A 72,089-nucleotide genomic window follows, 5' to 3' on the forward strand; every position below is an offset into this window, starting at 1 on the left:
GTATGCCCTTTTACTTCTCTTTTACCCACTTGCAACTTCATTGCTGTCATTCAGACAGATGCACCCTTTATTTCAATCCCTTTACTTTCACTGCAGTGGGTGTGCAGTAAATTACTTGGTATGGCCCGTGAAATCTTGGAGAGTTCCATCTCCGCACAAAACTTCTCACATAAACATTTTCTCCTGGCATCAATTGACCCTTGGGACTGTCATTTGTTGGCATTGCAGTGTCTGTTGTAGCATTTTCTGTAAATGGCGGTGCAATTTGTGTTGCTATGCTTCGCACTGCTCTTGTCAGGTGGGTGAAATATTCCTTAAACTCATCCCCCAGCACTGTGGCAGCTCTGTGAGCATCTGTAGCTCTTCTCACAGGGGATAGTGGCGTGTGTATGCGCCTTCCCGTCACTATTTTGTGTGTGCCATTGTCTGATCTTATTACGTCGCATATGCCCCACCTAGAGAAAACTTCCCGCACCTTGAACTTGGCAGCACTTCTTGAATCTGGGTGCGGGCTGGGTCCAGCTTCCACCCATCTTGAGAAAGGGCACACTATTATAATTAGGTACCTTACACCGTTACTTCTCTCCCCCATATCTGCATAGTCTATGTGGAGTTCTCTGAATGGACCCACAGGGTGAGGTAAGATTCCCCTCAATGTTCTTAATGTCATTCCTGAGCTGTATGTCTGACAGGTTGTGCATTCTATTGCAAATTTCGATATCTTTTCCTGCAGGTTTGGAACAAACCAATGTTCCTGTATCTCTGCTGCAATATGTTGCTTCGTTACATGTGTTGGGAAATGCAGTTGTTGGAATGCTGTTTCTAATAACTCCACAGGCATCACTACCTTTCCTGTTAGTTCCTGTCTCCATATTAAATCAGTGGGTGACTGTTTGCACCCTCTCTTTGCCCACAACTCTTGTTCTTCTGCAGGCGCACATTTTTGTAGCTCTATTATTTGGGCAATTGGTGTGTGACTGTATCCTTTTTCTAATGTGTCTGTGCTTGGTGTTTTTGCAATGCATTCTATCGTGTGTGGAACATTGAAATACGAGACTTCTTTCGCTGCTGCGTCTGATGCCGTGTTTCCCAATGAGATCGCATCCGTGTTGTTGGTGTGTGCTTGGCACTTCACCAAAGTTACTACTGACAGTTCTGTTAATGCTTCTATCAAGTCATTTAATAATGCGGCATGTTGTACTGGCGAACCATCTGCCCTTCGGAACCCTCTGCAACACCATTGTGACAAGCCGGAGTGTACTGTTGTTGTAGCATATGCTGAGTCAGAATATTTTGTGATTGCACATCCTTTAGCAGTGCGCAACGCTTCAATCAGCACTGTCAATTTCACCGCTTGAGCTGAGTGTTTTTGTACAATAATCTCATACTCTTCTTCTCCCATCCTCACAACCGCCGCTCCAACGTGTTTTTCCCCTGTTTCGCTGTCTATTGATGCTGACCCGTCCACAAGTATATTTCTCCCTCCTGTAATGCATTTTCACTTGCTTTGGGTATATCATCTTCTTCTCCCTCGTACGTAGCACAGTCATGTGTTTGGATATCCTCAACTGTGCATGGTTCTGTGATAAATGTGGCTGGGTTCACTGTCTTGCACCTGACCACATGAACGTTTGGGCTCTAGATTATCATCTCGTAGGCCGTTGCCCTCTGTGTTGTCAGTGTTGATTTGGACCTTTCTAAAATGGCAAAAAGTGAATGTTCTGCTTACAGTGTTACTGAGCATCCCATGAGGATTGTGGCACTTTTTTCTATTGCGAAGGCTGCTGCAGCGTGAGCTTGTTCGCACGCGAAGTGTCCTTCCATGACTGAGTCTAACGTACCGCTGTAGAGGCCAATGGCTTATGGCCTAGGGATGTTTTCTGTGTTAATACTGCTGTCATTAAAATGCCATTGCTATGGGAGAATAAGTAAAACTCCCGGTCATAATCAGGGTTCGCCAGAACTGGTGCGTGTGTGATGACATCTTGTAGTTTGAAATATTGTGTCATCATTTCATTTGACCATTTTAATGGGACATTATTCTTTTGTGCTTCCTGAAAGCCTGTAATAGTGGGCGTGTATATGCCGCATAATCTAGTGTCCATGCACTGCAGTAATTACAGATGCAGAGAAATTTTTGCATGTCCTTCACTGTCTTTGGTATGATCATGTGGCGTATTGCTGCAGCTCTTGCCGTCTTTGGAAATCAGCTGTCCCAGGTAAAGCACTTCTACTAGGCAATATTGTAGTTTGTCTTTGTCCACCTTGTACCCTTTTGTGGCCAGCAAATTTAACAATGTTATCGAGTCTGTTCTGCACTGCTCTTCACTGTTACTGCAGACGAGCAAATCATCTACGTACTGTAGTATCGTGCTTTCTACATCAGTGTTGCCAAGATCTTCATGCAAAATTCTATTGAAAATGCTGGGGCTCTCACAATATCCTTGAGGTAACCTACAATGTTCGTATCTGTTTCCCCCCAGCGTAAACGCTGTGAGGTATCGGGAGCTTGGGTCAAGTGGTATTGAGAAGAAAGTGTTCTTCAAATCCACTACTGTGCGTGGCCTCTTTAGGTATGCTGTACAATATTGATGCGGGGTTAGGCACTAATGGAAATTTTTTCTGTATGACATCATTAAGTGAGCGTAAGTCCTGGATCATCCTCCAAGCTCCTCCCTTTGCTTTTTTAATCGGAAAAATTGCTGTGTTGCATGGTGAATTTGATGACACTATTATTCCTTGCTCTGGCAGTGCGTTTATTGTTTCTCGTATTCCTTCCTCCGCCTCCCTTGATAGTGGGTACTGTTTTACTCGTGGGGGTATGGCACCTGGTTTCAGTTTTATTCTGATGGGCATGACCTCTTGTAATAGCCCTACATCATGGGGGCCTGTCGTCCATATTTCTGGCTGGACCTTTTCCATATCTCCCTCAAATATGGTGGGTGGTACATTAACACTGGCCATGAGGGGTTGTGTATCTCCCTGTGTTGAATCATGATGTCACATGGTACACTAATTTCCATTATTAATTCCCCATCACACTCATTGTCAGTACACAGCTCTTCATCAGTTAAATCGTGCAACATCATGTATGGGTCTATGCACATCACTGTTCTCCATTCGCATCTATGCGTGTCCAGTCCTATCACCGCAATACGCTTACTTGACACCTGTATCCCTTCCAAAACGATAGACAACATTTTTCTGTGTTTACAATTGGGCGGAAAACAAAATCTGAAGGCACCTTCCATTCCTTTCTTGTTATCTCTGGCACCACTCTTGCCAACACCCTGATGCCATAAATGAACATATCCATGTTTATGGGCACCCCTTTTACTGCAACTTTGTTTGTCATTGTGCTAATCATCAACATTGCACGCACAGGCCACACTCCTGCGGTAGAACAAACTATTCCCCACTCAGAAAACGATATGGTCATATTCAATTTACTCAAGAGGTCTCTTCCCAACAAATTTATTGGTGAGTCTTCGTGATACAGTAGAGGTGCTCGCACTGTTTTTCCCCCACCGTTACGTCAAGATCTTTTGTCTAAGGAACTTTTAAAATAGCCCAAGAGAAGGCTTGCGTTTTCAAATTTCTGCCTGAGAGCAGGAACCGTCCTTCCATGAGGCACAATTTTTCAGCTCCTGAGTCTACCATAAAGATGAACTGTTTGTTGCCTATCTCCTCCCCCACTAGTGGTTCCTCTTCTGCACGTAGGGTGGTCGATAGGACTGGACGCACAAGTGATTTCTGTGGGCTGTCCTAATCTGCATATGTCTCTGTTCCTGGAACAGAGAATACATTATCTCCCACCACCGCTACACCACGGAAAGGTGCCGGTGCACCATTTGCAGATGTTGCAAAAATATTAGTGTTTGCATTGGCCATAGTGTTCTACCTTGCCATTTGTTGTGGCATACCTCTCTGCTGTGGTTGTTGTGGATGTTGCTGTCTTTGTTGTATTTGCGGCTCACTACAAAATTGTTCATTCTGCCCATTCCCTCCCATAGGTAACCCATAGGGACTGCCTAGGTGTGGGTGACCATACTGCTGTTCGTTTCCCATAGGGGGCTGCCCTTGATAGTATCCCATAGGTCACATTCTGTACTCCCTTGAATAATGCCCCCACAGTTCCAACATGATCCTTGCGGTCCTCCCCTCACCCCAGGCCCTCCAAATCCTCTGTTCCCCATTCCTCCGAACCTGCCTCTTGGTCCTCTGTATCCACCTCGTCCTCTCGTAGGCCTCCCTTGCCACTATAGCCCTCCGTACTGCTCCTCTCCGTCCCACTGTTCCTGCCCATTTCCTGTCCATGTTGCAGCCATCCTTGCTGGACTATTTCCTCCCCCTTCTTCTCCTTCACCCTGTCTGTCTGTTGATGTTGTGGCATTCAGCGCCACGACCTTCACTAACTTATTCTGTACTAACTTCGCCTTGCCTGCCAACCTTCGCTGTGCTATCTCCTTTTCTCTTTCTATGATCCTCCTACAGTGGTGTACAATTATACTCTCAATCTCCGGCCAGCCCTTGGCTTCTATCCCAGCTATTTTATCCAAGGCCTTCTGTACCTCCTTCGGGAGCCCCTTTTTTATTATGAAGTAGAACAAGGCGGTAGATTGGTCCCAGGGCGCACCCGTTTCACTTCTCCACAGCTCTTGCACCAGGCGGATGAATTGCATAGTCTTCTCCTCCTCTCCTATAGTGCATTGCATCACTAACTGTAAGTCTGGAGTGTCTGGAAACGTCCTCCGTAATGCGTCCCATACTTGAGCTCTAACGTTATTGAATGCTGACCCATCATGGCGGTCACAATTAGTAGTCACTCCCGGGAACCCCGCCTTCACCCACACTGCGTCCGCTTGATCACCAACAGCTGACACCAACAAACTCTTCACGTCCCCTATAGCTAGAGGGGTCCCCTGCTGTGTGCTTTTCGAATGCAGGCATCCACTTCCTTGCCCCACCCGAAAGTGGAGGGAGGAGTTTTAACAAGTTATTCTTGTCCATCTGTGCCCATGGTATGTAGTAGGGCCTTCCGGCTCCCTTGTGTATCAGAGGACTTTGTAGTTTTGCTTTTCCTCCTTTCTTACTTACCGTTCCCTTCTTTGTTTTTATCACCAGCATGTTCCCTACTCTCTGTCTCAGTCTCCCTTGCCATCTTATAGCCCCTTTGTCCTCCTGGTCAAAGTGGAATGGCAGCGGAGATCCGCCGCTGCTGCCCCTTCATATTCATCTAGATCACTCCATACTTCCTCTACATCTTCCTCTGACCCCCTTTCTCCTGGCCCCTCCCCTCTCTGGCTATCAGGGATTGCAGGTCGTATTATTTTTACAGGTTTGCCATTCAAATGAAACATGAACTCACCTGATTGCCACTCTTATTCCTGACCTTTTGGGATTGGCGGCGGCGGGGACAGTGTAGAGCCCCCTGCAACACTCGGTGGAAGCGTGAGATCACCCGTTGTCAATGGTGGTGTTTCCCCTCCCCCTGGCAACATTTGGCCCCTATCACACAAAGCTCTTAACCGTGTTATCTCCATATGTGCATGTGGAAGCTGTCTGTTTAAGTCCCCTGTTAACCATGCCACATTCACGGGAGGGGCACTAGTTGATCCATATAGCCCTCCTGTCTCATAGGGAGGCAGGCGGTGGCTGATGCTGTTGTCCTGGACGCTGGTGTGGTGCACGCAGGAAAAAATAGAGGGGCTCACTGTAACCTACTGCAGGCCTTGTCAATAATGGGTAAATGTTCGTGGGATCATTCTCTTTTGCGGGCGTCACGCATTCTCCCCCCACAGACCCTTCTCCTCCCTCCGGTGTCTCCTCTTTTTTAATTATCGCATCTTTACTTACCTCTTACCTCACCACTAGGCGCTACCTCTTTGAACATTCTCCACAAATCTAGCACCTCCCCTCTGTTCTGTAACTGCTTACCTATGTATTTCGCTAGCAGGTGTGTTGATACTAGATCCAGTACCCTCTTATCAAATGACCCTCCCTCCGGCCATATAGGCTGTATGCTGTCACCTTTTATTTCTCCCACCCACTGATCGTGATACTCGTGAATTTTTTCACTATATAGAGCGAGATGTTGACAAATATGTGCTAATGGGGTTTTCCCTCCGATAGTGGCGTGTGTGTGTTACTCTTGCTTGTGTTTACCTCTGTTTTCTCGAAATTATTATACGTTCTCAATTTTCTTTTCACTTACAACCTTTTTGCTGGAACCGAATTATATCAACATTTAGTATTAATTGTTCTCCAATATTCAAAACATTTTTGATCATCAATCACAGTTTTGTCAGCACCATTTCTTACTAATCGTTATATTTGTCAAATCACAGATACAAAGGGACTTACTGACAGACCAACGTGTAACAAAAACACAAATAACAAGTAACATGAACTACCTTCTCTTTGTCCCCTTTTTTGCTTATTTTACCTTATCGCCCCTGACTCTTACTGTCTCACGCACTCCCCACCTCTGAGCCCCCTCGGGCTACCTCTCCAAGAATTCTGCTCGCACGGAAAAAGAATCATCTAAATTACTAGTCCGAGTCTACTGAATATATGAGACTCCTACATTTTCTCTTTATCTTCACTTGTTCCCTGCACTGGATGAGACAATGCTATGCGGTGCCGCCTTCTACCCCGTTGGGCTAGGCTCCCTCATTTCTATTTACCTCTTTTTACCACAAAACCTAATGGCCATATAAAGGATAGATGAGAAATATTCTCAGTAACATTCACACAGACCCTAACCTTTATCCCAGCTTTTATATTTTTTCCCAATCCTTTATCTTGTTCCCCTTTTCCCAGACCCTCTTCTCTCCCTCAAAAGGTCTTGCAGCCGGTACTCACGTGTTCAGTTGAGTGGTTCGCGAGCCACCGTTCACGGTCTATCCACAATCTGGTCCGCACCCCAACCAAGCCATGGCCCGCCTTGGCAAGCAGTTTTTAGTTGGGTATTTGGCAAGTGGGAACCCTTGGAGCCGCTCGTTTGTGCACATGAACTGGTCAACCGTGGAGGTGATGGTTTTGATGGGGGGCATCCCGGATCTCGCCGCACGGCACGGGGCCTCAGGGCACCTGTCCCAATCTCATCACAGGCGTCACCAAAAATGTAGGCCCAATCCCCGTCTTACACGTGCAATACAAAGAAATAAGACACACTCCAACGGGGAATGAGACTAAGAGAACAGGCTGCAAGAGTTAGTTGTCTTTATGTAAAATTGACATCCAAAGAACTCTGCTGCCCGAGAGCGCTCTGGCAAACAATACACGTACAAATCATTATAAGAACAAAAAATTGTCATCAAATGATGTCAGGCAAAGAGATTACAAGGTATGCTGTGGTTGGACACAAGATCATGTTGCCTATAGATGTGTAGGCACTGCTCCCTCAGGATTGGCTGTTCGGTTGGCGGGAGGGTGAGCGTCACGAGGTCCATCTACCTGTGTCCGGGCGGGGTGAGGGTCAGGTCGTGATGAAGCAGGGCAGGCACTAACTAATCTAACATGAGATACTGCTTTTAAACATGCACTACATAACAGTCACTACAGCTCCATTGAGCAAATCATCATAACCTATACATTTTACACTTACGGTAACACCATTATTCATTGGGACGTATATGGATTATCAGAACTCAGGGATCTTGGCCTAGGTGATAACATTGGTCATAGGGTGGGTCTGGGCGTATCAAAGGGACCAGGGAGCGGGTTGACATTTGTTAGTTCTAGGGTGCAATATACTGTGACAGAGGTCTGATTTTTAGTTGGGGTGCCATGAAGCACCATGGTGGCAGGATGACATGCTCATCCTGCCAGCCTCCCGCACTGCCTCCGGGCCACCCCTTGCACTGGGGTCTGTATCTGTACCCATACAGCCCCCCCCTTTTTCTTCCTGCACTTATCAGACCTACCCTGTCTGCTGCCTTAAACCTAGCACCTGCAAATTGCTGGCTGCATTACCACGGTTCGTTGCCTTTATTATTTATTTATTGTTATTTATCTGTTTCTCCTCTGCTTCACACTTTCCACCTCTCCCCCTTCCATGCACTTTTCCCCTCCCCCCTCTCCCATGCACTTGCACGTTCTCAATGTCACTGGGCCTAGTTAGATTGCTGTTTTGTTCTCCCCTGTTCCCCTCCCTTGCCTTGTCGCGCGCTGAAACACTTGTGTACGAGCGCGATAGAAATAAAATATCAATAAAAAAAAATCAATCAATCTGGTACATCAAAAGAATAGCTTGCAGGGACACAGGGTTACACTGGCAGTCATTTTCCAACAGCGGGGTAAGAGGGCACAGGCAGGTCGGTTTGTGGAGATGGATGAGCTACAAGGCATGGTTTGAGCCGGTTCACACATAGGACAGGGATCTCAGAGGAAGGGTGAGCTGTTACATTCGTTTTGTTGCATTTACCTCCGGCTCAGCCGTGAGAATGGAGCCGCGGAGGCTTTCAGACACAGGGAGAAAAGGTGGGGGCCATGACTGCGTTGTGTGCGGCGCTGCAGAGGGGAGAGAAACCTTTTCATATTATCGCAGTGAGGCCTAATCCAAAGATGGAGTCGGGGGTACACAAAATGGATGCCAAGTGTCTCTGCAACAGTCCCACCTATGTCATCTTCAGCACGAGGTCTGATTATGAACATAAGGGCAATGGAAGCATCCCCCACTGTTGGTCGAGCAAGTGATGCATCTTGAGCTGAATGAGTGAGGGGGGCCCAAACGACCCCTCACTCCCACACAAACCCTAGATAGCCAGACTTTAGGGATAACAACTAAACAAGCATTACAGGAGCAGGGAGTCTACCTGGGAGTATAGGGGAGGAATCCGTCTTGAAGACAATCTGTCCCTGGCAGTAATATGCCCGGTGGACCAGGCACAAAGATTTGACTTTGATTCTCTTGGCCACCGGGAGCCAGTAAAGTGCGCGAAGCACAGGACTCATGTGAGAACAGTATGGAGTATTAGTGGCCACCCGGGCAGCAAGATTTTTCAAAAGCTGCAACCAGTGTATAAGGCCAATAGGCTGAGCAAAGAACAGGGCACTATAATAGTCAATATGACTAATGACTAGCAAGGTAACTACCAGGAGCAGTAGTTGGTTAGGCAAAAATGGTAATACCTTACGAAGCACTTTAAAAAGAAAGTGATCCATTTTACAGATCATACCTGAGAAGCCATTGAGAGTGATGAGGAAAGATGAACCCCCAGATTCTTAACCACCATCAATGGAATGGGAAGATCACCCAAATCAGATGGCCAGAAAGAAGAATTCCAAAGAGCAGGACAACCCACCACCAGAACCTCCATCTTGTTCCCATTGAGCCTGAGCCAGTTGTTGTTCATCCAACCCCTTATGGCCACCAATCATTCAAACAAGCACAATAACACCTCAGCTTGGTTAAGATCTAACGGAACCAGAATCTGGGTGTCGTCGGCATAATAATAGCACCGGAAGCCGCCAGAGCGTATGAGACAATTCAGGTACACCTCAGGGTGTGGGTCACTGCAGTCAAAATACTCCAAAAAGCATTTAGAGTAGAATAAGCATCCATTTCCGACCATGGATTTTGTTTTTCGCAAGTTGCAGTTATAGCATGTTTTTTTTCTGCCGATACATATGGTGATTCATTCTTGTATGAAATGTTTATCACATTACAGTGATATTGTAACCATACTTTTCATAGTGTACTTAAGAACAATGCTATGTGCTGCGACTTCCTGTTTTGTCAAGGGGTAAAAGATCATGTTCCATCGCTTTCCGTAATGTCACTTTGGGGTGGGATCAAATGACATCACTTTCTGTGATGCCATCAGAGGTCAAGGGTCATGTGATTTCACTTCTGCGACCCCTGGCATTTTGGTGAAATGACGTCCCTGGAAGGGAGAGAGAGAGAGTGATTGGCCCCTATTTGTTAGGAAAGATGTAAAGCAAGCCAGAATGTGACCAGAGCGACCCACCAAGGCCAGGCGACAACAGGATGGAGTGGTTGACGTTGTTGTGTGCCGCAGAAAGATCTAGCAATATCAAGGCTCCAACTCCACCCTGGTCAACCAGTCTGGACAGATCATCAACTATACACACCAGGACACTCGCTGTTCCACACCCTGGCCGGAAGCCCAACTGAAAGGGGTCAAAAATCATGAGATTTCAAGAAAGAATGAAAAAAGAGGGAACACCAAAGATTCCAACAGTTTCATAAAAATAGGAAGGAGGGAAATGGGACGGAAATTAGCCAGAACAGAAGCATCCAGTTTTGGCCTTTTAAATAGAGGTATAACAATAGCCTGTTTAGGCTCCACTGGGATGGAACCCGACTGACAAGATAGATTAACTGCTTTAGTAACCCAAGCGATCATGCCAGGCATAATATCCTTGAGTATATCAAGGGGAACTGGGTCAGAGGAAGCAGCAGACTTAAGTTGGCTGATTGTGTGACACTTGACAATGTGAATGGAGGAGCTTGATAGTATTACCTCGTAACCTGATGCTCTCTGTGTGGTGCGGGTAGATTTGGATTTCTCTAGAATGCCGAAAACTGTGTGTTCCACATGTAATGTAATTGGGCAACTTATTGTGACTGTGAAGGACTTCTGTATTGTGAAATCAGCTGATGCTAATGCTTGTTTGCATGGAAAATGGCCCTGCATTACTGGATCTAAAAGTCCACTGTACTAAGTCAAAGGCTTATGTCCCATTAATGTCTGCTGAGTTACGGAAACAGTAATCACTTGACCGTTTGAATGTGAGAACCGAAAAAATTGCTTGTTGTAATCTGGCGTTGCTTAAACGGGTGCATTACTTTTGGCATTTTTAAGTTCCTGAAAGGATTTGGTCATCTCATCTGTCCAGACAAGGGGTCCCTTTATTTTCTGAGCTTCCTTTAGGCCTTTCAGTAGGGGTTTGTTGTAGGGGGAATAGTCAAATATCCAAGCCCTACAGTAGATACACAACCCTAGAGGTTGCCGGATTTGCTTGACTGTGGTTGGCTGCGGTGTGTGGTGAACTGCTGTTGCTCTTTCAGGTGTTACTCTTCTCCCTGCTGAAAATATTATTGGCCCTAGGTACACTACTTCTTTCTGGCATTACTGCAATGTTTCTTTGTCTGCCTTCTAACTCTTTTCTGTGAGTGAAGTTAAATGTTTTACTGAGTCCTCTCTAAATTGCTCTTCTGTGGGGCTGCAGATGAAAAAGGTCATCTGCATATTGACCGACTATGCTCTATACTTGGATGTTTCCTAAATCCATTTGTAATACTCTGTTAAAGATGCTTGGTGACTCACAATAGCCCTGTAGCATTCTTGTGTGTTGAAATCTCTGCCCTCGTTAAGTGAATGCTATGAGAGTCTGGGTACAATGGGATGGATAAAATGCATTCTTGATATCCATTACTGTAAAGTGGTTTGCAGCAACTAAGATAATGCAAAGGATGGTGGGGGATTAAGGACCACTGGAAATTCTGCTTCTACAATAGTGTTCAATGTGTGTAAGTCCTGAACCATCCTCCAACTTGAACCGTTTGCCTTTTTCACAGGGTATATAGCTGTATTACATTAGGATTCTGATGGCTGTATTGTGCCCTGTCGCAATGGCGCTACAATGGTGGAGTAAATCCCTTCATCTGCTTCCTTTGACATGGGGTACTATTTCACCCGGGGTAACGCTGCACCTGGTTTCAGCTTGATGCCAACTGCTCCTATTCTCCTCAATAATTCTACAGTGTGGGGTTGCTGGTCCATAAGTAACTGCCCACCTTCTCCAGATCTCTCTGCAAGTGTGATAGTAATGTATTAGCAATGAGCATGATGTGTTGTAACTATCTATGCTCTATTGTTATCTGGCAAGGTATACACATTTCAACCACCATCTCCCCTGTCTCATCAGTGTCTTTGAAACACTGTTAATCAGACACCTCTTTCAGTGGCTGTGTTGGGTCCATGCACAAAACTGTGCACCGTTCCCCTCATCCTCGTCTGTGCCAGACAGTATTACTTTGTCTGTCTTTGTGATCACTGCTTCCAAATCTAATGTGATAATGGTGCCGGGTGCATTTTCCTGGTGAACTGCTGGCAGGGCTTTAAGTGGGGTAAGAAATCGAGGGGGGGGCCTCATTGGGGGGCGTGGCTTGTGGGAGGGGCGTGGCCTAAAAAGTATGCAAATCGTAGGGTATACACACAAATATATATAAATGTTATATATTTGTGTGCGTACCTTACCATGGTTTGTGTACTTTGCAAGCCATCTTTTCTAAACGTAGAAATATGTTACATATTTCTATGTTTAGAAAAGATGGCTTGCATAGTACACAAACCATAGTAAGGTACGCACACAAATATATAACGTTTATATATATTTGTGTGCATACCCTACGGTTTGCCTAGTTTTCAGGCCATCTTTTCTAACATTTCAGGTTTATAAAAGATGGCTTTGAAAGTACACAATTCAAGCCATCTTTTATAAAGCTTTGACTACGGACAAAATTGTCCGTCGGCAAAGCTTTATAAAAGATGGCTTGAAAGGTGTACTTTCAAAGCCATCTTTTATAAACCTCGAAATATGCCGAGGAATCCCCAATTTTTGCCGAGGGTTAAAGACGCCTCGGCGACCTGGGGAAACAAAGGGACAGTAACTGCCTCTGGTGACCTCTCGCGCGAGGGGTCACCAGAGGCAGTTACTGTGACTGACGGAAGTGGCAGCCAGTCACAGCGTCGCTGTGGCTGGCTGCCACTTCGGTCAGCTTGCCTGACTTCATTGCAGGCGCATTATCCCGTCGCGGCTGCGGCCGCGACGGGATAATGCATCCCGCCAATGTTGCGGAAGGACGGGGCCCCGTCAGGGCCCCGGCTCAGTCCCACTTTTTGGAGACTGCCGGGGCCCGGCCCCGGCAGGCTTTGGCCCACTTTAAGCACTGACTGCTGGTCTGTACAGAAATTCAGCAGGTATGCACAGTGTCTTGTCCTGAATCCCAGGCACTCATCCAAACAGGACTGTTACCCATAGAAAACCAAATCTGGATGTAGGGACACTTCCTGCACAGTGCTGTTGCTGCAGGTCTAGCATGGTATATGCCTGGTGTTGAACACACTATCCCTTCCTCAGTAAATGAAATTGGGATATTCAACTTACTCAGGAGATCCCTGTCCAGAAAGTTAACTGGGATATCTTTCGAACATATTGGGGGTAAGGGAGCTGACAACTCCTGTGTGCCTACAGTGATGGATAAATCTTCAGTGAAAGGAACCGATATAACTTCCCCAAGAGAATTCCTGCATGTCTATTATTTTATCTGACAAGGGAAACTTTCATCTTCAGACCCATCCGGGCTTCCTCTTCTGTGTTGGACAGGATGGACAATACTGGGCATGTCAGAGTTCTCTGTGAGTTGTCCCATTTGGGATATGCATTCGTGCCTGGAAGTGGGCAGGGATTGCCTCCTAAGATGCTTGCTCCTGTGTAATAAATGACTTTGCCTTATGGCAGGGGATTTCTATCCCATGGCTGTGTGGGGGTCTGCGTGGCTGGCTGCTGCGTATCCATCTGTATGGCATTTGTTGTTGAGTAGTGGGTCGACTGTGGCTGCATGAGGCCTGGGGTGCACATGGGATCTGGGGTAGACATGGGGCCTGGGTCATGTGGAATAACTGAGGGCTGCATTTGAGATGGTGGGTGGCAGGTGAGCTGAAACACTGGACTGCTAGGATTGTTGTAGGAAAAGGATGGTCTGTTTCTACATTCTCACGCAAAATGCCCTATCTTCCCACAAGACCAACACTGTCCTCCAAATCTGGCCGTCATCCCTCAGAATCCACCCCTTCTTCCCCTCTGAAAGCCTCTCCTTCCCCTCTGGAAACCTCACATCTCCCTTCTGTCATCTCCTTGCACCTCTACCCATCCCTGGGTGGTGTTCTGTTCAGGCTGCCCTACTATGGTGCTAGTAATTACATCTTCTTCCATGCCCAATTTAGCTAGCTCCTTCTGTACCAATTCTGCTTCCTCCCTCTGCGCTTGTTCTGTTTTCTCCTGCTCCTTCTCTTGTCTCCTCCTACAATAATTCACTCTGTGTGCCTGTATTTCGTGCCGTCTCTTTGCCTCGACACCAACCACTTTTTCCAACTCACCTTGCACTTCTATGGGGAGACCCCTGCGCAACTTATGATAAAATAGAGCTATATACTTGTGGAACACCACCCCTATCTTCACCACATCTCCTGCATCTGATGAATTTCAAGTGCTGGGTCCTCATCTACCTTCATTTTGCAGGCCATGATTGAATTTATGTCTGGTGTGTCTGGATATGTGGCCCTCAAAGCTTTCCATTGCTCAGCAGTTGTTAAACGGTGCACCATCGTGGATGTCACTGCTCAACCGTATTCCTGGGTACCCTGCCTTCTTCCATTTCTCCTTCCCCTGCTCTCCTAGCAGTACAGCAAACAAACTCTTCATATCCCCTACAGCTATTATGATACCTGCTGTTTTTTCTTCTAGGGCATAGATCCATTTGCCAGCTCCCGCTGTAAGGGAGGGCAGTGGCTTCATTAGGTTTTTTCTGATCTGTGTGGGGCCAGACACATAATGTGCTCTCCCTGCTTTACTAGGGCCATTCAGCTGACCCATGGGTCTAAGCCTAGGGCCCCATAGTGTGATTTTCCTCTTTTCTTCATCTGTTTCCCTCTCCTCCTCTTTGCCTACTACGTCTCCTTCGTTATACACTGTGTCATAGCCTACGCTAATGCAGCATTTGTCCCTATGCTGCAGAACCTCTGTAGCTCCCCCTGAGTTAGGAGATTCCTTGCTTGAGTTTACCTTGATATTCTTAACAACCTTATTATCGATCTTGAAAAGGATCTGTCCCGCCCTCCTCTTGTCTGTGCCTATCACTGCGCATTGCCCCTCCTCTTGTTCCTGCAGTGTTTTCGCTAGCTCCTCCTCTGCTTTCTTTAGCTCCACTTCTAATCCTCTGAAAACCTTATTTTCTTTCTTGTGTTTTATCTTTAGGTTCTGCTGGTGTTTCCTTTTCGTGCTGATTGGGTTGGCATATACTCGGGTTGGTGTGCCCATGCGGCACGCTTGTAAAGAAAAAGACCCATCAAGAGGCAGGTGGTGGTGTGTGCACATGTCTCATTTGTTCCCTCACCATGTCATCAGGGGATTTCCCTATGTCTTGGAACATTTTCCACAATTCAAGTATACTCTGCCCTTTTTTCAGCTTTTCCCTTTAAAAGTTGACAACACATGTGTATACATATGTTCTAGTATAGCTTTATCATGTGTTCCCTCCTTGGGCCAAGAAGTAAACATTTTACCTCCCATTCCCTGAACCCACTTACCGTAGTACTTCAGGATTTTTTTCTTATACTGTGGGAGCGTCTTACACATATGCTCCAACGGAGTACCCATACTCCTTCTCAAATCCAAACTTATCCAAACTTATTTTCGAAAGAAATCTCACAAACACCAATCCAGCAGTGTCTCACCTCAGAAGTCATTATACACTAAGAAACCCGATTCTCTTGTGTACAGCAAGGAATTGAAAATACCCCCCAACCTCTTAAACACTTCTACTTATATAAAAGACCCACAACCCGACCCACACAATGGGCTACCAACGCCCAGCACTTCAAATACAGCACTGTATTTCCCCTTTAAAGAGGGGCTCCCACATCAATTTATAACCTTTACGTCTTTTATGATGTCATCTTTACCTGTGGCGGGGGAGTGTAACGCTCACCTGATTCCCACGGAGGCGCAGGTCTGGCTTCGAGTGCTGGTGCTTCTTCAATGGTGAAGTGCAGGACACTGAAGATGGACAGGAAGGGCCCCTCTACTCTGGCTTCTCTGGCTCACAGGAATATTCCCCTGTGCGTGAAAAGGGAGTATTACCTACTGACTGAGTTATGCTCAAGCCTCCCACTCTCTTCCAACCCTCCACGATTCCCCGTGAAGTCTCACCTTAGGGTCAGGAAGGATGAGCTCTCCATCCTGCTTCTGATGCAGGGGCGCGTTGAAACCCAGTTACTTCACTGGATTGAGGATTGATGGGAGTTCAGGTAAGCTTGACTATTCAGGTAAGGCGCTGTAAAAGTTCTACTGCAAGTTCAAAAGTCCAAGCTTAATAATACTGTTCATTGTCTTGTTGCAGCAAGCGCTAATGCTTATGTCTTTTTCCCCTTAGGGGCCGGGGTTCGGAATGCTGGAGAAATGGCGCCGACCCGAAGTGAAACGTGCAGTTCCAGTAAATGACAGGTAAGTTCTGGATGAGCGCTCGGGTAATGTCTTTGCATTCGCTTATTCAATGTCTTTGTCTTTTTTCCCCACAGGGGCCGGGGTCCGGAAAATGCCTGGAAGCAGCAAGACCCGAAATGAAATGGGAATGACCCAACAGGTAAGTCTTAGAAGGAAACTGAGCTTTTCCTATTTCTTTCCTTCTCTCACCTTGTTCTTGTCTTTTTCTCTCTAGGCTCTGGGAAGTGGCTGTGGATCCGGATGATCGCTGCTGAAGATGGAGGCGTCCAGGATAGGTGAGTGAAATGCAGCGCTGCAGCGATTGTAGCGAAATGCTTTTAAAAATGATGTCTTCCTTTTCAGGATCGTCGGTGTGATGTCTCCGTGGTGCTGATTTAGCAGGTAAGGTCTTTTGTCTCCCTTTGCAGGTGACCCAGGATACTGACAGGCGTGGCTGAGGTCCAGATGCAGGAGCTGACACAGTGAGCGTCCAGCTGCGAGGAGCAGAACAACGCGAAGCGTGAGTTGCTGATCGGGTGTGGTTTAAATAGCTTTGGAAGAAGTTCCAAGTGTGTATCCTTCCACCGATCAGGTATGTATCCTTCCCTGACCACACCCGGGTGGAAAGTAGTCCCACAGGTAAAGTAGTTCCATTCAGGCCTCAAGAGGGCCTGGATGTAGCAGCATGGTCTGCATCAGGTAAGTGCACATAAAAACACTTGAACACATGTTTAGCTTTATGAGCCTGGCGCCTAAGGCGCCAGGACAGGGGTCCAACATGAGCCTGGCGCCTAAGGCCCCAGCTTGGGCCCGCTGGCACTCCCCTGGGGGAAATGATGCCTGCCTCTGGGGTTGCTGGGTCGGACCTGGCTCCTTGGAGGTTGGCATCATGACAGTACCCCCCCTCAAGGCCCCTCCCAAGGTTCTTTCCTCCGGAGGTTTTGGCTTGTTCGGAAATCTCCGGTGAAACCTTTGTACTAATCGAGGTGCGTGGACATGGTTACTAGGCTCCCACGATCTCTCCTGAGGTCCATATCCCTTCCAGTCAACAAGATAGAAGAGTTTCGACTTTACCACCTTGGAGTCTAAAATGTCTTTAACTTCGAATTCTAATTCCCCTTCAATTTGAACTGGATCTGGAGGCTTGGACAATCGGGTTCCTGGTTGTACTGGTTTCAAAAGTGATGCATGAAAAACTGGATGAATACGCATCTTGGACGGTAGATCCAGTTTAAAGGCCACTGGGTTGATTATAGCCTTGATGGGGTAAGGTCCTATGAATCTGGGATTGAAGGTTCGCGGGCCCTTGAGGGATAAATGTTTAGTTGCTAGCCTGGGTTGGGGAATATACTGTTAATTATAAACAGTTTCAAGTATAACTAGTTAGAGCCGGACCAGATTGTAGTGTTTAAGTCTGACTCATTAGTGAGTGTGTATGATCCATATTTAATATTGGACTTATATTGCTAAACTTGTTTTTCAGTACAATCATTTTTTATAATGAAAATTATTTGTAAAATGTGTATGAATTTATGAATGGTTTGAGAGTGAATGTGGTATGGTCGATGTGTGTTGTCTTGTGGTTTTAAGATGGGAATGTTATATTGTACCAGCCCATGGATGAATTGAGGGGACTGGTTTACACTTTGAATAATATTAACATTTTTGACGATGTGTGTGTTTTTTATGATAATAATTTTTTCAATAAATGTTAATAAATTATATTTAATAGTGTTGGTGTGTCGACTGGATTGAATTCAATTTGTTTCTATCCAACATAATGTTTGTAATAAGACACGTTGTTGTATACTGTATCTTCTTGCCATGATTTAATGGGCGCTTAGAGACGGATAGGTTGCATTGATGCTCACTATATAAACACAGAGAGTACTCTGACCTTCTTTGTTAAGTATTCTTGTGTTCTATCCAGGTCAGGTCACAGTATTGAGATATCCCTGGTATGCCCTGTTACTCTTGTTGTTTGATAGTTGCTAGCCATACCTGGTCTCCTACTTGGTAAGGAGGAGTTTTACTTCGGTGCAAATCAGCGTTTTCTTTATACCTTTTCTTGGCTTGCTGTAAATGACTTGCAGCTTCTTTGAAGGCTTGGGTTATTGTGGAATGCAGATGATTTACTGCGGGCATTTCCAGGGTCAAAGGTGGATCTAGGTCAGAGGTCCGAGGATGGTGACCATACAAAGTATAAAAAGGGGTTTGTCCGGTTCCAGAATGCACTGAGTTGTTGTATGCATATTCTGCGATCCAAAGAATGTCTTTCCAATTCAACTCAGATTGGTGTAACATGCACCGAAGATATTGCTCGAGAGTCTGATTGGTTCTCTCGGTTTGTCCGTCGGTCTGGGGGTGGTGGCTGGTGGATAACCGCACATCTATTTGTGCTAATCGGCAACACTTCTTCCAAAAATGGGAGATAAATTGACTTCCACGATCCAAGACTAATACGGAAGGGAAACCATGTATGCGAACTATATTCTCCAGGAATTCCTTGGCCAAGGTGGAAGCTGAAGGCAAACCTTTTAAAGGGATAAAGTGGGCCATTTTGGAGAAGAGGTCCACAATTACAAGGATTGTGTTGTAACCAGCACAAGGAGGCAGGTCGGTTATAAAGTTCATTGACAGGGTGTGCCATGGTGCCGGTGGAATATCCAAGGGTTGAAGTAGGCCGGCTGGCCTTTTCTTTTGAGCTTTGTTTTTGGCACAAATTCCGCAAGACAGAACAAAAGACTTTATGTCTTTTCTCCAAGAAGGCCACCAGAAGTGGCATTTGATTTTTTCCTCCGTTTTAGTGATACCAGGGTGTCCTTCCATTAAAGATTCATGATGATGGGCAATAACAAGTTCTTGCAATTCTTTACTTGGCAGAAACAACCGCTCCTGGAAGTAGGGTAAGTCATCCTTAACGGTGTAATGAGGACCCTTTTGACTCCATTCCAGTAAGGTTGAAGAGTCTAGAAGTTGTTTTACTTGCGTTTGGATGTCCTCAATAGTTTGCAATGAAGTTAAGCCTAAGTTTCTTTGCTCAGGTATGATGGGCACAGGTTCTAAGCTCGAATTAGGTTCTTCCATGCCAATCCGGGATAAGGCGTCCGCTTTTCCATTCTTGCAGCCAGGGCGATAGGTAATTACAAAATCAAATTCCGCAAAGAATAGAGCCCATCAGAGTTGTCGTGAAGATTGAGCTTTGGCCGTCTTCAAATACTGTAAGTTTCTGTGGTCCGTAATTACGGTGATGGTGTGTCTTGCCCCGAGAAGGTAGTGACGCCAAGCCTTGAAAGCAGATTTGATGGCCAGTAACTCTTTATCGGTAATTGCGTAGTTGATTTCAGGAGGAGAACATTTTCTGGACCAAAAGGCCACTGGGTGTAGTCGGTTAGTTTTTGGGTCTCTTTGCGACAGAACAGCTCCCATGGCCGAACTGGATGCGTCGGTTTCCACAATGTACGGGAGATCTGGGTGCGAGTGCTTCAATACAGGTGCAGAGGTGAATTTGGTTTTCAGGTCCTGAAAGGCTTGTTCGGCCTCAAGAGTCCATTCGAAGCGTTTGTTTTTCTTTAGGAGAGCTGTGATGGGTTGGACTGTTCGGGAAAATTCCCGGATAAATCTTCGATAGAAATTGGCAAAGCCGAGCATGCTCTGAACTCCCTTCACCGAGCTAGGAGATGGCCATTTGAGGATGGCGTCCACCTTTCGCGAGTCCATTCGGACTCCTTGAGGTGTCAGGATGAATCTGAGAAACTCAACTTCTGTGGTGTGAAAAATGCATTTTTCGAGTTTTGCAAATAGTCTGTGCTGGCGCAATTTCTCAAGAACTGCCCTAACATGTTTTCTGTGATCAGATTCTGAATAAGAGTACACCAGGATGTTGTCAATGTAAACAATGACACAGACATCGATAAGTTCCCGAAGAACATCATTCATAAAGTACTGAAAGGCGGCAGGTGCATTGCACAAACCGAAGGGCATCACCTGATATTCGAAGAGCCCAAACTTGGTGCGGAATGCAGTCTTCCTTTCGTCGCCTTCTTTTATACGCACCAGGTGATAAGCTCCTCGGAGATCTAACTTGGTGTACACACAAGCGTCTTTCACCTGGTCGATAAGCTCAGGGATCAAGGGCAGAGGATAACGATTCTTAATCGTTATTTGATTTAGGGCGCAATAGTCTATACACGTTCTAAGGTCGTCCTCTTTTTTCGGCACGAAGAACAGAGCTGAAGAGACAGGAGACTTGGACGGGCGAATAAAACTATTGGCTAGGTACTGATCTAAATACTGACGCCAATGTAGGTTCTCAGGTTCCGTAACAGCATAAATCCTACTAGAAGGTAGTTGAGCATTGGGTACCAGATCGAATTGGCAATCATAAGACCGATGGGGAGGTAACGTGTTAGCCTGTTCTTTCTGAAAAACGTCTTGGAATTCTTGGTATTCTGACGGTAACTGTATAGGGGTGGAAGTTGCTGAGGCTAGACCCATAGCTGGATTTCTTGGATAACAAGTTGGTTCACAATCAGGAAAACTTATCTTCTTTGCTCGCCAGTCAATTCTGGGATTATGTGTTTCTAACCAAGGAATTCCAAGAATTACTTGAAATTGTGGGGCCTTGATCACATCAAACACGATTGCTTCCCGATGTCCGTCCTGACCCACCAGTGTCACTTCAACAGTGGAATGCGTTACAGGCCCTGAGGCTATTTCAGTTCCATCTACTGTAGTAATGACATCTTGGGTTACTTTCGGGCAGAGAGGAAGCTTAATCCTGGAAGCCAATTCACGGTCTATGTAATTTCCAATAGCTCCACTGTCGATGTATGCTTTTATAGCATGCAACTGCTGAGGCTGTTTTGGGTCCACGAGCACCATTGGCATGACAAAATGCGAGGTCAAAGAGTTAGTTTTCAAGCTCGGCAAGCGGACCCCTACGCTTGTCGGGCTAGGTCGTTTCCCGAATCAGGTGTCAATAATTCGTTATCAGTAGCTCCAACCACCTTCTTAGGTGGTTTAACTGGACAATTTCGAAGAAAGTGGCCGTAAGTCCCGCAATACAGACAAAGTTGCATTTGCCGCCTTCTCTCTCGTTCTTTCTGCGTTAATGGTCCTTTAACACCACCGATTTGCATAGGTTCGGATACGTCGGTACTCTTGGAGTTAGCGTGGGTTTTGATCGGTATTCGGGTTTCGTACTTGAACCGATCTGCTTTTCTGCTTTGAAGTCTGTGATCAAGTTGAACCACCAAGTCTATATAGTCTGCGCAGTCCTGGGGTAGGTTTACTATCTGAGCTAGAACATCCTTAAGCTCTCCGCGCAGGCCTCGATGAAACAATGTGATCCTTTTGTTTTCTGGCCATCCAGTTTCCACAACCAGTCTGTTAAAGGTGGCAATGTAGGGCAGAAGATCCTGATTACCTTGTCGTAAGGATAGCAGTTCGTTATCAAGGGCCTGTCCTTGAGAGTGTCGAGCGAACAATCTTTCCATGCTGGCCTGGAAGCCCTGAAAATTCTGGAGAATGGGATCATCCTGATTTACCAATGGAATAGACCAATCGGCAGCACTGCCACTGAGGTAAGATAGTATAAAGGCTACCTTGGTCTGGTCGTTAGGGAAGGCTCCGGGTCTGCATAGAAAGTGTAAACGACATTGGTTCATAAAGACGGCATATTTCTTGGGATCCCCCGCAAAACGTTCAGGCGGGGCCAAAGGCATGTGTCCAGGTAGATTGATTTGTACCGGGTTATTCGAACCCATTGATGTGGAAATGTCTCCGGAATTAGGTAAAGGAGTGTGCCCTGCCTGGGCCTGTAATAACCTTTTGGCTAGGTCATCTGTTCTTTCCTTGGATAGGATCAGTTCTCTTTTGAGAGCGTTAGTCTCCTGGCGGGCTGAGTGCACCTCTGCCCGCAATTCCCCCAAAAGCTGGGCCAGCTGGTCAGTCTCGGAAGTCTCCATAGCGCCCGGGTGGGAGATTGTGGGTAGGCTTCGCGTTCTGTAACGCTCACCTGATTCCCACGGAGGCGCAGGTCTGGCTTCGAGTGCTGGTGCTTCTTCAATGGTGAAGCGCAGGACACTAAAGATGGACAGGAAGGGCCCCTCTACTCTGGCTTCTCTGGCTCGCAGGAATATTCCCCTGTGCGTGAAAAGGGAGTATTACCTACTGACTGAGTTATGCTCAAGCCTCCCACTCTCTTCCAACCCTCCACGATACCCTTCCACGATTCCCCGTGAAGTCTCACCTTATGGTCAGGAAGGATGAGCTCTCCATCCTGCTTCTGATGCAGGGGTGCGTTGAAACCCAGTTACTTCACTGGATTGAGGATTGATGGGAGTTCAGGTAAGCTTGACTATTCAGTTAAGGCGCTGTAAAAGTTCTGCTGCAAATTCAAAAGTCCAATCTTAATAATACTGTTCATTGTCTTGTTGCAGCAAGCGCTAATGCTTATGTCTTTTTCCCCTTAGGGGCCGGGGTTCGGAATGCTGGAGAAATGGCGCAGACCCGAAGTGAAACGTGCAGTTCCAGTAAATGACAGGTAAGTTCTGGATGAGCGCTCGGGTAATGTCTTTGCATTCGCTCATTCAATGTCTTTGTCTTTTTTCCCCACAGGGGCCGGGGTCCGGAAAATGCCTGGAAGCCGCAAGACCCGAAATGAAATGGGAATGACCCAACAGGTAAGTCTTAGAAGGAAACTGAGCTTTTCCTATTCCTTTCCTTCTCTCACCTTGTTCTTGTCTTTTTCTCTCTAGGCTCTGGGAAGTGGCTGTGGATCCGGATGATCGCTTCTGAAGATGGAGGCGTCCAGGATAGGTGAGTGAAATGCAGCGCTGCAGCGATCGTAGCGAAATGCTTTTGAAAATGATGCCTTCCTTTTCAGGATCGTCGGTGTGATTTCTCCGTGGTGCTGATTTAGCAGGTAAGGTCTTTTGTCTCCCTTTGTAGGTGACCCAGGATACTGACAGGCGTGGCTGAGGTCCAGATGCAGGAGCTGACACGGTGAGCGTCCAGCTGCGAGGAGCAGAACAACGCGAAGCGTGAGTTGCTGATCGGGTGTGGTTTAAATAGCTTTGGAAGAAGTTCCAAGTGTGTATCCTTCCACCGATCAGGTATGTATCCTTCCCCGACCACACCCGGGTGGAAAGTAGTCCCACAGGTAAAGTAGTTCCATTCAGGCCTCAAGAGGTCCTGGATGTAGCAGCATGGTCTGCATCAGGTAAGTGCACATAAAAACACTTGAACACATTTCTAGCTTTATGAGCCTGGCGCCTAGGGCGCCAGTACAGGGGTCCAACATGAGCCTGGCGCCTAAGGCGCCAGGACTGCGTCCAAAGGGCCCCAGCTTGGGCCCGCTGGCACTCCCCTGGGGAAATGATGCCTGCCTCTGGGGTTGCTGGGTCCGACCTGGCTCCTTGGAGGTAGGCATCATGACAGGGAGCTTCACCTCACTACTGGTCAAAACCCACACATTTTTTCACAACGGTGTCTTCCCTCATCTTCGAGGGACTTTCCCTTCTCTTCCTATTCACTCACACTCCACACAATAACAAAGACTGTCAATTCCCCTCCACTTATTTTTCCCGCAAGAGTGCACTCACATTCTAGGTGTACTCCGAGTTCCACCGATCCTGTGTCCCCCTCATTTGCCGGCACAGCTGGGCACAGCTAAACTGTTTTCAAGTGTCCAAACAACTTTACATAACTTTTTTGAACACTGAAGAGGCAATTATCAGTCCACAAGGAAATTATCTGAAATGGAAGACTCTCTTTTATGTTACAAATGCAACCTCCGTAATCCTTTGGTACAAGGTAATTTGAATGTATGCTGATGAAATGTCTAAGTTTGTGAATTACTCATAATGCAGCATTGTGCACAGCAGTTCATTTGTATTGGCAAGGTGAACATCAGCATTGGCTTTCTTGGCGACCACCAGTAGAGACAAGTGGTAGCAAGTGGTGTCTTTTTGACGGTGTGACCGGTGTGAAAATCTGCCAGTCTGGTCTGCAACATTTGCTGAGTGACTTCTGCTTTTTCCTATTTTGAATTACAGTGTTCCAAAGAACACTGATAGTGCTTTAAGGCGGCTCCACCTTCCTTGCTGGGCTGCGTCACTTGCTAACCATAAAACCACTTCTACAGCGTGAAGCGTGTGCAAAGTGCTAGCAAGGGGTGTCAGTGTCGGGAGGTGGGAGCTGGAGCGGAGCAGAAAACAGCACCTGTAAGTAGAACGCGACATCCTGTTTTTTCTCTTGCTTTGTGATAGAGACTCATTTTTTCACAACCGGTGCCTTAAACACCTGGGAAACATGAAACTAAGAAGACAGATATCGGACAGCATGGATACCCTCAAAACTGCTGTGATGTAGAGGAGTATTAATGTATGGCTGGCAGGTGGGGAGAACTAAGAAGAACTGCAACCATTGACGAGGTGAGCAGCAACCACTTTGGAATTGATGGCAGATGTACCAGTTCAGCCTCACATGCTATGGTGATAGCCAAAATATGTAAAAACACGGGGGAAGACGTTGCTTTCTCGTCTTAAGTTAATGATATAGAGAAAAGGTCTGGTTTAAGTGCATTTACGAGCTCTATGCAAATTAAGGGGATCGATAGACGTGGGACGACTCATTTGCAATGGACTTTATTGCTGATTTGGTAGGAGAAATGGAGCCTGATATTGACTATGGCAATTGCCCCTTGGTGGAGGAGAATGCCATGGCTGATGCCCAAGTTCCTGATTCTCAAATTCCTCCTGATTCAAGTCTGTCCAAGCAGCCTATTGAGGAAGAACAGACGGTTTCTTCCATGCACAGCCCATTTCAGATTGTTTCAGTTCTGCCTGCACATGAACTCAACAAAAGCAAGAAAAATATGCTAGTGGTTTGTACACCAGCAGAACCGTGGAAAGTAGTGGGTAATGAAAGCCGGAGTCAGGCTTTACTATGCAATAAGGTCAGTAACTCTTCCCTTCTAGGATAAAACTCAATGAATGTAAGGTTGTTGGATTTGGATAGTGATTTGTGTGATAACCTATTTGTTGAACTTCCACATCAAACATATCATCTAGGAGCTTGAACATTGTACAATCAGCATCTCCTCCCAGAATTAAAACCAATAGGGCCAGTGACAAGACCGTAATTCAAGATCATGACGTTGTGCGTAAAAGAAATTCAGCAGAGCGTCATATGAGATGTAATGCTGAAGGGAAAAAACAAACTAGTTTTGAAACAATATGAGTATAGTTACACCTCTTGCATTCATGCGCCAAAAATCCCAAAAAAATAATTCAACTCAGTAAGATTGTAATTATGAAGTGGTATATTTATGTGAACGAGTGCCCTATCGGGATAACACGTGTGTCGACGGACTCAGCCGTCTTTTTCAAATCAGGGCTAAATAGTAATACAACATCAATAGCATACATTAACATTCAACAGGAATTGTTGCACCATTCCGGTAGGTAAGTTACATATGAACACAGAAAGCAAGGAGGGGCATAGGGGAGGATTGGTGCGGATAGAAAGACATCATAACACATTTAAACAAGTAAAAAATAAAAAAAATGGGAGAAACACAAAGAGAAAAGACAAAAAGAAAATCCTGTGAGTTCAATTTTCTATTATATCATACTGTATATAATTCTGAGCCATATATTGGGTAACTTGAAATATGAAACAGAAAGTTCTTACCAAATGGTATTGTTTTGTAAATTTGAAACACGGCCTTTCAGCAAGTTCCAATAAGTCATGGGATCAATCCCAACCTGTCAAATAAACTTTTAATAATTAGTTCTCATTCACCGTTACCTGCTGTCTGGTAATTTTGTCAATTTAAACTTGGTTACTCTATATTGTTATAACCTTATTTGTCTGAACTAATGAACAGAGTTACTAATGGGATGCCGAGAGTTTTTTGCCTCTTTTTTGTTTTGATGCGCACACATCTGGTAAACGTTAAAGATTTTGCTTAAACACCGTCTGCTCCGTGTTGTATGTCAGGTCAAGAAATTACTTGGCGAATGCTATTGGAGTGTGCCCGTAAGCACCACTTAGTTGATGAATCAACAGATATGACACAGGGCTTATGTGAGGGTTGCACATTCCTGTAATAGACACGAATAAGCTATTACATCGTGTTCATCAGAATAAAGTACAGACTGCAGTGTAGTGGCTGAGAGTGCCATATGGGCTACGGATGATACATGTTATTTATCGTATGTTACCTTTTGAAACAAATCCACTCTTAAGGGAGCTACAATATAATGAGTCTCTGCCTCTAATATGTCATAAGGAGTCATCGAGGGAGCCCCCTATTAAGGAAACCATGAATACAGCTAAAAACATGGAAGGAAAATGTATGAAAGTAAAGAAAAAGTTGGTAGTTGATCAGAAACCACGCCCATTGACCAGCACAGAAGTGAGAGGTCAGGCAAGCTCACAGACTCATGGATCTTGTCCAATGCCTGTTTCTATATTTGTCAGTAATCAAAGTTTGCTTGATATGGCTTCAGAAGCTGACCCCCTGCAAAGTATTCAGGGAAAAGCACATATCACATTGGGAGAGGACGTGGATCAATTCTCCTTTTTAACTGAGCACACTAATAGCAGTATGGAGAGCAATCCAGCTTCTCTATCTCAACCACTTCAAAATACATTGCAGGAGCTGGACAATCAAATTAGGTTGATCACCCTGGACATTTCTGCCTTAAAAATTGTACTTAGTTTGCTGTCCTCTTTGTATGATAATATTCAATTGGAGCTAAAAGCTCAAACACTTGAGCTCAGTGGTGTAAACCTTAATAGAGAACTGATACATGAGTCTATTTCTAACTTATCAGGAATGGTTGGTCAATTGCGGAAGGACCACTTGTACGCCACCCCCAAAGCAGGGGGAAGGGAGAAATAGTCATGTGCCTTTGCAATCCTAAGTCCATTCTGATGATGGGACAAAGAACACAATGAGGCAAACAGGATCCAAGGGAAAAAGAAGGAAATATGCAAACCTTAAAAAATGTACGAGAAAAATATACTTTGCCAAGGACCGCACCAACCTAGTTCCAGAAAAGGGAAATACAGTGGCCCGGTCGGAACAACTGGAAGCCTCAAAGTCTCGGGATAACCAATCAACTGCAAGGACTTTAGACCTGAATAGTTCCACTAATGACTCCGAACAGGACCACAGGAGTGTGCAAAATAATTATGAAAATATTGCAAGGGCGGCAAATGAGGAGCATTTGGGAGACATACAGTCTCCAAGCTCAAATAGGCTTTATCCAATCTTTAGAAAAATTATTCACTCTATTAAAAAGTTCAGAAGAACAACTCAATTACTTGGAGAGCCCTGTTCAAGAGACTGTAAACAACTTAAATGAAAACTCTGTAAAGCTGGGGCTGATGAGAGATCCTGAAGTGGATATAGGCAAAGAGATCCTCGGAATGCTGCAGCATTGAAGCTCGAGTTTTAAGAAACGAAAAGATCACCAAAAATTGCACAGAAAGGAGACAATAGTGAGGTGAACATTACGGAGGAAGCTCTTGTGTCCAAGTTTAATAGAGTGATAGGAACACAGTGCATTTGGGAGAGAAATCAAGAAGTCTTAAAAAAAGAAATACTAAGGTCATGATTGAGATAAATGGCCACTTGGATAAAGCAAATAACGAGGAAGTTCTTGTTCTTAAAATCTACTAGAGAGAATGGAACTCAATGCACATTATGGAAAAATTATAAAGACTCTGTAAAACTATTAGGGCAGTGACTGAGAAAAATGATAATTTGGTCAATGCCAACAATGTTGGCTTTTTGTCTTGCCAACGGTTGATGGAAGGTACTTTTGAGGGCAGACAATGTTATGGTCCCTTGCCTAAAATTGGATATGTAGCTATATTCAGATTGGCAAAATCAACTGGGAGAGTGAGGATTAACTCCAAGGATGGTAAAGTGTTGAAGGCCCATTGTGTAAAGAGCTCTTCTTTCCAGACATTAAAGGTTGGGCTCTCGGTTGAGAACTGTGAATCACTAAGTGCAGGGGACCAGGCTTGCTAATGCAATCTTGGAAACCTGGTATGTGTGAAAGATGGTCCTGTGCCAAAAAATGGAGAGCAAAATGCCATGAAAAATCGCTGTTCAGTATTGAGACTCTCCAAAGGGAACCGATACTGAGAAATCAAAGGAAATCATGAATATGCAACTGAGGAGTGAAAGGGGCCATCAATGAGAGTTTTGGGATGAAGATATGGACATAATGGGATTGATTAACCCACAGGCTCCTCGTAGTAATGCTGTGGAACAATCAATTATTCCCAGGACAACTGTCTTGAGGCCAGATAATGTTGACCGTGATGTCAATCTGTTAAATACTCATGGTGGTGCTTCAAAGGAGGTGATACGAGCACCTAAGGAAATGTGTCTGAGACTTCCACTAGAAAGATTCAAACGAGACGGTAATGAGGTTTCACTGAATAGAACAAATGTTCTTAATCTTCTGCACATAATTCCCATGTTGCATTTGATATTGTCAAGAGACATCGAAAGGGTCAACTTCCCAGTGGTTGGAAGATCAGGTTTGGCCCAACTTGACCTTAGATCGAGCGAAGTGGTGAAGATGATTTTTGCAGAAATAGACTCTCGAAGAATAATGGGCTATGATCTCTGTAGTGCTCTTTGGCCAAAGGCGAGTGTTGAGGACACAGAGGAAACGTGCAGTAATGGACTGTTCCAGTTGGATTTAGGTGCCCCTTTGAGAGCAACCTGTTTGGCCAAGGACAACGGCAGGAAGAGGGTTGAGTTTTTACAACCGGTCATGACTAATGTAAACAGTGATCCGTATAATTGGCTATGGCTCCCCTGAATTATTCGGAGACAATTTTTAGAAGTTAGGAGAAAGCAAGACAGTTCATTAGTCTCTTTAGTGAAACATGGTAGTTTGGACATTTTAAATTGGAACTCCCATGGTTTTAACAGTTTCTTGGGTAGTGGTGACAGGCAAAATATTTTCCAGTCTAAAAATATTATATTTTTACAGGAGACCTGGTTGTGTACCCCACCTAGTTATTGATGGTTTCTCAGTATTCCAACTGATGGTGATTGTTAATACAGGGGGTAGACTAATTATATTGGTGCACATTTCGTTTTTGTTCAATTCTGAGGTGGTAGAGGATTCTACTTATGGTACCTTGGCAATAGGGCTAAGACTTAAAGGACTCATGCAGTCACAACATATTTTCCTAGTCAACGTTTATAGCAATCCTTGCTGTAATGAGGTTGACTGCATTTGGGACAAATGTGGAGACATTTTGTAATTATTTGTATGTGACTGGGGAGGGAGGCACATTTTAATGGCAGGAGACCTAAATGTGGACTGCCTTATTCCATTATACGACGATCAAGATGTACCTGGGGATAACAATGGAGCTTAGGCAGCTGGAAAAAAATGGGTGGGTTTATTACAAACATGGAATCTGAGAGTGGTAAATGGGTCTTTAACGGGCCACATCCCATTTAGGCAAACCTGGAAATCATGTGGCGGTCTGCTTTATTGGATTACGTTATTCTCTCTCCCAATCTGTTTGACCTTTGTGAAGAGATGAAGGTCATTGATATTGAGTTAAGTGATCATTTGCAGCTAAAGCTTAGAATTACATACAATGCTAGAATTACTGGGAATTCATAGTTCAGTGGATTAACAGTGAACACAGGTGGTAATAGAGTATCTAAGTTTGTGGGCAATGGTTCTACATTTAATAGCAGAATACAAGGTGTATAATAAATTCCACTTTGGAGGAAAAAGTGGATAATACAATAGCCCCTCGCTGTTTTGAAGCCTTTCTGGATGGATTTAAGCAATCATCTAAGGGTAGTAAGAAAAGCTTCTATCCCAAAACTCATTCTTTTGATATTGTAATCTAAAACAAAAAGAAGGACTAGTGGGGTACAGTATCAAGTGGGTTACAAGCAACTGAGACAGAGATTCAAGACCTGGATCAAGTGCTACAAATATACTCTTGCACATAATGAGGGCTCCAAGACGCTCAAGGTCCTTATTAAAAAGGACTCGAGGCATTTTTGGGAAATAATTAATGCCGTCGATAAAACCCAGAACTCACAGCAAAGTAGTCCTCTAACGGAGTGTATGTAGAGAGTCGGATAGACATATATTATGTCAAGAGGCTTTAATGGATTGGGACTTAGATGTCTCATTAGAAGCCATTGAAGGCTTAATTAAGAAAGCATCAAGCTCTGCGGCGGTTGGCCCAATAGGTTTGTCAAATGCCTTTTTAAAAGCAGATATAGCGCTGTGGACAAAAATCCTATTTATACTATTAAGAGCTATAGTAGGGCTAAGAAGGGCACTAACCTCTTGGTGACCAGCGGTCATAGTCTCTATGTACAAGAAGGGAGATTGGCCGATAATTACAAGCATTCCTTCTATCTTACTCCTTGATTACGAGAGTAAAATCTTTGCAGGACTAGTTCTTTGTGACCTGACGGACTGGGCGATTGGATCTGTTGTCATCCAGAGATTCTTGGCAGGATTTCGGAAGGGCTTGGCCACTGATCTAAATGGCCTTAACCGTAACCTCTGTGGCATAAATTGAGGGACTCAAATATTCCAGGGTCCCTTTTAGCTATCTTGATTTACATCCACAAAGGCACCCTTTTACAGGTGAGTTTGAATGGGTGGGGTGCCTTGACGGAGGCCTTCCGTTATAGGAGGGGGCTCTGTCAGGGGTGCGTTTTGGCTCCCTGCCTCTTCAATCCTTACCTGGCTGATTTAAGTGCCTATTCGTCAGGATCACTGTTTGCCTAGCCTAGGATTCTCACTTTGAGCATCCCTTAGTTAATATATACTGATGATGTTATCCTTATGGATAGACCGCAGGTGGGTCTACAAAGACAGCTGGATGCAATTGGGGTATACTCTAGATAGAATGAATTGTGCATTAATAGTAGGATGACTCACGTCATTAGATTTTCATCAAACAAAAAGAAAACAATGGGATATGCATGGCATATGGGGGATCAGGTTTTGACCCCCTGTCTTTTACTGACATATCTGGGCTTCAAAATGGGTGAAATCGATAACGTTGCTGTATTGGATGAACGTATAATTATGAAGGCCACTTCAGCATCTGTTGAAATGATGAAAATCTGTTTACGATACGGCAGATTTTCAATTCTCCCATTACTGACTTATTATAGAAAGAAAGTAGTTGCAAGCTTATTATATCGCACTGAAATCAATCATAAATTGTGCTCACTCCAGTATGATAGATTTGAGTATAAGGTTTGGAAGCAAGCCCTCTGTTTACTTGATTGTGTGCCCATTGTGTCATTGAGATATGCACTTGTATTGACTTCACTAAGGTGCATGGTAGACTGGAGAATCCAGACTTTTTATAGAAAGCTACTTGGTCCATTGGCTGGCTCTCTGTATGAAGACCTGGCAGGAGTTATGCAGACATCCCCTAAGATAGCTGACCTGATAGAAAATCTGAATAGGGTCACAAAATTGCTGTTTAGACGTGAATGAATTAACACCATTTCGAATATTAGACATTACAAGTTGTATAAGAGTCAAGCCACATGGTTGACTCTCTAAATACCAGGAAACATTTCCGAATTCTTATTGGGCCAGCCAATTGTTACATTACAGATTGCTGCCTACGGGAGGGATCTGTCAGGCAAGGTCTATGAACAAGGAATTAACTATACTCCTTTTAGTGTGTGTCTCTTTTACACTGTCGGTAGACATGCCCCCACCTCCTTGACATGCCCCCACCTCCTTTATGCAATGAAAACCAGTGAAAGAAAAGAAGACATGCTCAGAGGAGCACATCCACTCTTGTGTAATAGACACCTGGCATCGAGCACACCATCACTTTTTTCAGTGAATGATATTGTGGTGTTTAGTTCAATAAGTTCCATCCTAGGTTATTGATCGGCGTGTCTTTGGAATTTAATAGGGATGCCAGAATATGCTGCGTCCCCATGGTTAGTGGTAAGTCTTTTGTCACTGGAACTGTCACTACCGCCCCAGAGAAGCCCTGCGTGTCCATGACTTTGGACACGCAGGGCTTGGTTTCAATAGCGGGATCCCCTCTCCCTTACACAGGATTTGGTGGCTTCTGTGTCTATGAGGAATGAGAACTCTCTTGGTCCTATTTTCACTGCTACTTTGGATTCCTCTTCGGGGCCTTCAGTTAATGCTAGGACTGTGGGCCCCCTTATTGTAGCGGGTTGCTCTGCAGGAAAGGGAAAGGACATCTTCCAACCATGCTGACCACAGTCCTTGGTTACAACGTTCTGCCCCAACACTATTGCACTTCCCGCTGCTGGTTTTTGCGTTATACTTGGGAGTGCCACCCATCAGGCCCTCTTGGGCCGGTTGCAACCCCATGGGCAGGGGCAGGTGCCCCTGCTGAAGTTGCATTGGGTGAGTCTGCACCTGCTGTGACAGCAGCTGTGCCACAACAAACCCTTGCTGGTGTGCCATTGGTATTGTATGTGTCTGAACTTGTTGTCTGAATGGGCAAGTGCACACAAAATGCCCCATTTTCCGACATATAAAGCATGATCTGATCACCCTGCACCCTATTCCCCTGTATCCCCCTACTCTTGCTCGCTGTGTGTAACCTCTCCCCATTGGAAAGAACTGTCCTGGTGCATATTTTCCCTGCTGGGGAGTTCCCCATTGTGGTGTATTCAGTGGCTGTACAATTCCCTCTGGTGGGAGTATGTTCCCCATGGGAAACCCGCCCAGTTTGGTGAGCACCACAGTGGCAGCGTTGGGTACGAGCACTGCCCCGTCCATTGTGTATCTTGTCAAATTTCTATTTTGCACCAGTTTATTTTCTGCATTTGTAGTGTTTCTCTCACTCTCTTACTTTTACAGTAGTGCACTTTCGTTGCCTATATCACGGGCCATCCCTTCATTTATTTTCCTATAATCTTATCTAAAGATGCCTGGACACCTGCTGGCAGTCCCTTTACTAATATGTGATAGAACAGCGGTATACATTTATTCCAGGGCTTTTCCGTCTCCAAACTCCAAAGGTCCTGGACCTGTTTTATATATTCTACTGGGTCCTTGTCAGGCTTCATCTTATTTGTGATGATTGCCCCTAAATCTGAACTATCAGGGTACATGATTCTCAGGAACATCCACACGTGTGCTCAGCAACTGTTGAACGGAGCCCCATTGTGTGTGTTTGTACTCAATTTTACCCCCTTGTTTCCCACCTGCTTCCATATTTTATCTCCTCATTCTCCTATTATGGCCACGAATAAGATTTTCATGTCACCCCGGCTGTCTCTTACTCAAGGGCATATATCCACTTGCTAGCCACGGCCACAGGGGAGGGCAGACTGCATATTAGGTTGTCCCGGTCCATTGTCTGCCATGGTACATACTGCACATCCCATCTGCCCTTCTGTAATAACTGCATCTTTGTTGCCCAGGGTCCTGTCTCCCTCCCCCTTTTTGTCACCTGTGCCAGCCCTATTTTCACCTTCTCCTTCCTGCTATGAAGGGAGGTCGTCCAGTTGCTCCTGGTCTTCTTGCGTTCCACTTGTCTCCTCTACTTTCCTCCCCTTCATCTCTCCATGTCGGCCATCCACTGTTCATCCTCTCCATCGCTTACATCTTCTTCTACTTCTTCTTCTGATGCTATACTCCCCTCATGCTCTCTATCTGTGTCTTTCTCTCCATCCTCCATCGTCTTCCTCATCATCCAGTCTGAATTTTATTCTTCCTGACAATCATTCCTTTCTGTCCCCCGTGCCCACTTTCTGCTTATCCTTCCTCCATACCTCCTGTTCGATCACCCTCTTTGCCTCATTAAATAATGTGTCCACATGCTGTGCTCTTTTCATTGTCTGCAAAATGTCTCCTCTCTTCCTTTTTATGTGCATCATTCTGTCGAGTGTCTCTATCCTTATTTTTCTCTGACATCCCTCCTTCAACCTCAGGCCACTCACAATGTGGGATGGTGTATCCTGCTGAGAGTCATGACACCGGATGGGTGCCATAAGGCAGGGTGGTGCACTTGGCCGGTCCCCTTCCTCTGCCGCTTCTCCTTCTTTCTTTGGGGGCCCCTCTTCTTCTCCTCATACAGTCTCCAGAACCCCAATATATTTTGCCTGCTCTTCAGCTGTGATGACATTTATTCTATTTGGTGATGCCATGTCCTTCCCAACAGGATTTAGTCATTGGATGTGCTTTATCTAATAACCATTCTGTCATCCAGACTAGAGAGCATATTGTTCGAAATTGCCTAACTCTAGCGGTAACCAGAACTTTATAGCTGGAGCATTATGTACACAACTTTGCCGTTCTCAATACAGAATTATTCTTTTTTAGAATTACCAGTGGCAAGGAAACTAATGTGACCATTGCAGTTATACAAATCTTACATAAGGCTTGTCTGATAAAACTCAGATGGTAAAACTATTTGGGAAAAAATATTTTGGAGAGATTTTAATATGTTTTTAGTTTGATGAAACGTTATGACGAAATTAGTCTAGTAATGTTTGGTTGGTTTTAGTATGATATATGTTGATATGACTTTGTTTTCTAATTGTATTATTTTTATTTTTTGTAACACTGGGTAAGGTTGAGTATGAGCAACCAAAATCACAATAAATACATAAATAAAAATAGAGAAAATTACTCCACCCTCTTTGTTCTTTCAATAATTGCTTCATTGCACAATCTCTTTATAATGCCTTATGCACCCCATCCCTAAGCATCAGCGGAATGCTCATCACCTTGGTCACCTTGGTCACTACAGGTTTACCCTCTCAAACTTTAAAACTTGTGGTATTCTTCCTAAAGTCATCACATGTTCCTGGGAGTTGGGTGCAATTTTATTTGAAGCGTGTTTCTTCCACCCAAGCAGATAAGCTTAGTTAACAGACATGTATAACTTTCTCCCTGAATGCCTGCCTTAGAAAGCTGGGTCAGCTTTGACATAGCCAACCAGGTCAATTCTCTGGTTGTCTGTTATATTCACTGAAGACGGGTACCCAAAAAAGCATGCAATTTTCCAATAGACCAAATGATGATAACGCACCCCGCCAGGGATTGAGTCCAAAAGATGAATTGCAAGGATAACAAACTTTATATAAAATAAAGTTAGCAAGCAAAGAACTCTGCTGCCTGAGAGCGCTCAGCCAAACAATACACGGGCAGCACATTTTAAGGATAAAAATGATCAGCAACTACGACATCTTATAGGGTGCACATTTGGGGTGCGGATTGAAGGTGCCATGTGGCACAGTTTGTTCTATAGGGGAGGCCAGGCTGTGATTGGCTGTTGCTTCCCAGTCAGTCTGGTTGCACGTGGGTCCACTGGACTCATCTCTGCGGTGAAGGTCAGTTCAAATATGAAACATACCTAACTTTCTAAACTAATACAACAGGAACTGGCAATACGAGAATAATGGCGACCATAACATCTTTGCATGAATGGGGGTACTTTGGTAAAAAACATTGGGTTAATATACTGAGATTCCGACCTCTGCGTTTGGATCCTCTTTGATACCGTGGTCCTGCAACCAGGTGTCTCCCCTTGGAGGTTTTATCTACTATTTTATGTTCCCCCATACCTCACAATACTGACAGACATGTTTTGAATTGGAGCGATATACTACCAGGTAGGATGAAATCTATGGTGGGTGTCCTGGAATGGTCAGCGTGAAGAGGTCAGATGAGTATCAACATGAAAGAGAGTGGAGGGTTGGGGGCTGGTGGTCCTTGGTCTGATGGGGTGGGGGTTGAGAGGGCATAGACAGTTTTGTGGAGATGGATGGGCACTTGTGCTGAGGCTTGCTTCGATCTAACGCTCTGCGGAGAGCACAATCTGGGGAAGTGATGTTATGCAATTGCAACAATAAAATGATTGGGCTTCCGTGAGAACAAGGCTCACACGGAGCTGGCGGGGAAGGGGGTGGCGGTGAGCTGGGCTCTCTGTGCAAGGCGCTGGGGATAGCAAAGCTGAGTTCTGTAGAGGGATCATTTTTGGGCCTAGCAAAAGATGGCGTTTGTTTTAATACAAAATGGCGTCTATTGGCGGGGCTGTGGGTTATGTTACACAGGTATGTTACACAGGGAAATCTCTATGTTATATCATAAGACACTGAGCCATGGGGGTGGGAACTTCTTCCCCCCTGGCTTACTCATGATCTAATCACTGCAGGGAATGGCGAGGGGGTGGATTAGACTACCTCCTCCCCAACATTCCCCCCTTTCGTTACTCCTAAAATAACGAACACCCTTCTCCCGTATATCTACATTCCTCAGCCCTTTTACTGCTTCATCCCATGCGGGGTTCCTTTAATGGGCATCCATGCTTGGCACACACTTCTCAAATTCTCCCCACATCGTGCATATTCTTCAGGAGTGATTGTCATGTAAATACATCCTCTATCCCCATCCAGGTCAACCCACACCACCTTATAATTCTCGAGATCTTGGGGCTGTTTAATAGTAGTGTGGTCATAATTATCTACCTCATCCCCTGTGTGGTATATTGCCACCATGCGGTGTTTGCGCTCATCAGTTCCACCTGTTTTCACTTGGGCTTCCCTAGTATCATGAGGTGCCTTATTGTTTACATTTCTGTTGCTGATTGTCACCATCATCTTCGTACTGCTCGGCTCTGCCTTTGTGCAGAAACTGAGTCCTAACTGGCACAAACAGAAAATCAGCAGGAAGAAAACGATGATGGGCACCACCTTTTTTATGATCGTTCCAAGCAATGAGGGCACCCAGCTGAATGCCATGCTCACCAGTCATCATTCTGTATTCCCCCTTTTTTTCTCATTTTCACGCCCAGTTCATCTACGCTGCAATCACATTCGATAATGTCCCATTGTCAGCATTGGAAGATGGTAAAAATTTTCCTTGAAAATACCACCTTCCATAGCTGTGAGAAGGTCCAACACGTACCTATTTGGCATTTTCATTAGTCGGAGAGCCCGCAATTCCACATTGATGACGTTGAACCCTTCCTCAGTGTCATTTGGCAATTGGATGAGCTCCCAGCAAACGATTTGGAGCCCTTTGCATTTGCTCTTGTCTGGATGCTGGGTACAAGTGATGCAAAGAAAGTTTCTGCTGGCCTAAGGAGTTTGTATTCATCAGGTATTTGAGCAAGGGGATCAAGGGGATCAGAGGATTCTTTCAACAGGTAGTTAGATGCTTGCTTCTTTCGGGATATGTGATGACGCTGCTCTTGCTCAGGAAATATTTGGAAGATGGTTGAGGTGCTTTTGGTCACTCTTGAGGCACCTCTCCAGCCTTGACATGTTCTTCCGGTATCACCAGCAGTGTGGAGTACAGTTTTGCAAGCAAACAATAAATCCTGCAGGATGGCGGGAGGTGCAAGTACGCCTGTTTACCGCACACCAATAGTAGTCCATTAAGGTGGCAGTACCTTTCCAGAGATCAGGAATGATGAGGGTTCTGTTGCAGTGTGTGTTAGAACCCATGGGCACTTTTCCTTCGCCATAGAAACAGAGTTCATAACTTTCTTCCTGTCGGACCTTGATTGGTTTTTCGAGGGCTGTGATCCATGTCAGCTTTGTGATGTGCTCTGTCCATATTTGTTGGTCCATCCATTGGTTCCATGTCATTTCATCGGGGGATGTTTTTTCGTGGGGTTTTTTACCACCATTTTTTTTAGAAAAAAAACCATCACATTTTTTTTGGGGTTGTTTTGGGGGGGTGGGGTTCACCCACCAAACCCCTCCATTTTCTAAAAAAATCAATGGGTTTTTTCAAAAAAAGATTTGCGGTAAAAAAAAACACAAAAAAACATCCCGCAACGAAAGGACGTCGGTCCCATCCATTGTAGTCTTTGATCAAGCAGGCCACGCAGTGCTTCAGCTTTGTACATGGATGTTGATTCTAACCGTTTATTTTCTGTGAAACGTGTGCCCTTGATTGCCAGGAATGGTTCCTTAAAACATTTCAGACCTTGTGACCCTTCTTTGCTGAGCTTCTCGTCTGGTGGGAGGAGTTTCATATTCACTGTGCGTGCCTTGAAGGAATTTAGGAAACATTGGGCTTCTACTAAGGGAGCTTCTTGTGACACTAACATTTTTGGAGTAGCAGAGGCATGGGATATCGAGGAACATACATAGCAACTGCCATTGGTTGTTCTTTTACCAGTTCTTTTACCAGTTGCACTCATATCAGAATACCAACTGTTAGATTGCCCAGGGTGACGAAGATCCTCAACCGTGTCTAACCCCAACCCATGGTAGACATCATATCTATGTTGGCGAACATGTCTTTTTCTTCTTTTACTTTGTGAGAGAGGTAGTTTTCCTGTAAGCATTTTACGCATTCTATCAGTAGTACATAGTGACCCTTGGGCATTTGTGGACTGTCGACTGTACACAGGGAAAATACCATAATTTACATATCAATACCAGTCCTTGCAGAGTCTTACGTATGCATTACAGGGGGAGAGGAGGAAACAGATTTCATATTTGAAGCTGGTGTGTGGAGCATATTAGACATTTCACTAAGCAATGAGGTAGGTACTATGTTAGGTTGTGAGGTAGCTTTTGAAACTGTAAACATGGTAGGCGGTGGCAGCGTAACATTTAGACCCTTTGACGTACTTTCAGTTTCATTGCCCAGAAAAAGTTCATTTTGTGAGTTCAGTTTACTGACATTTTTATACATTGTTCTCAAATTCAAAGATGCATTGCTGCCACCTTTCCATATTATGGAAGAAACAAAGTTGGACGGATATGGCACACTCTATTAGTGTAGGTAATCATGTAATGAATTAATGTATTAAGTAGGAAATTGAAAGAAATTAGAGAATAGATGTGAGGTGCAGAGGAGAGATAAGCAACCTTGACACCTAGGTTGCGTAAAGTAATAAGAAACAAAAAAAGTTCCCAATTAAGGAACTCACGTCCCCTGCACACTTTCCAATATCTGGATGACCAGACCAACACTTAATTTGTATTTTAAACAGTATTTCTAATAATATCTCTATAAAGAAACCTTTAGCGTAAAAAAAGCTTAGGGAAGTCAATTATTGAAGAAATCAACAATCAGTCAAAGTAGGTCACAAGAACCGAAATTCATGTTTATTCTTGATGTTGAAATTGTGGAAGGCCCAACGCGTTTCGAGTGGTACAACACTCTTCATCAGGGGCAAATCAAACAGTTCTAAGGAAAGATATGTACAAAATTTACATTAGAATTATGTTTTCCATTGACAACAATTTTACAAAAACAGCTTGTACAACCAACTTCAAAATAGTATATAGGCTAATTGAATGAGCATCATTGGCGCTAAATATCCTAATTTCGTGGTGAATTGACACCCAAGGGTTAACATTTTCAAACTCAATAGTTACCTTAATGTTACAATTTGCAAAACAAAGTAAGTCAGCATCATGAGCTTACTTAATAGACTGGGCTGTGTTTTAAGAATTATTGTAAGGTCATGTGGTGGTTATAACAAAAGTGGACTGAAAAACAGAAAAGGAAATTCTAACCTTGTGAATATATAAGAATATCTTCAAGCGAAGAGATGGTGGATCCAGGAAAGGGATCCCAAGTAATCGACCAAACAGTACTAGATTAGTAATGTCAACGCACTCATATCTGTAGAAAAGGAGTGGGTATCAGAGACTAGTAAATGAGTGCAGTAATCAGGAAAGGCTCGAGAAATAATCAACTTAAAAATACACTTACAATTGATAGCGATCTATCTAGGTAGTGGAAAATCATCTTTAGCCATGGTGTGAAACCCACGGTAATCAGGAAACCAAGAAGGTGGCTTGGAAATACTTAAATTGTAGCCAGTGACTGGGAAATTTGTTCAGCAGGTGTCCACTGTCACTAAAAGGAATAGCAATAGAGAAGTAGAATAGTATCAAGGTCTAGCCGAATTTAAGGTGGTAAAGGGCAACGTAGGAACAAGATTCTGCATAGGGAGTGTTACTTGAGGTGAGGAGCTCTTACCTGTGCAACCACAGCACTGCCAACTGGAGACCGGAGCGCAAAGGAACGCCGACGCCATTGTCAATGCTGTGTGTGTTAATATTGCGTTAAAAGGCGTGACGTCATCACGCTGATGCGTGTGATGCTACGTCTTCAAATTAGATAATTATTGGAAGATGTGCTACGGATAAAAAAAATAAAAGACAGGGTATCACAAAAGTGGAAATATTGTGGCTACCATTGGGATTGTGCCGAGTGTAAAAAGGAGCGAGACAGAAAAACAAGGGGTCCGGGATGTTAAACACATGACGTCATCACGCAGACGCGTGCCTGACGTCATGTGTAAACAAACACAGGCCGGGCAACTGAATGTCCCTGCAGGGAGAGGTGAAGTATTAAGGCACATGAACCAAATACAAGTAAGTAACATATTGATAGTTGCTTGGATCAGCTTGACAGTGCGAGCAGCGCCTTAATAAAGGCAGCCTGTAATAGAGTTTAAAAACTTAAAACTGATCAGAGGAACATGGAAAAATATGTAAGCCGCCTAGAGAAAGTCACCAGTTCAGCCAACTGGTGATGATCTCGTGGAGAAGAGGATAAAGTTGCTTGATGTTATGTGCCACTGCTCATAAAAACCCGCGGGGGGGTTTGGTGGTTCTGGTAGCTCAGTAAATGTGCCAAAAGGTATCAGGCACACCGAGCGAAGGAGTTATATATTAGAGTAGTGGCGAACTTAAAGTGCATGACCGGTGTCATAGGTCAAGCGAGGGAACATTATGAAAGTTGTGTACAGAAATGAGTTGACTGGAATTGATTTAGGGCAAAAATTTGGATGAGAAGAGGATAAAATAATTCATATACCAAGCGTAGCAAAATCTAAGGGTGTGATAATGAACCCTGTTCTGGGTATAATTATTTCTATAATCATGATATATGGGCCAGCCCGCTACACTGCCCATAAATGGTTCACAATTTGGTCATACATCAGGGTATCATAAGACATATGATCAGACAAACTGAACTACATATATAGCCCAATTTAAGAGGCGCAAAGCTGCCCGTCGGATTGGTGCACAATCTAATGGTGGCCATGCAGTCATTTCATCAGCTTCATCATTTAACCAAGAAGAGTGTGGTTGGGCTAAATGTGGTAATCAGGATAGTAAAACAGGTAGTGTGGTGACAGCAATTCTAAATTTTTAGATAAAGGGACCCAAGTAATAGTCTTCGTTGAGCCCCAAAGGGGACATTGCATCAAGTTTGTGGATCCAATATGGTTCTTTTTGTGCAAGTAGTTTAGGTAAATCACCTCCCCTTTGTAGGGGGTGCACTACTTCCAAAATCGCAAATCTCATCTGAGAGATATTGTGATTGTTGTCCCTAAAGTGCCAGAACACTGGTGATTTGAGATTTTTAGTTCTGATCTGAGATTTATGCTTGGTCCATCTTTCCTTGGCTTTTCTACTGGTCTTCCCGACGTAGTATTGGCCACAAGGGCATCTGATGGTATAAACTACATTTTTGGCATCGCAAGTTGCATAGCTTTTCAAGGGAATCTTCTTGCCATTGTTGGGATGTCTAATGTGATTGCCTTTTATAATGTTTGAGCAGTGTTGGCAATTAAGGCAGGGAAAAGTACAATTTTTTGTCTTGGTAAGTGTCCTCTGGGTCGAAGTTTTAGGTCTATCAGCTTTTATCAGTGTATCTCTAAAATTCCTTCCTCTTTTATATGCTAGCATACGCTTTCTGTACACAACTTTCATAATGTTCCCTCGCTTGACCTATGACACTGGTCCTGCACTTTAAGTTTGCCACTACTCTAATATATCACTCCTTCGGTGCGCCTGATACCTTTTGGCACATTTACTGAGCCACCAGAACCACCAAACCCCCCCGCGGGTTTTTATGAGCAGTGGCACATAACATCAAGCAACTTTATCCTCTTCTCCACGAGATCATCACCAGTTGGCTTAACTGGTGACTTTCTCTAGGCGGCTTACATATTTTTCCATGTTCCTCTGATCAGTTTTAAGTTTTTAAACTCTATTACAGGCTGCCTTTATTCAGGCGCCGCTCGCACTGTCAAGCTGATCCAAGCTACTATCAATATGTTGCTTACTTGTATTTGGTTCATGTGCCTTAATACTTCACTTCTCCCTGCAGGGACATTCAGTTGCCCGGCCTGTGTTTGTTTACACATGACGTCAGGCGCGCGTTTGCGTGATGACGTCATGTGTTTAACATCCCGCACCCCTTGTTTTGCTGCCTCGCTCCTTTTTACACTCGGCACAATCCCAATGGTAGTCACAATATTTCCACTATTGTGATGCCCTGTCTTTTATTTTTTTTATCTGTAGCACATCTTCCGATAATTATCTAATTTGAAGACGTAGCGTCACACGCATCAGCGTGATGACGTCACGCCTTTTAACGCAATATTAACACACACAGCAACTGACAATGGCGTCGGCGTTCCTTTGGGCTCCGGTCTCCAGTTGACAGTGCTGTGGTTGCACAGGTAAGAGCTCCTCACCTCAAATAACACTCCCTATGCAGAATCTTGTTCCTACGTTGCCCTTTACCACCTTAAATTCGGCTAGACCTTGATACTATTCTACTTTTCTATTGCTATTCCTTTTAGTGACAGTGGACACCTGCTGAACAAATTTCCCAGTCACTGGTTACAATTTAAGTATTTCCAAGACACCTTCTTGGTTTCCTGATTACCATGGCTTTCACACCATGGCTAAAGATGATTTTTCACTACCCAGATAGATCGCTATAAATTGTAAGTGTATTTTTAAGTTGATTATTTCTCGAGCCTTTCCTGATTACTGCACTCATTTACTAGTCTCTGATACCCACTCCTTTTCTACAGATATGAGTGCGTTGACATTACTAATCTAGTACTGTTTGGTCGATTACTTGGGATCCCTTTCCTGGATCCGCCATCTCTTCGCTTGAAGATATTCTTATATATTCACAAGGTTAGAATTTCCTTTTCTGTTTTTCAGTCCACTTTTGTTATAACCACCACATGACCTTACAATAATTCTTAAAACACAGTGCAGTCTATTAAGTAAGCTCATGATGCTGACTTACTTTGTTTTGCAAATTGTAACATTAAGGTAACTGTTGAGTTTGAAAATGTTAACCCTTGGGTGTCAATTCACCACGAAATTAGGATATTTAGCGCCAATGATGCTCATTCAATTAGCCTATATACTATTTTGAAGTTGATTGTACAAGCTGTTTTTGTAAAATTGTTGTCAATGAAAAACATCATTCTAATGTAAATTTTGTACATATCTTTCCTTAGAACTGTTTGATTTGCCCCTGATGAAGAGTGTTGTACCACTCCACAATTTCAACATCAAGTATAAACATGAATTTCGGTTCTTGTGACCTACTTTGACTGAATGTTGATTTCTTCAATAATTGACTTCCCTAAGCTTTTTTTACGCTAAAGGTTTCTTTATAAAGATATTATTAGAAATACTGTTTAAAATACAAATTAATTGTTGGTCTGGTCATCCAGATATTGGAAAGTGTGCAGGGGACATGAGTTCCTTAATTGGGAACTTTTTTTGTTTCTTATTACCTTTCCATATTACCCCCGTTCCCCCTACCCAGATAAAAGATCCTGCCCAATACGTCCCCGATATGAGTATAGTTTATGTAAACACTATAAAAACAAAACTCAGTCCACATTCGTAGCTATATGCGCGTGTAGCACTTATTCTATTCCTACTACTATCTAACTGTATATTTCTGTTTGACGCTGATTCTATCATCATGGAACCTAAAGAGATAATAAAAAACGTGGTGGGGGTTAACGAGACAGAAGTACAGTTGAGCTTGTGAATGATAGAAAAGATATTGGGGAAACAAAAGGAAGAAGGGAGAGAGAGAGATAGAGAAAGAGGGATAAAATAATGCATTGTGTCTTACAATACTCTTCAATTTTCTAATGCTGTTTATCATGCTCATTATATACATCTAGCATTCTGTGTGTTACGTTCTCCTGCCATCCCTCTATGGAACTGCCACATTTGTTTGATCATTATTTAACGTTTCAGGGGCTACACTATTGCGTGCCTTTCTGACGTCTGAGAGGTGGATCTGATACCGTAGCCCTTTTACCTTTACAGCTAAGGGTGTACAGTAGATCACCTCATAAGGTCCATGGAATCTTGGGGAGTTCAATGTTCTTACAAAACTCTGCACATACACCAATTCATTAGGCATTAATAGTTGTGCGGGCTGTCTGTTGCTGCAGTTGTTGTGTCCGTTACGATGTCTCTTGTGAATGACGGTGCAATTTGTTTTGCAATGCATCTTACTGCTCGCGTAAATTGCGTGAGATATTCTTTAAATTCTTCTCCTAAAACAGCTGCTGTCTTGTGTGCATCTGACATTCTCCTCACTAGTGACAGGGGTGTTTGCATACATGTACCAGTCACTATTTCGTGGGGGGACAGGTGGTGGCCTTTGCTGGGTTGCGTGCACAGCTGGTAGAGGGCTAAGGGCAAGCAGTATGCCCAATTCTTTTTTAGGGAGTGACACAGTTTGGATAACCTACTTTTAAGGAGGCAGTTGATTTTCTCGACCAGCCCACCCCGTTCTCTTGCAGGTGGTAAATTGAGCACATTTTGTGTTTAATACCCAATAGTGAGGCCATTTCTTTGAACAAATCATTTACAAAATGAGTTCTGTTGTCGGAACGCATGACATCACAAATTCCCCAGCAGCGGAACACCTCTCTTACGAGGAATTCTGCTGCACACTTTGCGTCAGGGTGGGCGCAGGGCCTTGTCTCAACCCATCGTGAAAAGGTACACACCACCACAATCAAATATTGTGCTCCATTGCACCTTTCTTCCATGTCTGCATAATCAATGTGCAGCTCACGCAAGGGACATACAGGGCAGGGCAGTATACCCCAGAGTTTTCGAAGGGTCATTCCTGAATTGAATACTTCACATGTTACACATTCAATCACCATCTTGTTGAGGTATTCCTAGAGGTTTGGAATAAACCAGTCCTCCTGGAGATCTGCAGCAATGTGCTGTTTGGATGCGTGTGCTGGGAAGTGCAATTGTTCGAATGCCACACCCAATAATTCTACGGGCATGACCACTTTACCTGTCGTTTCCTGTCACCACAGTAAATCAGTGGGCATCTGAGTGCACCCTCGTTTTGTCCATAGATCTTGTTCTGAGAGTGGGGCTCTTTTTGTAGCTCTAAGATCTGGGAAACAGGTAATGAACTGTATTCTTCTGTTTTGGATTCTACTTGCTTTGTTGTCAATATGCATTCTCCTCCATCTAGATAGTCCAGCATGTACCGTAGTGGTTACGTATGCTGAGTTTGAATATATTGTTACTGCACACCCTTTTGCAGCATGAAGTGCTTCGATCAGTGCTACTAGCTTGGCGGCCTGACGGAATAATGCATGGGCAGTCGTTTCTTAACAAGTACTTCATATTCCCCTTCCCCCAACCTTACTACCACTGCTCTGGCATGCTTTTCACCCGTTTAATGGCAAATGGATGCTGATCCATCTACAAAGTACACTTCACCTTCCTGCAATGCATTTTCCCTTGCTTTTGGAATGTCATCCCCTTCACCCTCATATGTGGCTCAATCATGTTCTTGCATGTCTTTTACAGTGCATGGCTCTGTGAGAAACGTGGCTGGGTTTACAGTTTTGCAGTGCACCACATGAACATTGGGGCTTGAAAGGATTATTTCATATGCTGATGCCCTATGAGTGGTTAAGGGAGATTTTGATCTTTCTAGGATTGCGATTAGGGAGTGCTCAATGTACAGAGTGATGGAGCTTCCCATGAAAATTGTTGAACTCTTTTCAATAGCAAAGGCTGCAGCTTTGAGGGCCTGTTCACGCATGAAGTGACCCTGCATTACCGAGTCGAGTGAGCCACTGTAGTATGCTAATGGTTTATGGCCCATAGATGTTTTTTGTGTTAACACTGCTGTCATTAGTGTTCCATTGGAGTGAGAGAATAAATGAAATTCCCGTTCATAATCAGGTGTGGCTAAAACGGGGTCTGTGTTGATCAATTCCTTTAGACTCTCAAATGCGGTTTGCATCTCAGCTGTCAATGTTATGTGTGTCTGGTCTTTCTGTGCTTCTTTGATTCCTTGCAATAGGGGCCTCGTATACACTGCATAATCAAGTATCCAGGCCCTACAGTAATTGCAGATTCCAAGGAATTTCTGCATATCCTTAACAGTGTGTGGTCTGGCTGAGGCGCATACTGCTGCTGCCCTATCAGGTATTATTCTTTTATCGTCTTTTGAAATCAATTGGCCAAAGTACAGGACCTCAGTCAGACAGTACTGCAATTTTTCTTGTCTACCTTGTACCCCTTGTGGGGGAGTAGCTGGAGCAAAACAATTGAGTCTCTTCGACAAGCTTATTCACTCTCACTGAAGACCAGGAGGTTGTCTACGTATTGCTTAATGGTACCCAGGACTTGAATATTACTAAGCTCTTCATGTAATATCCTATTGAATATGCTAGGGCTCTTGCAGTACCCTTGGGACAGCCGGCGGTGTTCATACCTCCTTCCACACAGTGTAAATACTTTGAGATACTGTGAGTCGGGATCAAGAGGCACAGAAAAGAACACATTCTTCAGATCGACCACAGTAAAATGAGTGGCTGCTTTTGGGATGCTGCAGAAAATGGAAGCAGGGTTCGAAACAAGAGGGAATTCCTTTTGTACAATGTAATTGAGTGGGCGGAGGTCCTGGACCATACACCACGCCCCCCCTGCCACTTTCTTGATCGGATACACTGCGGTGTTGCATGGGGCATTTGCAGGTACAATTATACCTTGCTGGAGTAATGCACATATTGTTTCTTGTATTCCTTCTTCTGCCTCTCGGGACAATGGGTACTGCTTCCCTCTGGGCAGGATTGCTCCTGGTTTTAAGGTGATTTTCACAGGGTTCACTTCCCTCAATAGCCCTAAATCATGGGGTTTGTGGTCCACAGGTGAGGGGGCATTTGTTGCATATCTGTGTCATAGTAGGAATGTGGTGCACCGACGACAGTCATGAGGGGGCTTGGCACCTTTCTATAGTGCACCATCACTTCGCAAGGGATACTTATTTCCAAAATAATTTCCTCATCATTGTCGTCATCAGTGAAGAGTTCCTCATGTGTTAATTCATGCAGGGGTATGTTTGGGTCAATGCACAGTACTGTGAGCCACTCGCATCCATGCGTGTTCATTCCCACTGCCACTATCCTTTTTGTAGATACCTGTACTTCTTGTAAGCCTAAGGATAGTATCGTGCCAGCAACAATCTCAGGGGAAGCTACAGGTTGGGATACAAAATCTGAGGGCACTCTCCATTCTTTCCTAGTCAGTTCAGGCACTGTCCTAGCCAAAACCCTCATCCCATGCACAAACATGTCGGGATATACTGGTACCCCTCTCAACTTAAGTTCATTAGCCACAGTTTGTATCAGCAACATTGCTCTGAGGGGACACATGCCAGGAGCGGAGCAAACAATTCCTCTGTCAGTAGATGATATTGTCATGTTTAACTTACTGAGCAAATCTCGTCATAGTAAATTGACAGGGGAAATTTCATAATAGAGTTGGGGGGCTTGTACTGTTTTTCCCCCTACTTTTACACCCAAATCTTCTGTAAAAGGAACCATGACTACAGCCCCAGAGAACCCTTGCGTTTTGAGATTTTTGCCAGATAACAGAAAATCACCTTCACATATACATGATTTCTGCCCCCTCGAGTCCACCATAAATATGAACTGTTTGTTTCCTATCTATGCCCCTACCAGTGGTTCCTCTTCCGGATTTAAGGTAGTGGATAGGACTGGAAACACAAGTACTCTCTGTGGGCTGTCCTCATCTGGGTGTGTGTGAGTACCGGGGCAGCAGAAAGTGTTGTCACTGAGCAAGCACGCTCCTTGATAGGGTGCCGGTGTGCCGTTTGGGGTGGTGGTGAAAGGGTTGTTGTGGCGATGGGCCATCTGGTTCGGGCAGTTTTGGTGTGATTGCATATTGTGTGGAGGCTGTCGGAGAGTGTTGTAACCAGGTGGGGGTGGATGGCGAGGATGTGAATCTTCCTCGTAAGTTCCCAGGGGGAGTCCATATGGGCTGCCTGGGTGGGGGTGTCCACATTGAGGTTGACTGTGACAGGGTTGGTTATACTGATAGTTACCACCTTGCCGGCTACGGCATTCCCGTGAAAAGTGACTCCATCACCCGCACGACCAACATTGCCCCCCCTAGGCACTTGGCCCTATATCCCCCTCCTCTCTGTGCCCGGAACCCACCTCATCCTCTTGCAGGTTGTCCTTGCCATTGGTGTCCCATTTACTGCTGCTCTCTGCCCACTGCTCCTGCCCGTTGTCTGCCCACATTGCGGCCATTCTTGCTTGTGTTGCTACACACACACCGCCCTCCTCCTCTGGCTGCTCTAAGGGCGGAGCTGCCGTGACGGCCCCGACCTTCACCAACTTTGTCTGTACCAATTTTGCTTTTTCAGCTAATCTCCTCTGAATTGTTTCCTTCTTCCTCTCTTTGATCCTCCTGCAGTGGTGTACTATGATGCTCTGAATTTCAGGCCATCCTTTGGCTTCTATCCCGGCTATTTTATCAAGGGCTTTCTGTACTTCCTTGGGGAGGCCTTGCTTAATTATGAAGTAAAATAGGGATGTGGACTGATCCCACGCGGTGCCTGTCTCCGTGCGCCACATCACGTGTACCGGAAGAATGAACTTCGCTGCATCTTCCTCATCCCCCATAGTGTACTGCATTATAGAATGTACCTGGGCCCGAATGTTGTTGAAGGATGGCCCATTCTATTCCAGAGCCTCCCTTCCCATGCCTCGCTTACTCTTGGGGAGGTCCATTGCACCTACTGTATCCCTCCCACAGCTCCTTCTTCTGATTCATCATCAAAGTCACCCCAATACTCTTCATCCCTTACTGAGGCCACCGTATCATACCCCAAGCTATTTGTCTCCCCTTCCCTCTCTACTCGGGCCGCCCTTATAGGTGCACTGTCCACTCTAAAGAGGAATTCCCCTGATTTCCATTTGTCTTCTGGTAAGAGAGAGGAGCTTTTCAGAAGTTGGGGCCCTCCCCCGTATAGTTGTGCTGTTTTGCATATTGCTTGCAAGCGGGCTAGCTCTGTTTGGGTGGACGTTAGTGCCACCTCAAGATCTTGAGTACTCAGTCCAGTGGGGACAGGGGTGGTTGTTGATGGGTTGTAAGGCGGCGGTGGGGCTGAACTGGATGTTGTTTGTGCACTCCCCCGGATACATATGTGGGATTTTGTACCCTTATGCTGGCCTTGTAAGCAATGGGTATGTTTTCTTAGGTTCTTTCTCTCCTTTTCCCTTGTCACCCTCGTCTTCATTCAGTACTGTGGGAGACCCCAACCCCTTCTCCTTCCTATTTGTGGTGGGCGTTTCCTCGAACATCCTCCACAAATCTAGCACTTCCTGTCTGTTTTGGAGCTGTTTCCCCTTATATTTCGCTGTCAAATATGTTGATAGGTGTTCTAATGTCCCCTTGTCAAAGGACTCCTCTTCTGGCCAAGCATGTGATAGTCCCTCCCCCTTCGTCTCATTTAACCATTGACTGTGATACTTTTTTATTCGCTCACTGTACAGAGGGAGAGGCTCACAAATGTGTGACAGTGGGGTGTCCATTCCCATGACCAAAGATATTTTCCCCTTAGGTGTAGGGTCTCCGGTATTCGTGGACCTGATATCTCTTCTGCCCCCTTCCCCCCTGCGGTTACTGAGTCCTACTCTCCGGGGCTCTCTTTGAATGTTTTATATTCTTTGTCTTTACTTCACAATACACTGTACAATCAAATATGAAAAAACATGGAACATCTTATAAGTCAACAGAAACAAACCAAGACACAATAAACGCAAAACATATACCCCCAAAAAAATATACCCTGCTCCCCTTTCTTAGAGCATGTTCATTTCCTCACTCACTCAACATTCACATCACCTCTTCCCCCTCCTGGGCCTTCCTCTGCATATTATAAAAACACTACAAATAATAAGATAAAGCAACAAGCTAAAACAATAACCAATACTTATTCCCAAGCCCTCTAATTATATGGGACTCCTACTTTTTATCTCCTTATTTATCCTCTGCCCTGGTCGGGACAGAGCACTGCGGCGCCGCCTTCTACCCTCTTTCAGAGCTAGGTTTCTGTATCTCCTCTATATTTTCACTTCATTTCTCTTATATCTCAACAAAAAGTAATGGCCATAAAAAGATAAAAAGCGCTTTGTTTCAATCAATCCCACTATTCATCCATATTCACTTCTTGCATGTTCTCTTCACTCATTCCGCTCTAAATCCCCCAATTCCCCATAGTTTGTGTTCCTTGCAATTTATACTCACGTGCCCGTGCGCCTCCGTTCGCGGTCTATTCGCAACATCTGGGCCTCTCCCTGGGACTGCACCAGGCTCAAGCGAACAGCGGGGTATTCGCAAAGCCGGAACCCACAAACACCTTCTCCTTCTGCGTACACGTTTTTTGGGGACTAATCAGCCGTAGGTGGGGCGGCTTTGCAGGAGAAGCCCTGGACCTCACCGCAAGTACAGGGGGTCTCGAGGAAATCATGCAAAGGGATCACCAAATGAAGGCGGGCACCCAAAAAAGCACGCAATTTTCTAATAGACCAAATAATAATGAGACCAAGCGATGAATTGCAAGGATAACAAACTTTATATAACATTAATTTAGCAAGCAAAGAACTCTGTTGGCCGAGAGCGCTCTGCCAAACAATACACAGGCAGCACATTTTAAGGATAAAAATCGTCAGCAACTACCACATCATATAGGGTACAAATTCGGGGTGGATTGGAGGGGCCATATGGCACAGTTTGTTCTATAGGGGAGGCCAGGATGTGATTGGCCGCTGCTTTCCAGTCAGTCTGGTGGCACGTGGGTCCGCTGGGCTCATCTCCGTGGTGACGGTCAGTTCATATATGAAACATTCCTAACTATCTAAGCTAATACAACAGGAACTGATAATACGAGAATAATAGCCACCATAAAATCTTGCATGAATGGGGGTACTTTGGAAAAATATGGGTTAATATATTGACATTCCGACCTTTGCATTTGGATCCTCTTTGATACTGGGGCCCTGCACCCAGGTGTCTCCCCTTGAAGGTTTGATCTACTATTTTATGTTCCCCCATACCTCACAATACTGACAGACATGTTTCGAAATGGAGCTAATATACTATTAGGTAGGATTGAATCTATGGTGGGTTTCCTGGAATGGTCAGCATGAAGAGGTCAGATGGGTATCGACATGAAAGAGAGTGGAGGGTTGGGGACTGGTGGTCCTTGGTCTGGCGAGGTGGGGGTTGAGAGAACATGGGCAGTTTTGTGGAGATGGATGGATACTTGTGCTGAGGCTTGCTTCGATCTCACGCTCTGCGAAGAGCACAATCTGGGGAAGTGATGTTATGCAATTGCAACAATAAAATGATTGGACTTCCGTGAAAAAACGACTCACGCAGAGCTGGCGGGGACAGGGGTGGTGGTGAGCTGGGCTCTCTGTGTGAGGCGCTGGGGATGGGAGAGCTGTGCTCTGCAGAGGGATGAATTTTGGGCCTGGCAAAAGATGGTGTTTGTTCTAATACAAAATGGTGTCTATTGGCCGGGCTGTGGGCTATGTTACGCGGGGAAATCTCTATGTTATATCATAAGAAATTGTGCCGTGGGGGTGTGGACTTCTCCCCCCCCCCGGCTTAATCATGATCTAATCTGTGGGAATGGCGAGGGTCTTCTTAGATCACACTCAGTCTCAACTAGCTGACGCACCCAGACATCTCTAAAATAAAGAGTTACTTTGGTGCCTGAATTAGCAAGCATCTCAATCTTCACTCCAATCACTACCATACCAGCCTGGGGGCTTTCACACTCATCATCATCATCGACACTACATTCACCTATTACACATCTTGTTACCGCCTTTCTCACTAGGCATTCGACCATCATGACTTCATACTCTTCATCACAGTCTTTGTCATCTTCAACCTCCAATCAGCTATCATCATCCCCTTCCAAACCTGATTCTTTTGCATCTTTCTTGTGTGCATTGGGATTGTAAGGTACGTTGATTATACGTAATACTATTTCATAGTCATTTCATGCATCTGGACCCTAAAGCCCCTTAGTAAGACAAGGTAGACTTCCAAAGACTCTTTTTCCCTCATGTCCAAGGCAGTGCATCACTAGAGGTTTTACGCTCATGCTATCCTAAAGACAATATGCCGCAGTCACGTAGCTGTTCAACCCCTTCTTCCACTGTTTCTGTCTCAGTTCAGGTTTACCAAGGACTGGCAGAAAAAATGTTCTACATGCATGATAGCGACAGTTAGTTTGAAGTTGTCCAGTTCCAAAATAACGGGCTTATCCAATAAGTAAAAACATGTAAATGATATAGGAAGTTAAAAAGAGACAGGTGACCACAACCTACTAACTAAAATATGAATAATTGAGACCAAAGTCTTCAAAAGGCATCTAGGATTCGCTAACACTCACTGGCAGATGGCTGCAGATGCACAGTAGCTCCTTTTCCCCTTCTCCGGATCCTCACTGCCCTGAATGTCTTGTCCTTACAGCTTCTGCATTTCTTTCCTGTGCACAGGAGTTGGAGGATGAATACAGGAACTGCTGGCTGCCTGCACCGTGAACCCCAGAAGTGTACCAGATCCCTGCTGTGGTTGACACACAACAGTAGGAAGCATACTATGCAATGTGGTATCTTCATGCAGCAACTTACGTTTAGACTGATGTCCTTTCCTCTAATCAGTAGCAGAATCAGCTGATCTAAAAAGCAACTTGCAGAGAGGCAAGTTGCGACTGTCTTGCTTTTTCATCAGAGTAAATGGCGCATGTCATCCTCCCTTCTAATGTCATATGAAAGTCAAAAGCTGAAGTCATACAATGTACACTCTCCCCAGGCAGTACATGGGAATTAACCATGCAGTACACCATGGTAATAAATTCAAAGAATCCACAGCAATACTGGCTAATCAGCAGCTTGTGTAAACGAAAGGGAAAGCCCTATATTTTAGGGAGGTCAGAAAAGGGCGTCAAACCCTGGTATACAAGGGGAGTACTGACCTGCCCCTTTGGGTTGTTTAGCACACTAGTAATTCTTGGTGTGATTACTTAGTTAGAGAAGAGGCTCATATAAAGTTTGCCTCATAAAGCAATAAATGTTGAACCCAGAAAGAAGCTCTGGATATATCAGTAAATCTCTATCCTTGGCTGACCCATTTGGAGACAAAGGCACCAATCTTAAGTGCATGAATGATAATAACACTGGTTAACTACTGTCTTGATTTAGTAGTCATTTTTTTTATTCGAAATGTACAAAAAAGACAAACATATGTCAATATAAAACAATTTCAAAATTTTGAGTTATTCACCAACAAGTGATGTACATATTGAGTTCCAAAGAGTTTTAACCCATAAATGATGAGATGAACAAACATAAAGATACATAAAGGCATTGATTAGAGCAAGTCAAGTGTCACACACAATGCCTCAAATGCAACAAAGAAAAGTATTTGTAAGTGAATTCATATCAAACACTAAGAAAAACACAAATCTAGAACAGCACCCTTTGTTCTATGAACATGATACATTAAACAGTCTCAGTCTGTAGTGATCATGTGTGGTGTATAAAGAGAAATAAATTGACCGCCCATAGGAGTCCAACCACTTGAAAACACGAAAACTGATAATCCGAGGACTGATTATTTAGTCTTGTGGCCTGAAGTAAGCCGCTATTAGTATTGAACCCGTTCAAAGGGAAGGGAAAAACTAGTGTCCAAGAGGACTCAAGAGTCAGTTTTAGGGTACTGTTGGTGTGTAGAGACCAGTCCTAGGTCAGCAGCTTGTAACAGCAACACAAGGCAGTTCCCTTTCGAAGTATGGCCATAACGGGGTAAGGCCCGGTGTAGAGATCACCACTCAGATGCAAATTACTTAGCAATGAAGCTACACAGACTCCACAGTAGATATTTCCTGCATGCTAATGGTGCAATCAAATGAGGACACTGGAGCAGCATAGAAGGGGCAGTGTGTTCATGAACTGCAGATGACGATTAGCTCCTTCACACATGGGATTCTTCAGCTCATCACCACTGTTGTAAAGATCACCTCATAATTTCTGCGACCCACTGCATGGCTTTCATTGACACTGGCATTATTGGATGAGGCGGGTTGGGAAGAAATTGTCCAAAGTAGTCTTGGCCAACTTGGCAGACCTGATTGACAGCGAGATTCAGGCTTCATACAGACATTCAAAGATCATCGCAGCACAACCATAAAGATGAAGATGAGAAGGGTGTATAGGAGCCCTCGACCACAGCAACCAATTGGCAATGAAAGATCTGATGATGTTACATATGGGTACACTTTCTGATGCTGAGAGGCAATTGCCAATATTATTTAAAACGTGATATGATATATGATATGATATGACATTTATAACGTGCCTATACACAAGTGTTTCAAGGCGCGACGAGGCAAGGGAGGGGGAAAAAGGGAAGACAGACAACGATCTTACTAGGCCAGGTGTCATTCAGATCGTGCAAGTGCATGGGAAGGGGAAGGGGGAAAGGGAAAAGTGCAAGTGGAAAGTGCAGTACATGGGATTGTAGAATAAATGAGATAGTAAAAAGACCAGAAAGGTGGCAAGTGCGGGGTAAGTGCAGACATAAGTGCTTGTGGAGGGGACTGTAAGCGATACAGAAAACAGTCCCTAGGTGCAGGGGTTGCCAGGGAGGCAGTGCAGGTGTGCAACTAGCGGGGCGTGGGCCCGAGATCAGAAGGGTGGCCAGGTAACCCGTGCAGTATCAGCCAGGAATTCAGCAGGGGATAGGGGAAGAGTAGGCAGAAGCAAAGAGGAAGGTTTTGAGGTGCTTCCGGAACCGGAGATGGTTCTCCTCGAGTTTTAGGGAGGCAGGAAGGCTGTTCCAGAGGGAGGCCCCTGCCGAAGAGAGAGATTTACCACCAACTCGTTGCTTGGAGAAGCGATTGACCTGAGGGAGTTGGAGGCAAATTAGCGAAGAGCATGAGAAGGAAGATATTTAGGAAGAGAGAGTTGAAGGTATTGCGGCCCCAAGCCCCAGAAGGCCTTGTGGACAATGCAGAGGGTTTTGAACTTAATCCTCGCAGTCACTGGGAGCCAGTGCAGAGATTTCACACCTGGAGAGATACGATCTCTGGTCTTGAGGCCAAGGACAAGTCTTGCAGTCCTGTTCTGGATAAGTTGCAGAGAGCGGAGGGTAGAGGCAGGCAGATTTAGATAGAGGCTGTTACAATAGTCTAGCCTAGAGAGAACCAGAGCTCTGGAGACAGTGAGCTTCAGGGGGAAGGAGAGGAAAGGAAGAATACCTCTGAGGAGGTGCAGCTGGTAGTGTGACTTCTTAGAGACATCGGAGATGGGAGAAGAGAAGGAGAGTGTGGAGTCGAAGATGACCCCGAGGTTTTTAACCTTGCAGGTGGGAGCAGGAGGAGGGCCAAGAAAGGCCGTGCATGCGTACTGTACCCGAGCAACAAAAAAAATAACATCTAGGATCTCCCTGTGAGAAACCTGAAGGTGTCCCCCTAGCTAGTCCCTGGGGATCTGTCATCCATGTGGCCAGGACACAGCCATCACTATTGGATCCAGCTCCAGGGGGTGGACCAGTGAGGGAGGATCACCTGGATGGGGGGTCCTGTGGAGTGGGAGTGGGACACCAACGGATGAGAGGCGGTATCCCCCTTCCTTCAATACCTCTCCCCCATCCTACCATGTAGGGCATTCAAAAACACTGCCCCCTCCCCCCCTTTCCCAACACAAACACTTTCTCACAACGGACTAACACCAGGGCCATTTACCTGACATGCCCCAATACAACAGTCAGGCAAAGTCAGGCAATTGACACGAATCACACACACCCGATGGCCCTTTCCCTTCCCCACAGGGATAAAAAGTGGAGTAAGAGAGCACAGTAAAAGCAAGCAAACCACACAACGAGACAGCTATCCAGACCTGGCAGTTCAAGAGGAGGAGATAGGCAGCAAATATCTAGAGGCTGACGAGGAGAGACACAACCTTTCCTTTTTTGACAAAACCCTGCGAACCCTCAGCTGAAAGAATAGTACGACCGAGGACAATAGCCCAAGTGTGCCGCAGCAAATGTCAACAGTATACGGAGCATATCGACGCTGATAAGCCGCAGCGAGGGAGACTCCTGCTTTCGGTGCTTCCGGCCTTGACTCCAGTTAAGCCGAAAGCCAAGCAGTACATCACAGTCGGTGAGTCAAGGGAAAAGCCAATAAGAACCAGGCTGTGTTGAATTAAAGTCAAAGTGGCAAAAGTGAGAGAAGTTCAAAGAACTGTAAAATTGTAAAGGGGAGACCAGCTGCAGAAGAGGACCGGCACCACGTGGGTTTTGCTCCGAGAAACTCTGGTTGATCTCCGCCTGAGTGAAACTACAGATACCAGAAGGCCGTAGGAGAGCCGCCAAGATGGGTCAAAGTGGTCATACAGGAGGTCAAGTAAAATCCCTGTACAGTCGAAAGCCTTTGCCCTAAGGATGTATAAAGAAAGCAAGGGAAGTGAATCCCGCCACATGAGAAAGCAAGCAAAGTGAATCTCGTGAATATTGAAAGTAAATGTTAATGTGAAGTTGGCAAGAGTGAACACAGAGGAGGGATGCTAACGAGAAGGGGGCAAGTCTAAAGTCCCAAGAAACAGGGTGTTTACATGAGTGAACCAGGCCGAGGGATGTCCACTGGAACTGTCTAAAAAGACATTAAGATTTGTGAAGGAAGGAAAAGCCATAATGAACCCAGTGGAGGGAGGCTGAAAGTAAAGAGGGTCAGCGCCCGAAAGAGGGGGACCCGCAGGTGAAGAATCCTCAGCCTAAGTGAAACCAGGAAATCAACTTTCATTTTGTTGAAGGAACTTTTATTTTTGTTGTTAGAATACGTCAGGCCCTCGAAGACAAGAGACTTTCAAGAAAAAACAAACATCGCCATCGACGGCCCTGATAGCTGCAAGTAGAACTGTCATCCAAGATCCCACTTTACCGCGTACACAAAACGTGGGGAAGGGAGACCCAAGCTATTGCATCCTTACATATTATTTGTAAACACTTCTTTCTTATCTTGAAAACTATCCCACATCCCTTTTTGAATTAGTTGTAAGGTTTGGCAATAGGTTTCTTAGTATAGGCCCTTTTTATTTGACACAACGCCACTAGGACTGCCTTATTTTCATTTGCTGGTCAATGCTTGCTCGCATCTTAGATTTAGGTGTAGATTAGGCGTTTCTCCAACCTGAATGCAGTATAACAAACACTCTTAAACTGTGATCACTTGTTTCCACCATGAGTTCTTTACATCCCAAATTGACAATATGTTCCAGCTCATTTATTACAGTGACACCTAAAAAACATTAAAAAGCATGGTGTGTATGTGTGATTAGTGGGCTGATATTTGTACTTCAAAAGTGTCACAATTGGTATAGAAACTACTTTACCGTTTACAATATATATTTGGTCGTAACACTTTTGACAAGCTGCTTTTCTCTCCTTAGCAGTCTACATCCCATACTGTGCATATTGTTGGCTTACCAGAGCTTTTAGCCTGTTCATAGATCATGTCACATCACATCAAAAAGAGTAGCTATCCCCACAAACTCTGCCAAAGCAATGCTGGCACTGCCAAATTGCAGTGTAGGTAATATTTGGCTGGGTGGCGTGGGTGATATGTGTGGGACAGTACCAAAATACATTAAAAATTAGATATGTACAATGGAATATATAAGCAATACAGGTATTTCCGTATGGAGAGTTGGAGGCCACAAAGAATGTACACACCAAACACCTCACCCCACCCCCAGTACTTTGGAAATGTATAATAGAATATAATGCCAAGCAATGAATATAAATAAAAGGGGTTTTGGAGCCTAACACATCATGAAGTTTAGTAATAGCAATGTGGCTTGTGTTGTGAAATCCTATTGAGCATCACCATGGAGCATCATATAAATATTTTGTATTCATTGTAAACACAATTTTCGGTACCAAGACAACAATACACTGGAACATGTCAACGAAATTTCAAATTGTTGGACACAGCAATTTTAACCATGTCACATACAAAAGCAGGATTTAAATGACAGTACAAATATCACAATAATTCAATTGCTGGCGTTCTGAGTTTGCTCAATATTACTGTTATTCCATTGTGTCAACCACTGTATACACAAACAACAAGATGAATTGCAATATCGCAACGCCTTAAACTATAATCCTTTGTGATCATGTGACGCATGCTTTTGTCTAATTTTAGCACTTGGTATTGATCTTTTCACAATAGTTCCTTCTGGCAGAAGGGGGACTTTTTGTAGACAGCACCTCAACCCTTCATGCAGCAGCATAGCCTGATCTTGAAATGCAAGCAATTAGGTACATTATGGTCTTCATTATATTTTTTTGTCAAAGGTACACATTCTTTTGTGCCACTTCACAATATGCACATCTGCAAAATTATGCAACTATACCAATGGTGTCTCAAGCTTTGCAGAGGAAGAAGCTCAAAATATGTAAAAAGTATCAAAACTACAATCCTGCCCCGTCTACCTTTTTGAAAACTTGGGGAATATACCACTCTACACAATAGAGCTTGTTATTTGATTTAAGCAGGATGTCCCACCATGGTTGAGTGTTCAAGTCCTAGCTTATGGGCCAAAAGCCCACATTTCACCCTAAGATGTCAAAGAGATGCAAGCTTCAATGGCGTGCAAATATCTCTGCCGCTGACTTGTCATATGCAGATGGTGAAACTAACCCTGCTGTCTCCAGACTAAGGTCACTTCACATCATATAAAGAACACCGCAAATGATAAACTATAGCAGTAGTTACATCAATTCTACAGGATGTTCCACAGGGGTTTTCTAAATATACAAGAAAATTGCATAACAGTCCTTTTTTCACCGCTAATTGACTAATCAAAAGGATACATGCTTTGATGGCATGCACATATCTATCCCTGCAGACATGTTGTCTCAAACATATAGCAGCAGACCACCCTGGCTCCAGCTAAAGGTCACCTCACATCCTATAGAAACCACCACAAATGCTAGCCAATGGAATTTGCTAATTTATTTCAGCAGGATGTTCCACTTGGGTGTGCTACATGTCCAAGAATACAACTGCGTGTAACTAAGTTTAAGAAACACTGTAACCAGCGCCACGATGCCTTCTGTCTGATGTGCGCTTAACAAATGTGAATAAATAAATAAATAAATAACTAAATAAATAAAGAATATGTGACAATAGTCATTTTTACAGTCAATTGACTGCTCAAAGGGTTACAAGCTTAAATGACAATGAAGTATCTGTCCCCAGGAGACAAACATTAACAATACTACTTGCCGACTGAATTCATTAGGATGTCACAACATGGTGTGGTACTAACGAGTTGTGGTGCGAGTTGAGGTGCAAGTCTTTGAGGTAGCCGCAAGGCCCGTTTGGTTACCGTTTACTCCTGATCAGGTCATGTGACTTTTTGATTCCATTGAACCTCATGCTTGTTTTCGTTTAACATCTTCACAGCCGTTTCCATCTTATCATAGCCTGTGTCTGGTATGTAAAATGCAGTACAGTCAAATAACAAAAAACAAAGGACTGCCTGTGCAGTATCCACCCACATTTTCCAAACACATATCCCACACACAAGGTATAAAGTTGACTTTGACTCAAAAATCTAATAATCACTGAACAATCTATTGGGAACACACCACTATCCACAAAAGAAATTTTGAACATCACCAGGCATTAAGCATAAGCTTGTATTTTTTAAGTATTTTCACATGCTTTTGATGGTCCCATGAATTAACTTTCCTCCTCTTTGTTCTTTTTACCTCCTACAAAAATGAACAACAGAAACATTTCTACAAGTTTTTCGAATAAGATCTTACATTTTGGAAATTACTAATTTGATATTTTCAGTAGTTTTCCCATTCAGGGAAGATTCTTTCTGTTATGTAATTTGAAGCTTTTTAGCTTGTGTGGAAGAAACAGAGGTTGCAATAAAACTTCAAGTAACATACAATGATGGTGGGTGACTTTAGCCGAAATACCACGGACGTGTTAAAGTTTCCTAGTATTTTTTGTCCTCCGAAGGGGACGTGTCTCAAGGACTTGGTGCACAGACTAATGATTAAAAAGAGGGCAAACCTTTAGTGGCCAAGTTGTTGAACGTTCTTCTGATGCTTAGGGATCATAAAAATTGTGCAATAAAGGATTTATTGAAAGATCAAATGGGGTGGAGTGGCTGGCTCTGCTGGTGGTTGCCAAGAAAGCCAATGCTGATGTTCAACACGTGTCCTCACACAATGCAAAAGTAAAGATAACATGCCCCGTCAGGGAATGAGACCAAGAGTTAAGTTGCTAGGTTAACAAACTTTATATAAAATAAAGTATGCAAGCAAAGAACACTGCTGCCCGAGAGTGCTCTGCCAAACGTACACGGGCAGCACATAATCAAGAAAATTTCATCATTACTGACATCATCAAATAAAGTACAAAATCATCGTGCAGATTCGAGTGGCCGTATAGCGCAGCCTGCTGAATAGAGGATGCCAGGCTGTAATTGGCTGCTGCTTCCCCATCAATCTGGTGGCACGTGGGTCAGCTGGGCTCATCTCCGCAGTGAAGGTGAGGACAAATGTGATACATCCCTAACTGTCTAAGCTAAACAACAGGAACTGATAGTATGAGAATAATGTTGAACATAAAATCCTTGCATGAATGAGGGTACTTAGAGAAAAAGGGTTAATATATTGGCATTCCGACCTCTACATTCAGAGCTTTATTGATACCTGGGCCCCGCTCCCAGGTGTCGTCCCCTGGGAGTTTTGATCTACTATTTATGTCCCCTGATGCCTCATGATACGAACAGATGTGTTAGTTTGCCAGAGAATATACTGCTGCACAGGATTAAGTATATGGTGGGCGTTCAGGAATGGTCACTGTGAGGGCGTCGGGACTGGTGGGCCCTGCACTGGTGGATCGGGGGTTGAAAGGGCATGGGCAGTTTAGGGGAGATGGATGGGCACTTGGGTTGGGGCCTGCTCTGGTCTCAAACTCTGCAGAGAGTGCATTCTGTGGAAGTGATACTAAACAATTGCAACAATAAATGGCTGGACTTCCGTGAGAACAAGGCTTGCACGGAACTGGCAGATGTCTGGGGCTCTCTTTGTGAGGTGCTGGGGAAGGGAGAACTGAGGTTACAAAGGGATGATTTTTGGGCCTAGAAAAAGATGGCGTCTCTGCTAATACAAAATGGCATTTGTTGCTGGGGCTGTGAGCTGTTTTACTCGTATTAGTCTCTATGTTATATCATAGGGGGACGTGCCTCAGGTGTGGGCGTTTCTCCCCCTTGGCCTACACACAATTTATTTACTGTGGGAATGGAGAGGGGGCGTGATAGGACCATCTGATTCCCAACATTCCTCCCTTTCATTGCTCCAAAATTACCAAATACCCTCCCCCAGTATTTCTACATTCCCCAGCCCTTTTTACTGCTTTGTCCCAGGCGGGGGTACCTTTTATGGGCATTGATGCTCTACACATACGTCTTAAACTCTCCCCACATCGTGTATATTCTTCAGCAGTGCAAATCGTGTAAATGCATCCCCTATCCCCATATAGGTCCACCCACACCTCCCTGTAATTCTCCAGATCTTGGGACTGTTTGATAGTGGTATGGTGATAGTTGTCTACCTCATCCCCTGTGTGGTAAATTGTCACCATGCGGTATTTGGGCTCATCATTCTCACCAGTTTGTACTTGGGCTTCCCTAGTATCATGTGGCATTTTATTATTAACATTACTATTACCTATTGTCACCATCATCATCGCAGTATTCATAACCGTTTTTGTGCAGAATCGGAGGCCGAACTGGCACACACAGAAGATCAGCAGGAATAAAACAATGATGGGTATCAGCATCTTCATAATTGTTCTGAGCCATGAGGGTACCGAACTGAATGCAATTTTGAACCAGTCCTTTTCTTGAACTCCTTCTTTTCTCATTTTTCACCAAGTTCATCTACTGCTGCAATCACGTGGGATAATGTCCTGTTGTCAGCATCTGAAGGTGTCAATGTGCAACATGAACTTCCAATTTTCTTGCAAACACCACCATCCATTGCAATGAGGAGGTCCAACACATAACGATTCTGCATCATCATGAGTCAAAGTGCTTTTTAGTTCTACTTTGATTACGTTGAAGCCCTACTCTGTGTCGTTCGCCAGCTGGATCAGCTCCCATCTTATTATTTGCAGCCATTTTTGAATCTGCTCTTGTTTGGCCACTGGGCACAAGTGATGCAAAAAATGTCTCTGCTGAATTAAAGAGTTTGTATTTGTTGGGGATCTGTGCAAAGAGGTCAGAGGATTGTTGAGACAGGTAGTTGGAGGCACGCTTCTTTCGAAACAAGTGATCCCGCCGCTCTTCTTCAGGCAATATGCGAAAGATGGGGGGTTGAACTTCGGTCGTTCGAGGGGCTTTTGGTCGTTCTTGAGGCACTTCTCCCCCCTTTATGTGCTCTTCAGGTATCACCAGCAACACAGAGTACAGTGTTGCAAGCATGCAATAGCCCCTCCATGATGGTGGGAGGTGTAAGTATGTCTGTTTGCTGCACACCCAATAATAGTCTATTAAGGCAGCAGTGCCTTTCCGAAGATCAGGAATGGTGAGGGTTCTGTTGCAGCATGTGTTTGAACCCATGAACACCTTGCCTTCCCCATAGAAACAAAGTTTGTAATTCTCTTCTTGCTGGAACTTGATCGGTTTTTCGAGGGCTGTGACCCATGTCAGTTTAGAGATATGCTCTGTCCATATTTGCACGCATGCTTTGCACATGTACGTTGAGTCCTGCCGTTTGTTTTCTTTGCAGCTTGTGCCCTCAATGGCCATGATTGGTTCCTTGAAACATTGCGCACCTTTTCATCCTACCTTGCAGAGTTTTTCGTTTGGTGGAAGGAGTTTCATTCTTACTGTGTGTGCCTGAAACGAACTTCTTATCCTACATACTGCAAAGTAGATGAGACATTGGGCTTCTACTAAGGGGGTTTCTTCAGGCACCAAGACCTTGGGCGTCCCAAACGTATGCAGTATTCAAGAACACACGTAGCAACTATTATTGGTCGTTCATTTATTTTTCTTCTTTTGCACTCATATCTGAATACCAACTATTAGACTGCAAGGGATGATGAAGCTCCTCTACTTTATCTAACCCCAAACCATAATAGACATCGTATCTGTGTTGACGTGCCTGTCTTTTCCTTCTTTTATCATTCAAGAGAGATTATTGTTTCCTTGTCAATCTTTTACACAGTGCATCAGAAGTGCATAGTGCCCCATTTGTTTTTGCGGGTTGCTGACTGTACATTGGAAAAATACCAGTATCTACATTGACATTAGCATTTGTTGTCTCTTGTCCGTATACCATAGTGGGAGAAGGGGACTTGACCTCACATTGGACAGTGGGGTGTTGAATACCTTGTACATTTCACTAAGCGCTGAGGTAGATACTATATTAGGTTGTGAGGTAGCTTGTGAAACAGAAAACATGGTGGGGTGGTGGCTTCACAGTTAGTGCAATAGATAAACTTTTTACTTCTGTTATACATAAGTAATTCAATTTTTGGGGTCACTTTGGTTTCATTCTTATGCAGAGTCATTAAATTGAAGGATATATTGCTGCTTTCCTTCCATATTTCCCCTCTGCCCCCTTCTTTTATATGGGCCTCCCAGATGAAAGATGCAGACCAATATATTCCTAATACTAACATTGCTATTGTGAAGATAATGGCAACAAAATTAGCAGCACACTCATAGCTGTATGTGCGCATGGCGCTTATTCTATTCCTACTGCTATCTGACTGAATATTTTTAAAATTTATTGGTGCCATCTCCAGCATCGTTGCACCTACAGAGAAGGATAAAACGAGGTTGGCATTAATAAAGGAACAAGATACAGGGTGAAAAGAAGAACGTGGAATCGGAGCAAGGAGAGAGAGAGAGAGAGCAAGAAAGAGCTTCATATATATATGCAATACATTTTGCAATTCTGTACTACCTGTCACCATTTTTATTTACATTTTTCTGATGTATTTCTTATCCTCGGTGGCCCTCTAGAGCAACGCAATGTTTGCTTGATTAGTATCCAACACTTCAGGTGCTACACTGTCATGTGCCTTCCTGAAATCTGAGAGGTGGATCCGGTACATAATCCCTTTACGTTTACAGCCAGGGGGATACAATAGATCCCCTCCTAGGGTCCATGGAATCTTGGTGAGTTCAATTTTCCCACAAAACTCTGTACATACACAAGCTCTCCGGGCATTAGTGGTTGAGCTTGGCTGTCGGATCCTGCAGTTGTTGTGTCTGTTTAATTCTCTCTTGTAAATGGCACTACAGTTTGTTTGGTAATACATCTCACTGCCTGCGTGAGCTGGTTGAGATGTTCTTTAAACTCTTCCTCTAGAACAGTTGCTGTTCTGTGTGCATTAGACATTCTCCACACTGGTGACAATGGCATTTCTATGCATCGACCAGTTACTATTTCGTGGGGGGACATGTGGTGATCTTTGCTACGTTGTGTGCACAGTTTGAAAAGGGCCAAAGGCGGGCAGTACATCCAGTTCTTTTTTAGGGAGGGGCATAGTTTTGATAACCTACTCTTAAGGAGGCTATTGATTTTCTCGACCATTCCGTTTGCTTTTGGGTGGTAAATCGGGCACATTTTATGTTTTATTCCTAGCAATGACGTTACTTCTTTGAACAGGTAATTTACAAAATGTGTTCCATTGTGAGATCGGATGAAATCACATATCCCCCATTGTGGGAACGCCTCTCTGACAAAGAACTTGGCTGCACATTTCGTGTCTGGGTGGGCACAGGGACCTGCTTACAACCATCTTGAAAAGGGACACACCACCACAGTCAAATATCTAGCTCCGTTACATCTCTCTCGCATGTCTGCGTAATCAATGTGTAGCTCACGGGTGGGATAATGTCCCCCTTAGTGTTCTGAGAGTCATCCCTGAATTAAGCACTTGGCATGTCGTACACTCAATGACGATTCTGTTAAGGTACTCCTGAATGTTTGGGATAAACCAATCTTCCTGGAGATCGGGAGCAATGTGTTGTTTTCAAGTGTGTGCTGGAAAGTGCAATTGTTTGAATGCCACGCACAACAGTTCTACGGGTATAACTACTTTTCCTGTTATGCTGTGTCTCCATAATAAATCAGTAGATGACTGTGTGCACCCTTGTTTGGTCCATAACTCTTGCTCTGTGGGTAGGGCTCTCTTCTGTAACTCTATTATTTGGGCACTCTGCTTTGGATTCTTCTTGTTTGTTTACCAATATGCATTATGTGCTCATCTGTATGGGCAGATATGCAGCTTCTTTGGCAGCTGCATCCACGGCTGCATTTCCCAGCGATATTTCATCATCATTGTGGGTGTGGGCTTGACATTTTACCAGGGCCAATACAGAGGGCTACGCAAGCGCCTCAATTGATTTGTTCAATAATTCTGCATGCTGCACCGGGGACCCATTAGCCCTCCACACTTCTCCTTCCTGCAGTGCATTTTCCCTAGCTTTTGGAATGTAATTTCCTTCTCCCTCACAAGTGTCACAATCATGTTCTTGCATATCTCTCACGGTACATGGCTATGTATGGAACGTGGCTGGGTTTACCGTTTTGCAGCGTACCACATGAATATTGGGGCTCAAGAGTTTTATTTCGTAGGCTTATACCCTTTGGTGGTGAGAGTGGATTTTGACCTTTAAAGTAGGGCAAAAGGGGGTGTTCAACGTACAGGTTTACAGAGCACCCCATGACAAAGGGTGAGCTCTTTTCAATAGCAAAGGCGGCAGCTGCGAAGGCCTGTTCACAAGCAAAGTGACCCTGCATTACCGAATCGAGTGTGCCGCTGTAATATGCCATTGGTTTGTGGCCCATGGACTTTTTCTGGCTGTCATTAGTGTTCCATTGGAGTGCAAGAACAGGTAAAATTCCCGTTCGTAATCAGGTGTGGCGAGGACAGGGGCCGTGCTAATCAATTCCTTCAAACCGTTGAATGCAGTCTGCATTTCTGCTGTCCATGTTATATGTGTCTTGTCTTTTTGTGCTTCTTTTAGACCTTGCAAGAGGGGCCTTGTGTAGGCTGCATAATCTGTTATCCATGCCCTACAGTCAGGGCTTTAAGTGGGCCAGGGCCTGCCGGGGCCAGGCCCCGGCAGTCTCCAAAAAGTGGGACTGAGCCGGGGCCCTGCCGGGGCCCCTGTCCCACTGCACGCAACATTGGCAGGATGCATTATCCCGTCGCGGCAGCAGCCGCGACGGGAGATGCGCCTGCCATGAAGTCAGGCGATCTGACAGAAGTGGCAGCCAACCACAGCAATGCTGTGCCTGGCTACCACTTCTGTAAGTCATAGTAACTGCCTCTGGTGACTTCTCGCGCGAGTGGTCACCAGAGGCAGTTACTGGTCTCTTTGTTTCCCCAGGTCGCCGAGGCGTCTTTAACCCTCGGCGAACCTGGGGATTCCTTGACATTTTTCGAGGATTATGAAAGTTGGCTTGAAAAGTACACAATTCAAGCCATCTTTTATAAAGCTTTGCCAACGGACAATTTTGTCCGTAGTCAAAGCTTTATAAAAGATGGCTTGAATTGTGTACTTTCAAAGCCATCTTTTATAAAACCAAAATGTTTAAAAAAAAAATGGCCTGAAAAGTAGGCAAACCGTAAGGTATGCACACACACATATATATGCATGTTATATATCTGCGTGCGTACCTTACTATGGTTTGTGTACTTTGCAAGCCATCTTTTCTAGACATAGAAATACATATTTCTATGTTTAGAAAAGATGGCTTGCAAAGTACACAAACCATAGTATAGTAAGGTACGCACACAGATATATAACATGCATATATATGTGTGTGCATACCTTATGATTTGCGTATGTTTTAGGCCACGCCCCCCACAAGCCACGCCCCCAAATGAGGGCCCCCCCTCGATTTCTTACCCCACGTAAAGCCCTGCCTACAGTAATTGCATATTTCGAGGAATTTCTGCAGGTCCTTAACAGTGTTTGGTCTGGCTGTGGTGTCGGGTATTATTCTCTTACCATCTTTTGAAATCAATTGGCCCAAGTACAGGACCACAGTCAGACAGTGCTGCAGTCTTTGCTTGTCTACCTTATACCTCTTTTGTGCGAGTAACTGGAGAAGGACAATTGAATCTCTTCGACAATTTTCTTCACTCTTGCTGCAGACTAGAAGGTCATATACGTACTGAATAATGGTGTTCGGGACTTGAATATTGCTGTGATCTTTGTGCAGTATCCTGTTAAATATGCTGGGGATCTCACAGTACCGATGGGGCAGTCGACGGTGTTCATACCTTTTCCCACCCAGTGTAAATGCTGTGAGATATTGTGATCCTGGGACAATGTGCACTGAGAAAAATGCATTTTTCAAATCGACCACAGTAAAATGAGTGGCCTGTTTGGGAATGCCACACAAAATGGACGCGGAATTGGGAACAAGTGGGAACTCTTTTTGGACTATGTCATTAAGTGAGCAGAGGTCCTGAATCATACGCCATGACCCCCATGTCGCTTTCTTAATAGGGTACACAGCAATGTTACATGGCAAATTTAAGGGTATTATTATTCCTTGCTGGAGTAGTGCACTTAGTGTCTCCTGAATCCCTTCCTCCGCCTCTCTGGATAGTGGGTATTGCTTAACTCTGGGTAGTATTGCTCCTGGCTTTAGGGTGATTTTTCCCACTGTTCACCTTTGTTCCTTTCTTTTTTGCTAAAGCCACCATCCTGCCCATTCTGTTTCGAGGCCTCCCCTCCCATAACTCTTCCACCCTTTGGGTTGCCACCTGCACCTGCTGTATCCCTCCCACAGCACCTTCTTCTAATTCATCAAAATCACTCCAGTACTCATCGTCCCTCACTGAGGCCACAGTGTCATATCCAAAACTATCAATTAGCCCTTCCCGCTCTACTCGCACGCCCGTATGGAGCACTATCAGTCTTAAAGAGTAAGTTCCCCGATTTCCATTCATCTTGGGGTATGGGAGGGGTGCCTCTCAGAGGTTGGGGCCCTCCCTCAGATACTCGTGCTGCTTCGCATACTGCTCGTAATCGGGCCAGTTCGGTACAGGTTGTAGTTAATGCTACCTCAAGATCTTGGGTACTTAATCCGGTGTGAGCGAGGGTGGTGGGTGGTAGATGGGTCATACATAGGGGGTGGGGCCGTACCTGGGGTAACGTGTGCGCTGTTCCCTGGTACATACATTGGGTTGGTGTACACTTCTGCTGGCCTTGTGAACAATGGTTATATTTTCTTGGGTTCCTCCTCCCCCCTCTCCTTTTCTCCTTCGTCTACCTTCATCACTGCTGGTGCCTCTAACCCAACAATTGATTTATGGAAGCTGAACAAGTGAGGCAGAGGGGTGCAGCACCCTTTTTCCAATACAAACTAACTGCTGTGCACAATAATGCATTGTAGTACTTCACAAAATTAGACATGACATCAGAATACCTTCAGGTGCCATTGCACAAGGGATTAAGAAGGTTAGCTTTGTTTGTAACATAGGAGAGAGTCTTCCGTTGCAAACAATTTCCATTTGGACTGATATCTGACTCTTTGGTGTTTCAAAATGTTATGTAAAGTTGCTTGGGGAGTCAAAAACAGTGTAGTATTTGCAGGATGATGCAGTGGTGCCAGGGTCCTAGTAAAAGAACATGATGCCAATCTTTTTTAAAACAACTTGTTCTTGTTTTACATTTCAAAAGACATCAACATACATAAGTAGTTACATGACCACCATTATTTGTTGAAAGTAAAGGAATTAAACCAATGAAATGTACGAACTTATTGCGATGGTGACATATGGTCCCCTATATGGAAAACACCTAAATCGATAAGTACATCAGCAAGTTTAACCAAATCTTTTTTTTCTTGTTTATGCATAGAGCCTTCCCTACACCTAAAAATTATTCAAATCGAAAGTCATCAATGATAAAACGTAAAAACGTATTGGTCTGTGAAGATGTGGAAGGCACCCTCGAGCATTTTTTTTAAAAAATATAAATTTGTTAAACGTTTCAGTTATGTAGGCTGCTAAAACACATATTTAAGATTGATATACCCCTCTCATTTGAAAACATATTTTTAGGTAGTTTAGCATTTAACACCCCTGTTGAGAAATCTGTTTGTTCTCTCTTTGACCTCTTCATTTTGATCGCAATTCAGACCCATACAATTGTTTGGACACAACGTCATAATATTGATATTAGAACATGGCGGATTGCTATTTGTAATGTATATGCAATGTAATGTACATAGATTATAGAAATGTCTTGCTGGAACACCTAATTTAATGATAAAATAGGAATGTAAATGTCATATGTTTGTTGCAATGCACTCCCAACGCCCCAAACCTTAGAAGAAGTACAGCCCCCCCCCTTTTTCTTCCTGCACTTATCAGACCTACCCTGTCTGCTGCCTTAAACCTAGCACTTGCAAATTGCTGGCTGCATTACCACTGTTTGTTGCCTTTATTATTTATTTATAAGGGAGCTCGTCACCCTTAAACGCAAGTGCAGGGTGGCAGAGAGGAAATGGCATGCTTCATGTCCATCCTCTGACAAACTGGCCTGCCGCCTGCTCCAAAGGCAATACCGTCTCTCCGTTCTCTCCAAGAAGAGAGCCCTTATCCAAGCCCGCATCTCTGCGGCATCTAACAACTCGGCCAAACTCTTTAAAATCTGCAAGGAGCTTGCCAACCCTGCTGCAGTCTCTACCTCTCCTGTCCCCTCCCAGGCCCTCTGCACTGCACTTGCCTCTCACTTCATCTCTAAAACTCAGGACATCCTGTCCTCACTCTCCTCCTATCACCTCCCTCCCTCTCTTCCTGGCTCTTCCTCTGGCCCTTCTACAGCCACCCCTCCTCCCTCCTTCTCTGCCTTTCCCCTTTTTTCTGCTGACGAGGTTTCCAGACAAGTCCGATCTATGAAAGTCTCGTCTAAACAGGTTCACCCCTGTTCCTCCAAAACTATCAAGGACCACATTGACGCCCTGGCTCCTGCCCTGGCTGACTTTTGCAACCACTCCTTCTCCTCTGGAGTCTTCCCATCTCCCCTTAAGCACTCCCTTGTGCACCCTCTTCTTAAGAAACCCTCTTCTGACCCCCCCTGCCCGGCTAAGTATTGCCCAATCTCCATCACTCCCTTCCTGGGCAAGCTCCTGGAGAAACTGGCCATCTCCCAGCGTAACCTCCATGCTGAATCTGTTGGCAGTCTTCATGACCATCAATCTGGCTTCAGAGCTGCCAGAAGCACGGAAACTGCTCTCCTGAACATCCGTGAGGACCTACTCTTGAACCTTGACTCCAACACTGTGTGTGTTCTAATTCTGCTCGATCTCTCTTCTGCCTTTGACACTGTCAACCATACCATTCTGCTCAACCGCCTCCGTGATAACCTGGGTATCACTGGTCAGGCTCTGGCGTGGCTGACCTCTTTCCTCTCCAATCGACCCTCCCAGGTCCAACTGGGGTCCTTCCTCTCTGACATCTTTTTCTCTACCTGTGGTGTCCCCCAGGGATCAAATCTCTCCCCCTGGCTGTTCAACCAGTACCTGGCACCCCTTGCCCACTGCATCGCCGCTCTCTGCCCCAACTTTCAGTGCTATGCGGACGATACCCAGCTCATTTTCAGGCTACCCTCGGCCTCCTCCTCTCCTTCATTCATCTCTGACTGTCTGTCTGCTATCCAGGAATGGTGTGCCGCCAATGACCTCTGCCTTAATGCCAGTAAGACTGAGATTCTACTCATCGGCACACCAACTCCCTCCTTCGCTGCAGCTCTCTGGCCGGCCTCTCTTGGCCCTCTTCCTGCTCCTACCTGCACGGCAAAAAACCTCGGGGTTATCTTTGACTCCACACTCTCCTTCTCTCCTCATATATCTGACGTCTCTAAGAAGTCACACTACCAGCTGCACCTCCTCAGAGGTATTCTTCCCTTCCTCTCCTTCCCCCAGAAGCTCACTGTCTCACGAGCCCTGGTTCTCTCAAAGCTGGACTACTGTAACAGCCTCTATCTTAACCTGCCTGCCTCCACTCTCTGCCCTCTGCAACTCATCCAGAACAGAACTGCGAGGCTTGTCCTTGGCCTCAAGCCCAGGGACCGTATCTCTCCAGGACTGAAGTCTCTACACTGGCTCCCAGTGGCAGCGAGGATAAAGTTCAAAACCCTCTGCATTGTCCACAAGGCCTTCTGGGGCCTGGGGCCTAAATACCTTCAACTCTCTCTTCCTAAATATCTTCCTTCCCGAGCCCTTTGCTCATCCGTCTCCAACTCCCTCAGGGTCAGCCGCTTCTCGAAGCAACGACCTGGGGGTAGATCTCTCTCCACGGCAGGGGCCTCCCTCTGGAACAGCCTTCCTGCCTCCCTGAAACCTGAGGAGAACCATCTACGGTTCCGGAAGCACCTCAAAACCTTCCTCTTTGCTTCTGCTTTCTCTCTCTCTCTCCCCTGCTAATTCTTCGCTGAATCTGCACCGAATCTGCAACAGGGCCACTCTCGCCAACCTCAGTCCTGGGCCCAGCCACTCTCCACTTGCACTGCCTCCCTGGCAACCCCTGCACTGCGGGACTGTCTCTGTATCCCGACAGCCCCCGTTCCCAGCACTTGTCTGCACTTAC

This window comes from Ambystoma mexicanum, chromosome 8 (assembly GCF_040938575.1).
Source record: "Ambystoma mexicanum isolate Mex_15411 chromosome 8, UKY_AmexF1_1, whole genome shotgun sequence".
Lineage (NCBI taxonomy): Eukaryota > Metazoa > Chordata > Amphibia > Caudata > Ambystomatidae > Ambystoma > Ambystoma mexicanum.